Source organism: Corvus brachyrhynchos, unplaced genomic scaffold (assembly GCF_000691975.1).
Source record: "Corvus brachyrhynchos isolate BGI_N302 unplaced genomic scaffold, ASM69197v1 scaffold92, whole genome shotgun sequence".
Classification (NCBI taxonomy): domain Eukaryota; kingdom Metazoa; phylum Chordata; class Aves; order Passeriformes; family Corvidae; genus Corvus; species Corvus brachyrhynchos.
Window position 1 is genome coordinate 671,250 of NW_008236973.1, and position 72,089 is coordinate 743,338.

Genomic DNA, 72,089 nt, shown 5'->3' on the forward strand with positions numbered 1-72,089 from the left:
CAGCCCTTCTGAATTCAACTTATTATTAGGCTGACATTGCCACAATATAGCACAGATGGGAATATTTGTATCAAGAAGTCCTTGTGTGTTGTTAGGGAACTAAAACCTTATCCAAGACATTGAAATATTTACAGGCACAGTTAAAAACCTTGGCATGTTGCAGGAGGTACAGTATTATTGAGTAGGCAGGTGGGTCTCTCAGGAGTGCTGGATTTCAAACATTCCTCTAAGTCTGTTTTGGTTTTCAAAATGTGCTTCTGGGATTTAATCCATTTGCAGGCTAGCGGGAGACATCCTCAAGGAAAGCAGCAATTCAGAGATGGTTTTCAGAGATTCTTAGCTGTATGCCTTCTGTTTCACTGCCTGTTTTCCACTCAAGTTATGGAGCTTAACTGGTGAGATGGACTATGTACTGCTTTGTGAACTCAGCTGGCATCTTTTGCCTGTACATGTTGCACATGTTAGTCAGGGTGATTTTAAGTATTTGCCATTAACATTCAGAGAAGGAAGGAGCAGTGCAGTGAACTTGGTGGCATTTTGGTGATGATTAACATGCCCAGACTGATTCTTGACACTGTCAGCATACATCAAAAATGAAAAAATCTCTGCTTAAATAGAGAAATTCCAACCTAACTGTATTTTTGCATCCTGAACAGCAATACTCTGATTTGTCTTCTTGAATTTTTGCGGTGATGAAGCTACTGGCTTATTCAAGTTAGTTTAGTGTCACTTCAGCAAACAAATCCAGGCAGGTAGAACTTGTAAGGATCTGTCCCTGTGCCGCCAATTACATAATTGATTTATCCATTAACTCAGGCAGTTATAAAACAAGAATAGCAGTAAGTGGATACAGAGCCCTACACTGGGAGAGACAATTTAACAGTTTTGTCTTTTATGGCTGTCTGGTGCTTATTTCTGTGATGTTTCTCTTAATGAGACTTATGAATCTTCCCTGTCCGCTTAATTCAGACTCTGAGATGTTTCTTAGTGTATTTATGTCTTGGTTAGAAGAATCTTTTCTTTCAGATAATTGATTACCTAAAGTCAATTACCTGCTTTTTACCACCATCTTTAAAAGAGAGACAGCAGCTGTACCTAGTATTGGTGACCTTGTTTATAACTTTAAACTTTAGTATAACTATAGATGGAAGATTTTGCTCATTTGTTAAAAGCTTTACTACATTGGAAGCTTATAGAAGGCATTAAGAAAATAAAATTTCCACACAATAGCAGGAGAGAAACTGATGACATTAAAATACATCTAGCTCGGAATAGCTTCCTAAAGAACACCAAAAAGTCATCTGCAAAGCTAACTTACAAAATCTTTACATTTACATTTTTACATTTCACTGACTGGTGCAGACATCTGCACTCTGCCTGTTAGATTCTTGAGCTGAGTTTCAGATTAAATATTGGGGGCACAGGTGTTGAATTCAGCTGGGAAAAAAAGCCTGATGTGTTACATACTTGGATTACAGGCAAATTTATCTGGCTGGTGTACTGATTCCGAGAGATGCACCTTACAATCATGGCTGAGTTCCTGCACAGAATAAGTGATTGGCTGGAGATATAGGGTTCTGCTACAATTTGACAGGGCTCTAATTATTGTGCAAGGAGAAATCCATAATGCTTTTGCATTTTTTAATGCAATTCAGGCTTGCCAATCCAAATCATGTTTCAGTGTACCCATCTTAAGTAGCCAAATGGGAGCGTTTTCAGTAGAACATAACAAAAGTGCATCGTTACTACACAAATGCATGCAAGAGAATGCAAAGGCCTTAGACTTCAAAGAAGTTTGCTCTTTTCTGATAGGTGTATGAGGGGAAATCTGCATTTCACACGTTCAGCAAGGACTGTCTGCTGTAAGACAAACAGCAACAGTCTGCCAAAAGCATAAGGTAGCCTTTTGACTGCCAAACTGTAAGAGTGACTTCTGACATTGATTAAAAAGATGAAAGTTAGATAATTTCATAACAAATCAAAGAAATGAGTCATGCTACCAACTATAAAAGTGTAAGTTTTTGAATGATTCTATTGGATTGGAATCCCTTAGTAAAAGCATGTTTTCACGTTCCTCAACAAGGATTGGCTTTGGTCTTCGAGGGCTAACACCCCACACAAATATTTTGGTACCTTTACCTGTCCTTTTAAAGTTGTAATTTTAATTAGTAGTAAGGCTTAATTGGGATAAGTGGCCAAAAAAAAATAGATGTCTAAATTCTAGCTCAAAGGTCTGATTGATTTTAAGTCCACAAGGTTAAAGAAAAAGAAAATTGTTATAGGAATTTTATTTCCTTGGAAACAAAATTGGCTCTGCTAATATTCATCAGAAGGGGAAACCATATATACAGTTTCTTCTTTGTTGTTGTGTCAGTTTATGACATTTAACTCCTGACAAGTAGTAGGAAACCAGTGTTTTTGCCTGCAGTTCCAATGGCCTTTCCCACCATTGTCCAAGTCTGGAACCTGGCTGCACCTTTTAAAATTTTCATTTGGATAATTGATAAATTAATTTGATATTTTGTCTTTGAACTAATAAGAAAATCACTTAATTTTTCTCTCTATTACTTTGAGAGATAAAGGCAGAGCAGAGAAAGCAGAGAATTACAGTAGAATATGATTGATAATAAGTGAATAATGATCATGAATTAATTCACCTCTCAGTGGATGGGACGTGGCTTATGAAGGAATAAAGCATGACAGAAGGAGATCAGTAGATCAAAGCATCTGGTGCTGGGGACTTAAAAATTTCCCTGAATGTAATCTGGGTATTTTACTTCAGCATGGTTTAGTCTGGTCCCTCATTTAGGTGTCCCTATGATGTGTACTTTGAAATGGTCTGAAAGATCAATCATGGGTATGAACTCATACATCCCTAGTATTGGAGCACATCTGTAAATGTGCAGTGGGCTTTTTGGCTTAGTTATAAACCATTAAAGAAAACCAGTTAGCACTCACCAAAATCTCTCTGCTAAACAACCTGGCACATAATAAATAGGAAAAGTTTGGGGATTTATTTCAACATTGCTCTAGTGCGTCAGACCAAAACTACAAAGGGGATGCAGCCTTAGGTTATCCGTGTCATCTGCACTGGGCTGGTTGATGGGCAACGGGCTGTGAGAGTTGTGTGTCCTGCAGGGACATGGCTGGGCGGAATATCCTAAGGGCATCAAAAGTAGCATTAGATACCTACATTTAAACAGCTGAGTCCCAGCCTGGATAGCTGTGCTGAAGAATTGTGAATTGTGCCCTGACATTCCTGATCTCTGCTGAGAATAAATTAAGGCTCATGTGAACAGCTCTGAATCAGACAGCTACACTGGAGATGTTGAGAGCCAGGTTTTATAGAGCACATCCTTTAATGAACACAAAACCAAGAAATTTGAGGAGAAGAAATGTTACTGAGTTCCTGCTTTTAGTCTGCCCAGGAATTTAAACAGGAACAGAAAGTCAAGAGGCTGGAATTGCTTCAGGTAAACGCTGAGCAGCACTTCTGGGAATGAGAAAAAGAAGTAAAGGAGAGGAAATTTTTTTCCACAAACCCTGTTTGCTCATGACCTCTCTCTATCCTAGTCAATATTTGATTATGCCACATTATTTGTGTGGGCTGGCTGAGGGAGTGCTGGCCTGGAGCAGCCTGCTGGCTGTGCTCAGAGAATTTTGCAGATGGTTTGTCTGGGACCCGATTGATGCACACACAGGTCCCTCTGGGCAGAAATGGCAATTTTAAGTCTGCTACCCTTTCAGCTTGCATCAGTTTTTTAACCAGTGGGTGAAAAAAAAAGAGCAGAGATGCCAGACACAGTTTCTGCATGCTCCTGCACCTTGGCTGTGCTTTTTGCCTCTTGGTAATGTCGGGAGCTGGGGCAGAGTCAGGCGTAAATGGCAGCTCGAAGAAAGCCTGAGGATCTCATCTGGCATCAGGCTCCTGCAGTGGCAACCTGTTAGTACAGGACCCACAGCTCTTCTTGAAACATGCACTCTTGCTAGTGCAGATGTCTGCTCTGAAAATGCTTATCAGAATTATTTCAATCGGTTCTGTTCTGAAATTATTTCCATGGAAATATAATCTTCGTCTGGTTGCTTTCATGTCCAACACAGCTGAATATCTCCTATTTGGAGTGTAATAAATCAGAAAGGTGTATTGATTTCATCTTTACAAGAAAAGCAATTTATATATGAATATGTAAAAATGAACACATATAAACCACTGCATATATACATTTATATATAAAGCATATGCAACACTAAAAAAATTATTAAATATGGGTGTGGAGGTGGTTTGGCATTTCTGGTGAGAGAGCACCTGTGCTTTCTGAGAATTTCCATGTAAATGAAGTGACTCTTCTAAAAACTTTCTTAACCTCCTTCAGCAAATTACAACATACTTAAGAAATTACATTTTTTTTCTGCTGCTGAAATAAGTATAGGAAATATTAGATTTTTGTACATCAAGATCTTCTGTAGCTATTTCAGTAATATCTATTTCCTCTTCATGAGGATTTTGTGATCAGTCAAAAACTTGTTGACCTACTGCAAAGTAGCATTAACTAGGAAAAAAACCCACGTCATTTTGAATGCTTTATCAGAAACGTGGACAAGTAATCTCTAAATTTTGTTTTAGTGTTCTTAATGATTTTTGCATGACTCAGTTTGCAAATTTAAATATATGATTATTTACATACATAGTGTTCCAGTTCAAAATGTTTGAAACACCTTTGAGTGTTTCTAAAAGATCCAGGTATTAATTGGAGGAAATTGTTTTCTTTGCCTTCTGATTCCTGGACACTTAGACTATGCTCAATGCTGGTTATGAACTCTCTTTTGTGAGTTTTAGAAATGCTCTTAAAATGAGAATTTGAATGCTCATGCATAGAAAAAGACATCACTGTGGGACTTCAATGAAATCAATAAGTTGGTGAAAAAACCCAGTTATCTGTTCACAGTAGTATCTCTAAAAAGCATTCAAATGAGTTTTAAACAAGAGTGCATGGGCACAAAATACTAATGTAGACATGGCTTTTGCAACAGTCAGGAATATAAAATTGATGAGTGGTACTCATTATAAAAAAATGGGACAGCACCATACCAATGTATTAAAATATAAAAAATTTATTAACCCTTTTTAAAAGTAGTTCATGTACTTTATATCAAATGACAAAGTTATGGTCCAAAAATTTTTCATCTGCATCTCTAAATGTGTGGGCTCAACTTTCTCACCCTTTTTTTCCCCTTTTTTTTGCCAATGTGACCTGGAGGTATCTTGCAGTAGAAATCAAAATATTGAAAAAAAGTGGACTTAAGAGTACAAGGTAGATCCTTGGAGACTTAGTAATACCATTAGTGGACAAGCTGAAATAAAAAAGCAAGTCCAATTTAGGCACGCAGCCTGCTGAAGTCCATTTCCATTATAAAATATTTCTCAGATGTACATATTTTTTTAAATAGGAAAAATCCCTCTACAGTAAATGAAAGCAAAAAGTCTACATTTTTTAGGTCACTCAAGAATATAGCTAGGAAAAAAAAAGGAGAAACTCAGGTTTAGTACCAGCATCTGAAACAACTCCTTTTATTTTTCCTCTCTGCAGAGCAGCTGTTATTTCTTTTGTGTAGAGGAACACCTCTGGTCAGATGGCCTCTTTATGCATCTAATGTGTGTGTGTTCCCTGGAGGAGATGTCCTCCTCTAGTCCCTCCGCAGGGACACAGGTTCAAGGCCAGGCATGGGTGGTGCTTTTTGAGGGTACTACAGTCTGCAGTGAGGACGGGGACCAGACTGTGCTCTGACCAGGACAGTAATGAGCTCACTAAAGTAACTCACAAATCTCACAGCTCAAAGCTTTCTTTGGCTGACTTTCTGCATGTACTATTTGTTAGCTGCACATCGACCTTGAGATTTGATATATGCTGAGCATGTGGGGGAGATAGACCTTTATCTCTTTAACTTGCCTTATCTTTGGGATCTAACTCCTCCTTTGATCACTAGCAAGAATGAAGAATACTTGCTATTAGTTTTATAGATTTCTGGAAAGAAATCTTTTAAAAGCAGTCTCTGAAGTAGGAGGTAGATAATGTTTGTACACACTTCAGGGGAAAAATGTTTCTGTCTGAATGATAGCACCTATGTTCAGCTAAGCCTGGGTAAGACAGAGACCATGACATGCCAAATAATAGACTTGCTAGCAACAGCATTACGTGAAAATTGAGGAATATTTATTTAATTGAAAGATAAAATACTCTCTGGTACAGAAGCCTCCTTTCTTCACATCCAGCATGTCATCAGCAGTTCTTATACAATATTTATTGTCTCCTGATTCTGTGACTGAGCGAATGAGTAATCTGAAGGTCTCCTTTTTTTTTCAGGGCTGCTTGCACTTGTGTTATCAGCACTGAACACACCTGAGTAAATGGGGCTTGCTGAGATGTTTGATAGGCAGTACTTTCCAGGAATCCAATGGTGCTACTGCTGTCCTCTGTGATTGCCCTTGGTGGGACAATAGTGACAAAGACATGCAGACAATGATTAATGCCTCATCCCCTGAGCCCTTTTTCCCTCTGAAGTCCCTTGCTGTCTCTGGCCCAGGATATTTTTGCATAGTGGAGAGAGAGGGGACAAGATAGGAAGGAATGACTTTACATCTGAATGAGAAGTTTTCTCTTTCTGTCTCCCAGAAACGAGACTCCCCTGAGTAGCTGCAGCTTCACACATATTTAACTGAGCTCCCAAGAACTGCTTGCCAGCCAGGGAGCTCTCTGAGCCAGAGGCTGGCTGTTCTCTACAGGCTTTTCAGTTCATTACTGCAAACTACATAAGGAGGAGAACTTAAGCTTTGGGTTTAGTCAGTTTAATGAGAAACATGGCAATTCATCTTATCCTTTACCTTTTTTTTTTTTTTAATTTTTTTTTTTTTTACTCTTTTTTCATGGAAGGGAAACCTCTGGTATTGGCAACAATGTGCTGTAAGTGCAATGGGTAAGACCCAACTAGGGCCAAGGGGCTACCAGTGAAACCATGTTGGTGAAATTAAACTGATCAGGAGAAGGTAATTGCAGAAGGGTTTTCCAGAGAGATGAGGAAGCTTTCCTTCTTAGGCTTGAGGAATAGCATGAATAATGAGAAAGATAAGTAAATTGATTATGCCCAGAATTTCATTTTTTAAAGGCTTTTTGCCCTACACAAGTAACAGTAAAAATTTTTAAGTAAAAAAATCTGATTCAGTTAGCTATTTCTTCTGGCTTGAGACTGCCTTTTCCAGCCCAGACTTTAGTAGGAACAGCCAGTTCATACCACATTCATTGATTCTTCAGCAGTTCAACTTAAATGCATATGTCTATCCATGCTGTCATTATTCAGGAATATGTCTCCAGGGAGAGTGATTTTTACCTCAGGCTGAAGAATGGAGCATACTGAAAAGCTGTCTATTAGCTTGTCATTATCCATACCTTCTGATGCTTAGTGCTTGCTCACGTTTTACTCAGACCCTTGAAGCCTCTGTGTTTTTCTGATTTCTGCAGTAACACTAGATCTTTTTACAAATTTCAGACTTGCTGCTCTATTACTTTTTCCAAATTGCTGTTAAACTTTCAGAACTGTGATGGCCTTGTGCCTTCAACCTAGCCTGATTAGCGTACAAGCAATTAAAGAAATAGACTTTAAATTCCTCAGAAAGTTACATGGAGCGTATGGAAGGGCAATAACTGAGGAGAGCTGTTAATGATCTACTACCCAGTTCAGCCTGAACCACGGGTATCCTCAGCCTTTCCCTGTGTGAGAAACTACTTAGACCAAAGCTCTGCAAGGAACTTATACAGAGAGTGGAAACATTCACGAACTAGGAGATGAAAATAAAAAAACATTTGTTAATATATTGGCACAGTCAAACTTAGGAGACTCAGACTTAATCTCCGAAATTGTAGGTAAGGATAAGTAAACAGCATTCCCATAGGTAATTATCCATTACCTATTTCAAAACTCAGCAATAGAATACTTAATTACTTCTAAGGTAGGGCAAGCTCACTTATTTGGCTTTTAAAAATGTATTTATTATTATTGGCCCCTGTAATCACTGTAAGTGGCACAAATGTCCTGACTAAATGATGTTTGAATTAAGCTCCATGACGTCTGCAACAGCCCATCAAACCTAAAAGTGCAGCTGATTACCAGAAATAGTTTGACATTTAGTTTTCACATTGAGCAATACTGGACAGCAAGAAGTGGAAATGCAGTGATCAAACAACACAGTGAAAGAGACACTGTTCAATCCCAAAGCCTTCTGACTGTCCCAGAAGGCTTAGACCCTGGGGGGCATGTGGTAGGACTCTATATTTATCCAGATAAAGACTTCTAACATGTAGAAATTCTGGGTTTTAGTTTATCAACATCAAGTCTGTTGGTAAGAAGTGTTGGGCAGACATCCATAGGTATAACTTGCAGATAATGTTGCAGTCTTTAACGGGGTGTTCAACAATTTGTTAAATCCATATAGTGGTTGTCCATCTTCTGTGACCGAGATAACTAGGCTGGAAGTCTGGACCACTTGAACATATCAAATTTATCTCTTGTGGTAAGAGATGGGACAGTAAAAGCAGCCAACTGATCTTGTGATAAAATTTAGAAAGTTAGCAGCAGTAGGAAGGAAGACATTCTAAGAAATGCTTAGGCTGAAAAAGATAAACACTTCAGCAGCCTACTTTTACACTCACTTGTCATAAAAAGGTAACGGCAACATTATCTATGAGTTTATCTTGTTCCAAGTAGCTTCTTTGAATCTCCAAAGCAGCTCACGGGCCCAATGGCAGATTGAAACCACTGCTCTGTAGCAAAGTTGTCTGGGTCTTAAAGCACTTTACCTCCTGAGAGAATCACAAATCCACATTTTTGCAACTGTGGATGATGTTGTTCAGGAAACAGATTAGTTCAAGACAACTACTTTACAAAGAAATGGAATTTGTAGAGGTAGAAAACATAACAGGAAGCTTGGCTGAGGCTTTTTTCATCTTGGAAAATTTGGTCACCCCAGGCAGTATGAAGGCATTTTGTGACTGGTGTCACTGAGTTGTGGAGGAGGAGAAGGAGACTAAGGAGATCTTATCCGGAGGCTGTTTGTTGCATCTTGTGTTACCAGCTTAGCTAAGCTAGTAGCTCTTGGTTTCTGTGGTCTGTCCAAGTGGGTGTTTACTCTTTTTATTTTTTTACTACTTTTGTCCCACTGATGTTATTTATGAACCTGACAGCCAGTTAGTTAAGCACCTAGCAGTTATTTTTAATCCATGTGGAGTGCTGTTTTCTGTCTAGCTTCTGGTCTAGCTTCTGACACTTTCCCTTCCCATCTGATACAGCAAGAAGAGTCTGCCTATTCACCAGAGACTTCTAAATCATCGTGTCAATATTTTGGCTCAGGAAAGGGAGGAATGAGTAAAAGTGAATTTAACCGATTGTGCTTTTTGGTTATTAAAAACCCCAACCCTTTTTCTCATGAGAAAAGATGGTTTTCTGGAAAATTAGGACCTTTTGGAACTGCTCATCCCACTACTCCACCTTCCACACCCCTCCAAGGTGTTCAGCAATGCATGAAGATGACACCTCCCATGGGAGCAGCAACAAGAATCCCTCGTCACCTGTGTTCTACAGCTTTGCAGAAGCTAGCTGGCTTTTTTGGCGTCACTTCAAATACCAAATCAGCATTTTTTTATGAAGGTAAAACTGTAATACTGTCTTGAATCCAAATAAAAAAATATCACTATTTTTTTCCACATTTTCCCCTGCTATATTACTGCTTTCTAGATTTCTGTCCTTTTGTTTTAGCTTCTGGTGAAGTCTAAAGTGTTAGAGAAACATGCTTATTCTGTGGACACTGAGATGAAAGAGGGATTCCTGAAGAATGTGTTTCAATTTAATTTCTGGCATTACTTTCTGCATACAATAATTTTGATTCCTAGTACTATGAAAAAAGTTTCAGGGAAATTATTCAGTATGGTTTTCAATTATGAACTCCATTATTTCTGCAGCAATATGCTAATTTTGTAAAATTTGATCGTAGCCAAACCTGCATAGTGGCTGGACTCTTGATCTTGAATTTTGTTATGGTGTGAATTATGTTACAGATTTTTTTATTTTTCTTCTGTGTGATAGATCAGGAATGTCTGACTGTAAAAAATACTCCATTGATATTTTCTGTTCTTACAGTTCTTATTACTGAAGAATTAACCTTATAGTCCTACACATTTACACCTGATTGCTCTCCTTACATAAAATGACTAAATTTAAGTGCTGAAGGACACATGAAAGGCAACTTAGTTTTATAGAAGGTAGAAGTTTTACTTTTTTGACTTCTATTCTATTATCCAACAATATGTTAAAAGCCTGTTGAACAATTGCTACTCATAACAAATAATGAAACCAGGATTGCTTTCAGAGGTAACAATTATGGTATAGATAACCAGTAGGAAAAAAAATCCATTTATTTGCAAGAGAAATCAAAAGCATAAAGCAACCTGGCATACAACAATTTAGATCTATTAACAATTCTGTCTGGCTCCAAGAAGCATCATAATTTTGGTAATGATGACAAAAAGAAAGACTAATGCAAGTTTATGTCAAATGCTCTCTGAAATTGCTGAATTGCTCTGTCCTTCTCAAAAACATAAGCCTAAGACCTCGCATGTGTATAAAATTTTGAAACAATCAATCATGGAAACAGCATCTGATTGCAGAAAACGTGATTTCAAAATCGATTTGTCATGCTCCTATATGGATTTAGTGCCTTCCTTGTTTTGACATTTCTCATTTGCTCAATGCAGGAGTGCTACTGTGATTTCTCTGTGTTGTGTTACAAATTAGAAGATTGGAATGAAAAACTTTTTTCTTTGTTTTTAATTTGTTTTGGATATGGAATTATTTGCTTACTTTTAATTTTTTTTCCTTATAGATTACTTTTGTGATGCCTTAGAATTATGCTGTCTGATTTCCACATAAAAATCATTTGTGACATCCAGCTCCCATCACAAAAAATCCTTGGGAATGGCTTTGGCAACATGATCATCTTTTAAGACCTGCTTGCTGAGAAGAAATAAACGGATGCTCCTTCTATTGTTAATTTTGACAAAGGAGAGGATTGGATTTTGCTGCAGCTCTGTGCAGTTACTACACTTAAAGACATGCTGATTTATGCCCCTTTTTAAAAGTACTTATTTGGTGAAAATTGCTTTATAACAAATGTGATCTGGATGCATGTTGTTTTGAACAAGTTATGTAGTTTTGTCATAAGCCAGTTGTTATAATGTTCCTAGAAAGATTCAGCTTTCATTTATTAATCAGCACAGATATTTCCTACACGAATTTGAAACAGTGAACAATACTAATGTTGAACCTATCTGGTTTATACAGCTTAAGCCTCTAAATTTTTCCAACATTGATATCTAATGCAAGAAACTGAGACCTTCAAATTTTCCTTTTCTTCAAAAGTGTGTGGACATTGTTTGCTCCAACAGTTTTTGGTATGAGTTAAAATACATATATTTCTGCCTGGAAAGTTGTTTAATGCCTGTGACATTGCAATGCCTATGAATTATATGGAAATAGTTAGTAACCTTGCTTCCCATCAGCCATGAGGTGTGTCTGGCACTATTTCAAACAGAGATACCATATACGATCTGGGTCCACACTTTTGAGGAGGGTTTGCTAAAGATTGTTTAAATTTGGCACAGAAATAACCTAAATCTATGAAAAATTTTCACAACTTCCTATTTTTTTGTTTTATTTTGGCTTTATTTAATAGAAGTTAGTATGCTGAGAAGTCCTTGTTATTGTTGTTATTTATTGTAATTTAGAAATACCCAAATGAACACTCTTCTTTCCAGGTATCTTGTGAGGAATTTTGTGCAATCACTGTATGCTGATAAAAATTTTAAAACCCTCTCTCTGTGAAGGGGTGAGATAGGACTGAGAAACACTTCCACCTCCCAGTCTCTACTTTTCCTTCTGCTGTCATTCAGTTCAGTTTAGTAGCACAGAGGCTTTCAGGGTTCCTTCCAGCTCACGCAACAGAGGGGTTCTGATGGAGCATATGCTTAGGAAATTAGTAAGGATGGCTTTAGTTTTGATTTTAGTTTTGCTTAGCTGCCCAAATGAATCAGCTAAATTTCTGAGTGAAGTGAAACTCCAAGCAATCTGTTTTGGACTCCATCCCAGGCAGACCTATTCAGCCATCCACCTAATTGCTAGTGCATCTTCATTTATGTACCTCTATTGATTTTAATCTCAGATGATTTATACAGTAGTATAAGCAGGTAACAAGCCAAAGCAATGGCATTTCACTGGAGATGAAGATGCCTATAAACCATCTTAATTAGTCAAAAATCTGCTCACATATACAAGGCTCTTGTTGTAGCTGTGAGTTTAAAGTTTATTCTTATGACTACTCTGCTAAACTTTTATTCTTTTTCTCACTACAGATTTACAGATTTTACTGTATTTTAAAAGTAAAGTACATTTCCATTTGACTCCAAGCTACCTCATGGCCTGCTGCCAGAGTTAGTTCCCTGATATTTGTTTTTCTTCTAACTGTTTGTTATTGTTAAACTTGTTCTTTAATATACGCAGAAATCGTTTGTCCTGAATTCAGATCTGGTGTGGTAAGGACCTTGACACAGTTGTGAGTGATGAGCCATCATTGGCTTAATTCATAAGCTCAGAGAAAAATTAATTGTTTCCAGAGTAAAATTCAGCTCACTTCTTTAGATCTTTAGTTCAGGATAAAACAAGTCCTAGACAGTGATTTTGCCTGAAAAAGGGTTGGTTTATTTGCTCCTGAGGTCTCTCTGTGACAGTGTTAAGACAGAGAATGCTCTTTGAAAGCCACAGCTGCTGTCTCCTTGACTACTGCCTGAATGTCCTGGAGCAGGATTAGACCTGAACTCAAATGTTCCTATAGATGTCTTTAGCACTCTTCAAACAGTTATTGAAAACAGCTTTAAAGTAATGTCTGAAATGGTACTTATGCTTGAATATTAACATAAGTAACACTGCAATCAAAACAAGGGAGATTAACATTGCACAGATGAGTTGTCTGTCCTAGAGGTGTCTAAGCAGTCCATTAACACAATACTTTGTGTTTTGTGACTGTTGCAAGAATTATGCAATCTAAAAGAAAAGTGCATATGAGAGAAATCATCCTTGTTTAATGGATCCCATCTTATTTTAATTTTCCACTTCAAATCACAATTAATACGTATTATTCACACCTTTTCATTTCTATGGTTATAGTATATTAAAGAAGAACAGATGCTTTGTGCAGGCTGACCAAGGTAAGGAAACAGACTATTGTTATTCATGTTTTTCAGCTCTCCTTCACTGTGAGCAAGAGTAGTATAACAGAAGGGACTCTCAGCTACTGAAAGCAAAGTGAGCAATTTTAGGAGATGGTTCACTGAGAGGATTTAACCGTTTCTTTTTGCAGTTACACATGTGTCATATCAGACTGCTCATTCCAGGTAGTGGGAAGAGGAGACAGTGGATTCAGATGGTAAGCACCTCAGGAAAGCAAGGTCTCCTTTTAGATCACTTAGGCTAGAGATCTGTGGCTTAGTTACTGGTGTTCTATCTGTAACTGCACTGGTTACAGTCTACCGAAACCACACCTGGGATGAGTATGGGCTTAACTTGCACCCAATAAAGACCTTTGTAATAGAACTCATTTGGGATAGAGTTTGTAATTTTAACTTATCTCACTTACGTAAAAGTGATTAGGAACTTAAATATGAGGTAATTTTTTAAATCAAGAATTGTATGAGCTATAATTTTTTTGGTGAAGAAAAGAAGCAGCATCACTTTTGTCTGCAGCTGCTCTTTGGTTTTGAAGGTTAGTCCTTACCACAGTCCAGCATGTGGGGAATAGCAAAGCTTGGCAAAAGAACTGGTATGATTCACTTGAACAAAATCAGCCTGTGGTCTTGGTTAGAGTTATCTCTAGAGTGAATTATTTCATATGAAGTATATATATATATATTTATATATGATGCATTCAGACTGTTAAAGTGAACAGAATCTACCTGGACAGAATGAAGCATATTCAAAGCTGGGCAACATTTTTCACAGAAGAACAGTAACACAATTTCTCTGATATACCATGGACAAATGCAAACATTTCTCTAATAATGTTGAAGAAAAATGAGAAGCTATCCAAGAAATACTGTAGGACTACATAAAATACCAAACTCATTTAACACTCAGGCTGAAAATATTAGAATCTTTTTTTTTTTTTCAGAATTGTGTGCAATGTAAAATTTGATATTGAATCTGTGGTGGAAGTAGAAATACGTTACAGTAAAGGTAGAAAAACAGAAGCGTTAGAAAAATGTAAAACATGCAAAATCTCAATTTTTAATCTGCATTTCAAATTGAATTATATAAACCAAAATTACCCCTAACTCTCCATTAGCTCAATGAAGGTCATCCTATAGAATAGCTATATTAAATTGAAAATCATTATCATAAATCTTTGTTGTCAAAATGTACATATGGTCCACTGTGAAAATCAAATAAGTTACATTAAAATGTGTTGTGTAGACAATATATTACCTCCTTAGGTTTGAAAAAGTAATAGGCTGTTTTTTTATCTGATGTACAAGGGTCATCTTTAAGAGGCATAAATGTGGCTGAAAAGTCACAGAAGGGCTTTTAGGACATCTTTTGAAGGAATCTTTTAAAAGAAGGAAGGAAGGAAGGAAGGAAGGAAGGAATCTTTTAGAAGTTAAGGTTTCAAGACAAACTGGAATTTCAGGGGAAAAAATGCAGATAGTGATGTATTCCCATAAGATGCTGTTTTTTTGTTCTCTTGTTTAGCACTGCACTGGTGCTTTCAGCTTCTCCAGTAATCTCTTTTGCTGTTCCATATACTATATATAGCTTTTGTCTTGCAATGATAAATGTCTTTTTGAAAGCACTCAAAATATTTCAACTGGCAATTAATTGTAGAAGTCACCCTTACTTTCTGAAGCTCTGACTTTTACTGCTAGAACAGGAATACAGCTAGTTCTCATATCCCAGATGAAGATATTGTAAGTGTAGATGAAAAATAGCACCTTCCTAACTAGCACCTTTTAGTTTAAACAGCTGAGATTTTGTGATCCTCCTCCAACTGCTTTCCAGACCTTTCCAGATCTATTTTGAAGCAGTTTTTCAATTTTATTAACTTACCTGTTGGGCTGTGCTCTCCTTTATCCCCTGGAAAGAGAAAGGTTACTCAGTGTATGATATGAATCACCATATGATATGAATGCCTCTGGACTGACTGAAGCGAATGCAGACTGCTAGTCTGTGATTAGATTTCAAACTGCTCCTCTAAACAGAATACATTTTGATCTAGGGATGTACTTAACGCTTTGTTGAACTGATTTAAGCGATGCATGTGAACACAAGTTACTCTTTCCTTGTTGCTTTTTAAACTTGGGTATAGATTTTCAAAAAAGAAAATAAAAGGAATTCAGTCTCTCGGTCTATATTAAAATGAAATTCGGCACTGTATAAAATAGGAAAGATGTTATTACTGTTTTCCCAAACACTCAGTGGCTCAGCGAAGCCCAACCTAATGGCTTAATGCAACCAATAAGGCTTTCCGTGAGCTCTTGAGCACATAACTCATCGGATCACTGCTGAAATCCCTATCCTACCAGCTTGACCTCATTATTTTGGACAGCACTGAGATTTCTCAGTCATTCCTGATGCTTCATAACATTAACACTATCATTTTTTGATGAGAAACAGCTTGAAAAATACCTATTATTTGCCTGCTAGTGTGTTGCTGCTTGAAACTGCAGTAGCATGTAACTTATAGCCTTAACAGTGGTACTAAGTAATTTTAAGAAGAGTAGTTTAAAACCACCCCCATGCCATCTTTCAACTTTGCACCTAGCCTATTAATAAAAGAACAGTAGAGCTGGAGTCTGAGTACTGTAACATTGCTATTTTTAGCTCATGCTTAGCTCTGGTGTCCTCTGTGTGTGTTTATACAACATGTAATGTGAGGTCCTGGCCTGCGTTTAGGACTCAAGTGCAATGCAAATAAATACAGACTGTCTGTACAGCTAGTGTTAAGACTGTCCCTTCCACTAGTCAAACAAATTATTCTGAGGCTTGCAGAGAAAACCAGTCCAACAATCTCCGTGTGTGTATTTACACCACACTCAAGGCCCTGGAGGTGGAGTGCGCAGTGAAAGGAGAATATACTCATTAGCGTCTAATGCATTGTTCAAGGTTATACACGGGATATAGAAGTTTAATGAGAACTTAATGGGACTTCTACTACTACTGATTAGGTGTATCTATCATTTTGAGGATGCCAGTAAAATTGCTTAACACTGTAAAGTTAAGGAAAAATGAATGCCCAGTATGTCACACCCTTCTGCCATTAATCACGTTCATTAGCTGCATTCCAGCGACAAGATTCTGACCCATTACCAGTGCAGTACTGGGAGGACCACTACCAGTGGCCTGCTAATTTGAACAGTGATTTATCACATTAACTGCTATGCCTGTTTTTGTTCTTTTTGTCATATATGGCTCGTAGATTAACCTAACTATGATAAAAGAGACAGTCCAGGACTTCACTGCAAATTTATCACCCATGGTGCCTTGCTGAAAACCTAGTTCCAGAGGGAGAGAGGCAGAGAGGCTGAGATGACAGCTGGGGGGAGAAGCAACACCTTGCTGCTTTGTTTCAGAGGGACTGGAGAAGGTGGCTACTCCAGCAGAAGCTCTGTATCTGTAGGAACCTGTCAGCTACTACATCCCAAAATGGAGTTTTGTCCAATCCTGATTTTTTTGGTCTCTTTTTAATACCTGACTGTTATCTTTTGGCTCATGGGGCACCCAGGAAGATATGACCAGTTAGCCCTGCTTTTACAATGGACTTTGTAAATGTAGGAATGGTATTTTTGATACGCTATGCATCAAGCTGACTTTTTCCAGTGTCTTGTAAACATTTTTCTTTGTCATGGGGAATGAAAGTATCTCTAGTAAGGAAAATAACACATTAAGGCTTGGGAATTTGAGCTGGGAGAACTAAGTCCAGAACATTGCTACTTTGACAAGACTTGCAAAGTGCTTCTTCTGGTGGAAGAGGAGCACTGACTTGTGAATGCTCTGCAGGAAATGTCTCCTGAAGGACACCTGATCTTGCTCATGTACTTTTACCCTGTTGAGACATGGATTGTAACCATCAAATGGTCTTTTTTCTTTTTCTTGTTTTCCACTGTGCAAGAATATGTTTTTGTGTTTGATTTTTCTTATTAGAGAGGGAAACCCCACTAAATGTACATGCCTCACAAGAATATAGAGAAACATTCTAATTGTAGCTAATGAGGTTAATATATTTTAAACTAAATTATGAGTACAAAAGGACTGCAAATGCTGCTAGAGAAAAAAGAGAAAAAAGGAAAGTGTAACTCGTTCTTGCTCAAAATACACTTACATGTTTTTTGTTGCTCTGTTCTGTGACTCCTTCATAAGTTTACAAATTTAAGTCTGAAAAGATTTGTTTACAGAGGAAGAGAGTGCTTGAATATTGAATATAAAAGATTTTTCATGTTTGATTGTAGCTCATTCAATCCTAACTCATATATAACTTTTTTAGTTACTTGCTGAAGGCAGTTGCATAATTGTTCCTAGATTTTATTGAATTAAATTAGAAAACTATGTAATTTTATATAATTGACATGGATTTGCATGAAACATGATTTTCCTACTGGAAATTCTATGAATCATTGTAACTGTTAGATTAAGGCATATTAATTAATCACAATCTACATTCTAACAGTAAATATACAAGAATGAATGATGAGCTCATTATATTACAGTATTAATATTTATTTTTTATTAATGTCTTGCTGGCTTCATTTGACTCCAGTATTTGGTGTGGACCAGAGGGAAGTTTTCTATAACAACCTCTTTGAGTGATATCTCGCAGATATTTTCCCCCTTACTGATGCAGAAGCATTGCTAAACAGACAGCCTGTAAGAAGCACCTTTGACCCTGTTTATCCTAATAGCTGTCCTATCATGAAAGTTTTTTATAGGTTGTTTATCTTAGCTCTTAGAATTTGAGGGAAATTGTTTCTGTGGAGTGTGGATAATTATGCTTACCTAACTGCTGTCTTTTTAAAGAGGTTTTCCAGGTACACTGATTGACTCAAATAATAGCTATGTGAACTTGCTTTTTTCCTTCATATTCTGTCCTGCCTAAAGTTTTTTTTTTTTTTTAAGTTTGATCAAGTTCCTTCCAGCACGTTTAGGGGTGAACTTGATAAAGCAATTAAGGCCTTTCAAAATACATGTGCATGTAATTACACTTATGTTTCTCTGTGGCTCCACTTTTAGAAAAGCTCTATAGTTATAGGATTCTGGAAGGCTACAGAAAATTTTAATCCACAGGGAGGATTTGTGCTCATGTAACTGTATTTTTAGGCTTGGATTTTGTATCTTTAAGGAAGAGAACTAATTCATCTTTAGTTTTGGATCACCCATTATCTGTTGGATTTTGTTTGTTTTTTCACTCGTTTTCTGTGTCCTCATAATTAGATCACATATATTTAAATTTTGTTAGTTTTCATATGCAGCCTGGAGGACATACTTATTTCTAACCTAATTAGGTGTTGGCATTAACTTTTCCTTTTCTCAGGTGCTTCAGGCAGCCCTGACCACTTGGGCATGGAGGATTTGAGCATTACGTGCTACAGAAATGGTGCCTGCCATCTGAAAGCTTCTGCCTTCAGGTTCAATTCTGCCTTCTCAGAGACCCTGGTAGGCTAAGTGTCTCATTTTCAAGAACCTCAGCCTCATAAGCACTTTGCTGTAGAGGTTCTTTCTGAGTGCTTTCTCTCATGCTTTTAAGGGCTTAAAAATACCCTCATGCCTTTCTTTTTTTCATTTTTCTTTTTGAGTGGTTTCAATATTCTCTGTTATAAGTGACTTCTGAGTCTTGGAGTTTGTGCTGTTTGCCCCAGCCTCTACCTACAGAATTAAAACGGGATTCCTCTGCCAGTAAAGCACATCTCCCTCCTTCCTTTGTGCTTGAACTACCTGCCTTTGGGCTTCTTGACCTACCTGTCAAGCTTTTAAATAGATATACACACATCAAACGTTAATCCCCAGCAAGTTTAGCTGTTTGTGTTTTAAAGGGATGGGGACACCTCCAGGAGAAATGTAATCTTGCTGCAGCAGTAGCCAACAGACTCCTGAACAAATGGCAGCTACATTTGTCATGCTTGAAAGTACCCTTCCTCTTGATGCACAGCATGATCTCTCATGCTCTCAGAAGCACAAGGTGCAGTTTGGATGCAGCTGTCACCGTGTGATTTGCTTCAGGCTTTTTGCCTGAAGCTTTACTTCTGTGTTGACACGTCCATAATCTCTGTGGTTTCAAAGCCCCGCCTGTACTGCCTGACTTCTTTCTCCTGGTCCTGGGCAAAACACTGCTGCTCCAAGTGCCCTACCTATGGGCAAAGTTATCTGGACTTACCATTCTCTTATTTTTATGCTTACCCTTATGCATATTTTTCTATTAGTGGACTGTGTTTTCTTATAACTGAGAACCATCCAGGTTTAGTGATCCCATCTTGTCTCCATCTGAGGACAGAATTCATTTCAAAGGTTTTCAGTTAAACAAAAATTTCCAGAATGTCCACTCTTTGTAGCATAAGTGGGCCTCCCATGCTGCTGCAATCATAAAGGCCTCTTAAATTACTACTATCTTCTTGTTGGTAAGCAAGACAAAGTCAAAATATCCAGGGCATAGGAGATTTGAATGGATCTGGAAGAGACCAACTTACACCATGAAACTTAAAATAGCTGTATTTCCAACTTTGGTGCATCACTTGGGAGTCTGGAATTGGATGGAATGACTCCAAGTCACAGGCTGCCAAAATTTTAAGAGGGCTCTTTAAAAGCCTGTGACTGCCATCTACTAAAACAGGCTCCAAGGTTGGATATGTAAAATTAGATGGATAGACCTTGACATAATTTGATTAAAACATATTTAACATTAATTTTTAGATGAATGTATTAGAGTATCCTATCTGTAATGTTTGGGGCTTAATGGCTTTTATGGCTTTAAAAAGGCTTAATAGCTTCCATTAGGCTTTCATCAGCAGTGCTGGAGAAAACAGGAAGATACACATGCAGAAAGGCAGTGATTTGTTTTGTAATTTTGTACTGTCGTGGGTGAAAGTGTTTGTAAATTTGTCCATGAACTTGTGTGGCTGCTAAAGTGCAGGTTCCTCCTCATGTTCTTTGGTTCTCACGCATAAAGGTTCAGAATTCAAGTGTAATATCTCTTTAAGATTCATTTTGTAAGATAATTTGTAAAATAAAGCAACTGGCTTCCCTATCAGCTCTTGTCTTAACTGAGGTTCAGTGCTGTTCACATATGCTCTTCATAAGTTTGCCTGTATGCTCTATTTACTTTTGTGCTTCGTATTTTACTACTTAGTCATGCACAGCAGGAGACCTATAAATGTTTCTTGATGTACCTGCAGGGGAAGAATGGGGTATATAATACACACTAAATGGTCTCCACAACTTAAAAAAAGCCACCTTTATTTCACATTACTCATGTGATAGTATATTTGTATGAAAATGAACACTAAATTTTAATTTAATAATTGTGACAAGTATTTTCTAGGAAATAAAGACAATGAAGACAAACTGGAGTTCCAAACCATACCAGTAAAGATGGGGGTTTTTTATGCCACAGTCTTCTGTGCCCATAACCAGAGAAAACTGCATGTGCAAATTCTGTCCTGTCACCATAGGATCAGTTTTTGACTGTGGTGGAAGGCCAAGAGTTTGAACACTTTGAAGTCAATTTTGGTTACAGTTTACTTTGTTATTGGAAAGTACAGTGCTAATGGGACTGGCAGACACTTGCATGGAAAACATAGGATTTTCCAGATACAGAAACCCAAAGATTTGGGAAAATTTCTTAATTATCTCTTAACTGACTTATGTTGTCCTTCAGGCTTTCATCGCAATTTCTGATATGTTTTTAATGGCTCTCTTTCCTACCTAAGTAGAAAAATCGCATTCAAACTAAACCTAGTCTGTGCTAGTGCACGGTAATATTAACTGTTTTCTTGCTGCTGAAGAAATTACAGACTTTTGACTTTTATTTGTTTTCTTCCAGAGATCAGTGCAGCATTCATCTTAATATCTTATGGGTACAGAAGAGTGTTCCAGTAGACAGCAGGACATCAATTACAGATGTGAAGCATGCTCACAGGCATATGGGTCTTATGTTAGCAGCCTGTTCAAAGAATTAAGAAGTGAGGATCCAAGACAGCCCAGATGTTACAAATTTCTATCAGTGGTCACTGCAGCATGAAATCCCATGTGAATTTCACTTCTTGCAATTCTTCAAGGTGAGTTATATAACAAACCTCATAAATTATTATTATCAGGACAGGTTTAAACAGTGATTAGCAGGAAAATTGAAGGATTCATTAACTTGAAATGTTCTTGCAGAGTAGCAAATAGTCCAAGCTTATTGTGTGAAAAGAAGGTCTTGGCTATTATGCAAGGGGTCATCCTACTGCTGCAATGACCTAATTGGGTTTATCAGTCCTCACTGAAGGAACAGGATCACTAGAGCAGTTTATAACTCTTGGGCAAAAAATGGACCTTAAGCACTTTACTCTTAAATTTTTAACTTTATTTTGCCTAAAGACAGTTATTAAAACTGATCTTCAGAGTCCAAGTGAATAACCTGAAGTTTTTTCTTTCTGAACTGAAACAATTCATAAGAACATTGTGTCCCTAACTCTCTAGTTCTTATTCAGAAATGTTAGCACTTTAATGAAAAACGCTTTTCAAGGTCTGTGGAAGCATTTGAACATTAACATTAACATATCTCTTTTCCATCAACAATTTTCTTGGCTGGGAGCATAATTTTTTTCTTGTTTCTTATGAGGGGTGAAAAACGTGATGTAACAGAATGGCTATGGATGCTTAAAAAAGGTGACTATACTCACTGATACCATAAAGATAATGTATTCCAAGGCCAGTCACAAATGTCAAACAAATTAAAATAGAAATGAAGAGTTAAAACTGTGTGCTCTGGTTTTTAATTATCTCTGTTGCAACGTGAGATTGAGAACAAAAAAGCCTGAAAGATCTAATAGAAAATGTGTTTGGTTCATGACTTACAAAGAATAAGAGAATAAAGCACTAGAAATTCAAGAGAGATTGCTCTTAATATCTTGCTGTTCACAGCTGTAGGAGTAACAGGTAGAACAGGTGCTCTTGCAGAGTAAAGACATGGTGCTGTGGTTGATTTTTCTTGTTACAACAAACACACACCAGATACACAAGACTACTATGCTGCAAAAGATATAAGCACTAAAGTCATGGCAGAACCCTTTGAGGCTTTTAACATATGCTTGTAATGAAAATATACTTTTAGAGCCTATGATAAGCAACACTTGCGATATTTCTTTGGACTAAATATTAGCTGTGATACACTCCTGTCTCGTCCTTGCCTTTACAGAAATGTAAAGAGAATATGAGGTGCTTGGGTGTTAGTCTGTATTCCACAGCAGAAGTAAATCTGTGCTGACATTCAGTCCAATATTGTAACTCTTTGTACACACAACATCAATAAAACAGCTCTCCTCTACTGAAACCTAGATATTGTTTGCAAAGCTGAGAGTTGTTTTCCCCTCATAAAGAGAACATTTTGCTGCATGAACTAAAACCAAGAAGCTAATTCAAACAGCAAATGAATGGAGAGACTGAAATATATCTCTGGTTTTATAGATTTAACAGAAATGTAAATTCTTTGTGAGATTTTGAATAAAAAGATTCCATTTTTAATTTTCAGAATTTTTATTACTTTCTAAAATATATATCAATTGAAAAAACTTTAGTTTTGTCAAACTATTTTTTCTCAGTTCAGCATTAAGATACAAATGCTTCAGGCAGCCTATACCTGTATAAGTTAAGAGAAAAAAACTTTTGAGAAGAAAAACATATCAAGTACAGCAAGATTACTGTTCTGCAAGGGTTTGCATATCTAAGAAACTGCTTTTGCATACATGGACAGGGGTACTCTTGCAACTGCTTGCAAATTCATGGCCTGTGTGATAAATAAACAGTTAATTGAAATGTCGACTTGAATGTAGTTCCACTTTTAAGTCTGAAATTCTACTGCTTTTGTTTGTAGGAAATAGTGCTTTTATCATCATAGTCCTGATCAAATAAACAAGAGCTAAAACGAATCATATTAAAAATTATGAAAACATTTTCTAATAATTATTTATATTTTAGCAGTTCATTAAAGAAGTCTGTAATAATTTTTTGTTCAGGAACTTTATGTTTTTACTACCAGCATATTTAGCTGTACATATTTTTCTCTCATGAGATCTCAGACAATTTTAATGGCTGAATTTGGTTGTGTTAAAATCGTGCTTGGAGAAAGTAAACCTGTGCTCCTGAAGAGTTATGCTTAATGACAGATTTGCTACTTGTCAGTTTTGATAATTGGAAAATTCCTTCCTAATTGTTTCTTTAATCTGAATTTTTGCCACTAAATAAATCTTCTACTTAATACAAACATATTTTTTATTTATTACCTGCAGCAAAGATGGTGAATAAAGTGTAGGTGATGCAATCATTTTCTGAAAAAAAAAGGAAAAAAGAAGAAGGCAAAAAAATATTTTGATTATTTAATATTTAAGATGTGAGGTGTCTGCATGTCTACAAACATTTTAACTCATAGAAACGTAGAATAGCCTTGCTTGGAAGATCATCCAGTTCAACCCTTAAATACAGTTAATTTCAGTAGATTGCAAAATTGGTATTGTAAGTAAAAGTCTGCCTTTTTAAACATTTTGCTTAGAAGTGAGTTTTATATGAAGTAATCTGTTTGCTTTCCTACTGTAAAATAAGTGTATGAAGTAAGAATATTACATGAAAATTAGTAAATATGTACACCAAAGTTGGACAGAGCTTCAGCTATGGAATTATGATTAAACAAAATGCACGGAATGAAAAGACTTTACATTCACTTTGCAAAGTGATTTTTCAGCCAGAACTGATGATGATTGAATGTTTGTTTGGTTGTTGGGGTCCCTCCCCCGCCGTGTAGCCCTGGCAGAGGGGCCCTGAGGGCACAGACATGGGGTTTCCCTGCCCCTGCTCAGCCTCGTTCCCATTGGTTGGTTTGTGTTCCCTGCGCGGGCAGAAGGACCCTTGGTCCCGTGACTGGAACAGTTCCTCGGCAGAGCTCCGGCCATGCGGCTGGAGAAATAAACATCTCTGAAACATCTAGCAAGAATCTGTCTGTCCATATATATTTCCTTTCCACGGGACTCCTGGTTTGATATATGCATGTTGCAGGATCCCCACTGCAACAAACCAACACAATCCTTATTGGGCTGATACCCAGTTACTGCTTGATGCTCTACCTGAATCAGAAAAGCAATTAGTTATAAAGACACCTGTGAATATGGCTGAAGATGATTGCAGGATAACACAGGAGGATGTTAAAAAGGTACTTCCTCTTCAGGATCCAGAGTGGGGCCCTAATGAGCCAGATGAAATGGCACAGTTAAAAAGGTACTGGGGATTCATAATAAAAGGGCTAGAAAGAGCAATCCCTAAAGCCATAGACTGCTCAGCCCCGTATGCTATGAAGCTGGGTCCCTCTCAAACACCTTCTGAATTTTTAGACAACTTGCGAGATGCGATGCGTTGCCATGCCACCTCGGATCCTGGACCGGAAGAAGGAGTGCAGCAATTGGTAAATTTATTTTTAGGACAATCCACAGGAGACATCCGGCAGAAGCTTCAGAAGATGCAAGGTCCAACAACCCGGAATCTAGAGACTTTGCTTAGTGTGGCACGGAGCATTTATAGCAATTGGGGAGAGGGAATGCAAAAATTAATAAGGGTGGTAAAAGAAGAAAAAATAAAGGAAGACGTGGGCAAGGTCCACCAAGACAAGGACCACCCCGACTAGGAAGGGACCAGTGTGCCTTGTACAAAACCTGGGCATTGGAAAAACCAGTGCCCAGAAAAGAGAAAGGGTGATGGAAAAGAAATACGACCAGAGAGGTGCGGGGGTGGTTGCTCATATCCAAGACTGGGCGCTACCCTAGGGGACCCTCTGGTTATAGTTAAACTAGGGAACGAAGAAAAGAAAGTGGAATTTTTAGTAGATACAGAAGCAACATACTCAGTGTTGAATAAAGCTTTGATACCCATATCAAGGGGTTATTTTGTAGTGACAGGGTCAACTGGCCAGAGCTCCGGCCATGCGGCTGGAGAAATAAACATCTCTCTGAAACAGCTATCAAGAATCTGTCTGTCCATATATATTTCCTTTCCATGGGACTCCTGGTTTGATATATGCGTGTTGCAGGATCCCCACTGCAACATTTGGTGGAAAACTCTTGTCACTTGGTTCCACTGTCCTTCTGTAAGTGACAGCAGCTCCAATCCAGAAAGGAAATCTCTAACCTTTGCTCTGAAGAGGACTGAGAACACCATTCGAGCAATCCCTACTCCAACATTTTCCATCCAGATTAGTGTAGACTTGAGACATTTTCAAGTTCTTGAGCATTTCTGGTCAGGCCTGGACTACAAAGGAGAGCAGAGAGAAAACTTTGGTGTTCAGACCTGAGCTAAGCAAAGTATTTTTAATAAAAATATTTTCTTCTGAATTTTTTTACCTTCTGAACTCTTACAGTGTAATGAAATCCATATTCTGCTGCAGTAAATATTGAAATCAGATGCTGATTCTACTATAAAACACAATGATATGAAAATGCATAAGATTATATGGTAATATTTCCAAAGGTTGCTATCAAAGCAGCAACACATGGAGTTCTGGAAAGCTTAATTAACCTTCGGTGTTGTTAAAGTTGCTACTTAGTTCAGCCACACTGAGGAGATTATCTGGCAAAGAAGTTGGAAAGCTGATGATTTGAGCACAGGCACGCAATTATTCTCACTGGTAGATTATGTGCTGATGGGATCCAATTATATGCCAACCAAGCCTCTCTGAATCATCAAAGAAGAAATATTAAAAATTCCCTTGGCTCCAAAGCATCATCTCTGCCGCCATATGTCAGAGCTGTTCTCTGGCTAATACAGGTCCCTGGAAGACAAGTCTTTTTCATCCTTGCAATATCACCTCTCAGAGCATCCTAGGGGATTAAGTGAAAGTACAGGCCACTTCTCTGGAGTGCATGTATTAGTATGCTTGTTACTGTGAAATTATTCCAGTAGCTTGTTTTATTTAAAGATTACTAGACTGTAGGGATGGGATAATCTAGTGCTAGCTAATGACATTGAAATGATGCTTGATACAAGTCAAGGTTAAGAGGAAGAGAACAGGAGTTAAATATCCAACACACAAGAGAGAAAGATGACTGCTTATAAAGATGCAGGGGGAAAAGATGAGCTTAATGTGCTGATTCCAAAATGCAAGCTGGAAACCTTTCTCTTTGCTTCAATGTCTACTGCCTGCCAGCTGTATGACTGCTGTGAGCAAGTGGCTGAGTGCTCAGTCCTGTTAGCTGCCTTGGGTGCATCTTTAGAAGACGAGCTGAATCTGGGAGACTCATATTATTTAAAATTTTGACCATTTCTTCAAGACTAAATTAAGCCTGTTGAGTTCTTTATTTTTTCAGGCATATTTATCCTTCTCTTTCTGGGGTATTAACAGTCCCTTGCTGCTTCTGATTTTCTATTGAGTTGATAGGATCAAGGCAGGAGAGGTGCAGGCAATTCCCATGCTGGCAAATGAAGAACCATTGCTTCTTCAGGGATTTTCTCCATGTCTGGGAAGGTAATGTGCTATTTCTGTAGGAAACATCTGCATAATTTTTCCCTTATGTTTCACATAAATATATGGCTACTGTTATCTGTCAATACATTAATAACTGTACAAACAGGTAGATAGGACTAATGGCTTGGATGCTGAATGAAACAGCCTCAGTTCCTTTTTGTGTTGGGGTGACTGACCTCTCACTCCCATAACCTTCCCTGTGACAAGTGCTACCATGAGTTGTTACTCACAGAATTAGATATTCACAGTGATTTAAGGAGGTGGGATCTGACCCTCATTAGGTCTTGCTCCATTGTGTGCTTTAGTATTAAAAAAGTATTATTACAAATGAGTACTACACAGAAAAAGTTACAGAATGTTACCATTAATAAAAGCAATATATATATATTAAAGGTAAAATCAGTTTACTTGGTTGGACAGAAATAAATCTGTTCCTATCAGGAAATGGCTGTCAGGTCCAGCCAGCAGATACAATTCACTGACTCTTGATGTATAAGAGGGAGTGTGTTTCCTCCATTATTATTACATGTAAGATTGCGAATTTATGTTTAAGACATTATTATCGAAATTTGTTAGACTTTATTCTTATAAAGTTTGGAGAGCTCTAGGATCAGCATTTTTGAAATTCCTGGGTAGGATTTGCTTGGAGACCTGCATCAAAAAAACCCACAACATCCACTCTCTATGTTACAGCTTTGGCCCAGGTATGTGTATGTATACATGTATGCCTTTATTGTGTACTACATTTATTTTTTTCTGACTGTTTAAGCATTCAGAAGAATAAAGCATAATGAACACATCAAAGTGCTGAGAAATTTCAGGCTTTGCTTTGAAGAGATTTGAAAGGAATGTTAGCAATATACACATAGAAGTTTGAATTGAGTTGAAATTTCATAAAGGTGTTTCTAATTCCTTTCTCTGTTGAAGACCTTGGGTACCCTCCAGATCTGCACTTCTTATTTAAGCATCCTTAGAGAGAATCCGAAGCCCTATTCGGAGAATAGAAAGGAAATGTCTGGACATACACCCTGTGGAAACCTGTCTTCCTTGCTTGTGACAGTAAAGAGAGAGAGAGAAATAATTCCTGAATGAATTTGGACTACACTGGAATAGAAGTATTTTCTCATACTCTTTTAAATAAAAAAAATTGTAAAAATATAAATATAGATAACCATGAATTTATAGACCTATGGTGTAGATTGAAATGGAAAAGTCACCTTAATTCCATATATACAATGCAAATTTGAACAAAAATCAAAAGGGCTTGATTCACTCTTTTTCTTACCCTCTTGATTTAATTATCATTAGACCATGCATTAATTCATCTAAGTATTGTTTACATCTATATTGTAAATTCAGCAGTTGTAATATATTTGCCTATCACCTGTGCCGTATAAACTAATAGAAGAACACCAGAAAACTTGTGGTTAAAATCCTTTTATTTCACTGATTAATACTATAAAAAGTCAAAATAAAAATCCAATTCATGCTTATACCCCCAAAATTATGGAAATAACATCTGTTATTTTTCAATCTTGTTTGTGCAGGCAACATTTTTGAATACAATTCTGATTTAATAAAAACAGATTTTTTAAAATACACTACCTAAACTGCAAGCTCATCTGTTTATAGCATCACTTTTGCTGCAAGCATGTAGCTATAAAAAAATAGTACGATCAGATTTTCAGTGTTCTAGACAATCATGCTGGAAATCATGCATTGAAACGCAATGGTGTAAATTTTGTATACTTTTATTCCTCCAGAGGTTGAGGGACCTCAGAGGGTGCCACTAAGAAGTCAGATTCTATCAGGAGCTAGCCACATGATGGTTGTTGAGGAATTACAGAGCAACCCAAATGATCGGAGTATTGCAGTGCATTAACTGTTAAACAAGTGATAAACGTTCATCTGCTCCATCTGTTTCCCCAAATGTTCATGTAGTAGGCATTGGGATCCTCATCTTGGTTATTTCCTAGGTGTTAAAATAATACAAACAAATTATACAAAGTAAAAGAAAATGCTGCTAAAATTCTGTACCTTAAAAATTAATCTTTTTTCACTACCTATGTTCTTGAAATAGCCATTGTCTTCAGACTGCTGCTGACAATCAGAGAGGCCATATTGCCTCCAGCTCCCCCAAATATTTGTCCTACTCCTCTCATAGATTCCCACCTATCCCAGGGTGTTTAAATAATCACTCAGCAGTTCCACACTGAACAGCTCAGAGTTTTTAACCTGTTAGTGCTACATATTTCTACCTTTAAATGTAAACTAGCTGTTAACAGCTACCTGTTTCTCTGCAGATCAGTTGTCTCTGCAATGGTAGTTGAGCCCCTTAGGTGTGGAGCCTCCCCTAGGCACTGCATGCAAAGGAGATGGTAAAAACAATTTCCTTCTGTCAGAGTCTTTATTTTGTAACATTACAGCTGCAGTACTATAGGAAGGTGAACTACTCTGATCACTCCATGTGGATTAAAGCAAAATCCTGTTTGCCTCATCAATTTGAATAAAAAGTTTTCACAAATATACAGCCCATTATTCAGTTAAAATGCTTCCTCCATGTTTTGATTTAGTTATGAGATTAAAAAAACTTAAATCCTTCCTTGTAGAATCCAAGCTTTCCTGCAGGGAATTCTTGTCTATCACTAACCACAATTAGTGTTCTTGTTTACTCAATGACAGTTGAAAATAAACTAGAAGTTAAAAATAAGCTGTCACATAATTCCTGCTCCAGAGTAAGAATAACAAAGGTAAAATAATCAGCCTGTTTCATCCCAGGTCCAGGCAGAAGGACTTGTTTCTATTTTAGACCTGCAAAGGTGGGTGGAAGGTCAAGCAGAGTTCTGCTTTTCTGATGGTTTTTGTAGTGGAGTGTCTCACAAACCATGATCCCTTCATGAATCTTCATCATAAAACAGAACTTTACCACGTGGAACTGAACTTGGAAATGAAGTGTATAAAGCAAAAAAATAATATTCAAAACCTTTCTAAATGTATCTTAGGTACCTGCATATCTAAACTTCTCTGGACTGAGAACTTCATGAACTCTTTTTAGTTTGAGTCACAGAAAAATTAAAAAATGGTCTTCCTTCGCTTAATTCACCACAGCCATGTCTAGATGGGACCTGACAGTACTTCAAAAACTCCAGCACCACAGATAAAACAGGGTGAATGATAACATAGAGTGGATCTAGCTTCTAAGGTCTATTTAAGAAGTGAGATGAGAGTTTTACATACTTCCTGCACCCTTGCTGTCCCAGAGCTCTGATCATCAGATCTTGCCATCCCTTTTTGTCAGGGAGATCACTGGCAGTCTGGGACTTTTGGTCAGAAAGTGGGTTGGTTCCTACTGTGCTGTTGCTCATCACAACCCAGCCTGGTTTTTGGAAGCCAAGAGCTCTGGGCATCCCCTGCACTTGTCTCCATGCAGCTATGGCCTCCAGGAACTTCATCCACTGCTAGGACACTTCCTTCAGTCAAGACCTTCACCTTCTTTTCAGTCGCCAAAGACCTCTGTTTTCCCAACCTAAATATTGTGTGCGGGAAGCACAGACCATGATCAGTCTCCTAATTGTTAATTTTGGTTCCTGTCTCTTTACCAGCTAGAGGATTTGGCATGTGCCACTTTGGTTCAGTACAGGTATTATGAAAGGCAATAGAGGGAGTAGCAGATTTCTGCATGAAAACTCAGAAGTTCAGTCTGAGACGTCATGTAACACCCACCTCCACCCCAATTATCTGCTATCTGTTTGCATTCACAACTTGAGCTACTTTTTTCTCTGCCTGCATGATCTCTAACTCTGCACTTGAGTGACATGTATCATGAGAGTAGCGTCACCAGCACTTAATTCCCAAGAGAACTGAGCTTTCAGTAGCAATCCAATACTCCAATCACCTATCCACATGGTTTGCTTTTGACTTGGGGTCTCTTGAATAGCCCCAGATTCTAATAATCTTGTAGCTGGTTACCTAAAGATAACCAGCTAAACTCGCACCAGATATTCCTTACTGCTTGTTTCCTGTTTTTCTCCACATTCAAACACCTTTTATTGATTTCTCCTACAGGCAACATCACAATTAATGCATTATAGCTTAAGCCTGGAGACTTCTGCTGAATTTTTAGCAGTACTACTACAAGCTTCCAGTGGAGTTCCCTTGCCACTCTGCAACTCAGTTCTCTGTTTGCCAAATTCGTATAATACTCTTTTCTGTTAAGCACTATGCATAGAGGAGGGTTACTAAGGATGGAAAACGTAAGTATACTTTGGGATTTCTTTCTGAGCTTTTTTGCAATGTTTTGAAGGAATACTTAGAGTATTTTACTGTTAGCCTTTTAAAGGGAGTAACTGAAAACAATGTTAGCAAGTAAACGTGTTAGGAAGTGCATGCTTTCTTCAGTGAGGGCTTATAAGGCAGCTTGCAATGCTCAGATCCTCTCTTCCAGCTCCCCAGATATCTTTGTGTCTTCACTGTGTTCCAAATACCATCTGCTGCTGCTTATGTGCCTCATCATTGAAATGTAAACTGAAATTCCTCCACACTGGCACAACAAGTGCACACTGAAAAAATATCTTCTTCTGTTGGAGAAAAATAAAACCTAAACCACATTACCATAGCAGTTATGGGATGTTAAATATTCATGGTGACCTGTGAGGTCCTAGAAGCTCTTTTCTAAGCTTAGTAATGCAATAAACACGGCGCCCATTTTTTTGCTTTGGCTTAATTCACTGTTATGGCTTCCACAAACTGAGTGGAATAATTCTTAACAGGGGAAATTCAGTGTAATGAACACATTAACTCTGTTTTTCCTAAAGATTAAATATGGTTTCTCTCATGGCCAGGCAGCAGTCTTTATTTGTGGAAAGTTTCTGCACTCTCATGCTGCTGAGAACTTCCTCCATGCAGCTGACCAGAGGGCCAAGCAACTTCTCTCTTTTGGGCTCCAGGCACTTTAAACCTACGGGGTTCATGAAGAGCAAAATGCGCAAAGCACATTTTGATGTCAGGCTGACTCTAAGTGGAAGATTTCAGTTAACTCAGCAAACATTTTGATTATAGTTAAGTGTTATGGTTTTGATTAAAAGGGCGTAGAAAAGAAGTTCTGGCGCTTGGGAAATGGCAACTTTGAGTCCTACTGCAGTGTAAATCAGCACTGAGTAAGTAGCTGGGCTCTGAAGATGAGTTTCTTCTGCTGAAAGAGCATAATTTCTGTGACAAGTTGAGCTAGCTAGAATGGGGAAAGCTAGAATGGTCCAGGACTGGGCTGAATTACTGCTGTCATCCCTCAGGTGCTGGAAGTTGTTGGTGTCTAACTGGCCCAGCATATGTCAAGGAGGCTGTTTACTTACCGGTGGCATAGAAAATTTAAAATGAGGCTTACAAATTTAGAATAGGAAAATGCTAAGTATTAAAAATTAAATACATGTGGGAAAGTGGGATTTTCTTTTCTTGTGTCCTCTTCTTGGGTTCTTGTTTATAATCTTTAAGCTTTTCTCTGAAATTTTATGAGATAAAACTAAATTTTTAATTGTAGCTGGAATGTTCTGGTATTTTAAAACCCTATATAAACTCTTGAAAAAGAGCAGCAATAAAGTGAAAATCATCAGTGGTGAAATACTTAGCCAGTAATACTCTATGTTCTTCTTATTTATGGATCTACAGGCTCTTGTTTGGAGAGAGAAAGTGGGACGTACATAAGTTGATCTGAAAAGTGGTAGCATTATCCTTTTTTCTTATTCTTCTGTAGAAGTGTTTTAACCCAGTTTCACTGAGCACATCCTAAAACTTTTCACTAAGCTGCATTTAGTGGATTGGATTTGGGATAGTGCCCTCACATACCTAAGGAATGTTAAACTGATAAAATAATGTCAAGTCTTCTTATTTTATTTCCTATATCTTAATGTGAAATCAGCACTATAATTAGATAATTTGAAAATTTAATAGAACTTTCGTCCTTGAATTAATACAGACAGATCAGAGTGACAGCTCTGAGTCAGGAGATGAAATATAAAAGGGATGGTGTAAACTGCATGGAGTCACTGTATAATAGCAATTTTCAGTGTTCTTGAAATAGGGACTGTCTAATAATTACACATTGCCTAGGGAGAATTCATCAGCTTGGTGTAACAAGTAATAAAGCACATTATCATGATAAGCACATGAATTAAGTTAGAAGCTCAAAAAGTACAGAAGTTCAGTAATTCTTCTAGGAAACTCAATCTGCATTAGTAATTTCACCAAAATGAGGGCATGTAATAGGTCTCTTATTGCAGAATAATGGAATTGTCTTTAATAAAAAATGGAGGTTTGATTGTAGTGAGATGGCAGACTTTCATTGTTTTGGCTGTAATAAAGACTGATGCATGACATTATGTATTTAAAATGATCATTTTTGCTCACTAAAACAATACACATTATATATGATATACATAGCAGCAGACTGATAGATTGCTGGGAAGACATAAAGAATGTCAGTTTGCATTAACACAATAACATTACTTCAAATGGCCCCTGCCAGCATAAATGAGATAATATTCCTGGCTCTCAATCTGCTGTATTTAAGCTGAGATAGATCCATTTATTCTTTTACATGCATTAGCACAATTTCCACTATAGTCAATGGGTCAAATTGCTCTTAAACACAGTTGCCCAACACCATCTATTGCAGGTAGTGACGGCAGAACTTAGCCTGCTGGCTTGTCTGATTAAGTGACTTTCCTGCCATTTGCAGGCCAGACTTCCTGACATGTCCATTAGACCTGTGGCTGCTACTGTTGTACAGTGCTCCATAACTCTTTTGATCAATTAAGAAACAAAAGTGCTCCTGAAATTTAATTTGCTGTATCTTTATAGGGTTTTTTTTTGGTATAATGAATCCTGAGTAGTGTAATTATCTTTAGAAGAGGTACTGAATAAAGGTACCAATTTAAAATATTGAACAAAGTATAGATTTGTGGCCAAATGTAGCCTGTGAAAGAATTATTCCATGTATCTACCTATCTCCCTTGGTACCTTATGAAAATGCTGCTTGTCCCTTAGCAGTGTATATTATTATTTTCTTTAAACTACTTATTCATTAAAAAAAAGGACATTGCCATTAAAAAACATTACATAAAAGAGTTTTACATTACAAAAAGCTACAAAACCTGCCATAAGAATGGAAATAAATGTGCATACATATCCAATCAATTATTACTACCAGCAGTTGGCTAAAATATAGGCCTCAGTAAAATAGAATTAAACTTATAAAGACTTTAATACCATAATGTTGGAGCTTCCCTTCTGATGAGGCTTTACAAATGGCTTTGCCAGTCTAAGAAAATTTTATTTTGAAACCATAGTAGTTTTTGATCAGTGTGTATTGATTTGAAGAGTGAAGTAGTTAAAGGGAAGAAAGGTTATTCTGTGGTTACTGCACAGACTTCTGAATTTCTCTTCCTGGATTGCAGTTCTGCTTATGCTATCTATTTGCCATAGCATCTAGAGAAGTCCTGGATTAATTTGATAATCATATCTGTAAGTAACTCATGTAGGTCTTTATTTGGAAAAAAATCAGATGTCTTGGGATGCACATAGGTAATACTGTTTTTTCCAAAGTACTTCAGCCACTAACTTCATCCTTAGGAGCCCAAATATCTCTAAAACGTCCTGAGAAATCAGGCGCCATTAAATTTAAGTGATGTGCAGGCTATTTGTGCAGTGGTAGTGCTTTCCTGGTATGGAAATAGAAATATTCTAATGCACATAACTGCTCCAAGAGGAAATTCAGTAGGAACTGTAAAGTGATGCATATTAAGTCAGCATCAGTACATTAAATTACCCTCTGAGTGAAACAAGTTAAATTGGTCAAATTTCAGGTATACTGATCAAGCAGCATTACATCTGGGAACTCTGCTGATGTAGCATGTCAGTCACACTTGATAACCCTTAGTACCCTGCAGTAACTTAACTATCAATAGAAACTGATTCAGAGGACCTGTCCTTAGCTCCTAAATGTGAAGTGAGACTTAATCTCTGAAGCCATGCAGAAACCTTTGGAAGGCTGTATTTGTGTTCCTGAACACTTGCTTGCAAATGTTCTCTGTTCAAAGTTATGAGGGAGTTTTTAGAAAAGGCCCTTTCTAAACCTATGAGTTGTGCCTTATAGATGTCACATCAAGATTGGAGATGCTGTGGTCCAGGTGCCTTTATACTTCCAAGGCCAGAGGTCCAAGATCTCTCAGCTGAAAATTAAGAATTAACTTGGAACACAAGTCTCCCATTTTAACTCATTTATAGACTTTTGGGTAGAAGGTGGACAGCACCCTATCAAGGCATGAAGGTGTGGTTTACTAAGTTTCTTTTGCTCTTCTTCTTGGAGGTCTCTTAATCGGAACTCCTTGAGAAGTTGAAATTTGCAGAGCACACAGAGTGCAGGTATCAGATTTATCTTAGAAATATTGCTGTAATTTAATAGTGAGGTATCCACAGAGACCAAGAAGAGAAAATTAACTTTAGTGTTTGACTGTCTGTTTCAACTAGGTATTATTTGACCAATTTACATGACAGCCTTAGAGGACAGAAAGGGATTTTTTTGGAAAAAACCAAATGGAATGAGCAGGAAGGTCTTGGTGTCCTGCCAAGGTGCAACTGCATGAAACCTTGCTTATAGAATGCTTTGAATTCTTTAGATAATAGTGTAATAAACTGCAGGTTGTTGTTATGAAACATACAGAGACAACCCCTCTCAAATTTTCCTCTTGCATTGTCCATGACAACCACATAATTTCCTCCTTGGCTTCCATCCTCCTTTCTTTCTAATACAATTACCTGTTGGCAGAACTGCTTTGCATACTGAAAAAGCAGACTTTGTCCAGAGAGTTACCAAGCACAAAAACTCCTCATATGTCACAGAGAAGGTTTTACATATTTTTATGGTAATATGTAAAAATTTATGTCTTCATGGGAATATTATTCAGACATTTTGTAATTGACCTTGACCTTCTGTCATGTTTTTGTGCATATTCTACAAGCTTATGGATATGCCTGATTTTATCTGTATTGTTGATTTCTGAGATAGACGAGGAAGATGCTGAATTCTCTGCTACTAGCAGCTTAGAGAATTTAGTACCTAGCAGTGACTGAGATACTGGGATGTTAGAAATGTTGTATTCTGATTACCTAAATGCAATTTACGGTATTTACACAGCTTAATTTTTAAAGCAATTATTGTCTTTATGTGCTCCTAAGTAAACTGAATGCATTTTCCTTCCTGTCTTTATACCAAACATCATTCAGTCCTGAAGCCATGATGGGAAAAGTGCTTAATTTTCTTTGGAAATATCTAAAGCACTTCCGTAGCTTCCTTCTTTGTGCTGCACTGCTGCATGCACGTACTTATTCCAACCCCTACAAAATACTTAGAAGTCATCTTCATGTTAAGATATGCCTTTAGCCAGCCCTTGCTCTGTCTCCTGACATTACTACACCGCCCTTAACCTTTCTTTTGCAAGCTTTGCTGCCGAGGCCCGTGTTTGTGGTCTGCTCAGGACCCTTAGCCCAGCTTTGCGCTGCAGGCACAGCCACCTGAGAACTGCCTGGGAGCTCTGCCTGCACTGAGGGTTGCCAACCCCCCTCCATCAGTCCTGAACTTTGAGCATGGCCTGTTCACCCTAGCTGGGTATTTCAGCTGGGGAAAATCTGACTGCACATTTCCTACAGATTCTGGAGAACAGCAGAGGCTTTACCCAATTTATTGCCAACCCCCTCCATCAGTCCTGAACTTTGAGCATGGCCTGTTCACCCTAGCTGGGTATTTCAGCTGGGGAAAATCTGACTGCACATTTCCTACAGATTCTGGAGAACAGCAGAGGCTTTACCCAATTTATTATGCAGTTTCACCTTCCTCTTGTTCTCTTGTCACTGAGTTGCAGGTAAGTAACATGATCACAATTACTGAAAATCTGTGGTTTGTGCAGCATTAGATTTTTCTGTAATGAGCCGTCATTATGATTTGGGATAAGCTTGTTTTGCTTGAATGGTTTCTCAGAGGTTTGGTGTCTGTTAATTGGTTTTTTTGTTTGGTTGTGGGGTTTTTTTTCTCTCCTTTGTCAATTTTCATTCTCTGTTTTTTTTGGATTCCAAGAGAAAGACTTATTTAATACTTTAATTAAACTACTTTACAGCCTTATTCAAGCATATCACTGTTGGTATTAAACAATAGAAACAAATTGCCAGCTGCTGGACAAAAGGCAGGGTCTGTTTTTAAGGAACTTATGCAGCATTGCTGATGCAAATTTTTACTGATTTGCTGCAAGTATACAGAAGGGTTTTGACACTGGGAGGATGAATTTTCTCCACTGTAAATGGTGCAGTTATGGGATTAAGATACCCAGTGGAAAAAGGTGTGTCGTGCATGTAGCATTCGTTGTGTTTCTGTTTCTTCAGTAGGGTGACAGAATACAGTCCTACAGATGTCAGACAATGTGCCTCTCACTATCCAGGAAAGCAACGATCCTCCTTCTTAGACTGAATTTTGTAAATCAGTTGCCTTTGCCCTTTACCAAAAGGGGTTTGTTGGGCCTGTTGTGAGGAAATACAGGTTTCCACCAGTGTGTAAGGGAAGACATCATTGGGCATGTATTCACTGCTACAAAGATGGATCTCCATCAAATACTACAGAGTTCAGTGGCTGTACATCTGGTTTTCCACGTTCAGAATGTTTTAATAAATCACTATGCACTTGTTTGTAAGCACAGTTTAATGTCGGTAACAGGAATAAAGCAAAAACAATTGCATAATCTGAGGAACTGTGCTGCAAACTGGGTCACTGAAAAGACTCAGGCTGTAAAAAGATATTTTGGAGTTGTTATTTGACACTCTGAGCAGTTGCCAAGAGCTTGCCTGACTGAGCACAACCGTCAACATTTTGTGCAACTCAAAACTCCTCATGCACTCAGCTCCCAGGTTTCTCCGTTCTTCTAATGACCCATTTGGGGAGTTCTGTGGGACATGCAAGAACTCTTCCAAAGCAAAGGCTCTGTCCACTTCTCTCTGGTATTTCCTGGGAGATATATATCTGAGTCTTTGTTTTGCCTCCCTGTTTTGTTTTTTTTCCCCAAGATCTATGTAATATCCATACAGTACACAACTGATTTAACAGAGCAACACAAACCTGCTGTAACTGACTACTCAAAAATGCTGCCTCATTAAATGCCAGCCTGGATCCCTGATTCTGCCTTTGTCCCTGGTTTTTAAGGCTTCAGTCAAAACACTTTGTCCAGAATGGTAACCTTTACTCACCTGCAGATGCGTATCACTGCTTCATGCATTAATGACCTTGATAGTTTCTGTGACTTGAATATTTTACCTTACCTGTTTTACCATGGTTTTCTTCTAAGCTGTCCAACTAAAGTCCCATGGATTCCCAATCGTGAAGATGAAGCACCTAGTTAGTGCACAGTGCTTTGCAAACATCTGGACAAATACACATCTTAAAAAAAAAAAAAATATATATATGCTCTTCCATGACTTTTTTTGCTTGATGTCTCACACATTGCATGGCATGCTAACAGCAAAAATGTTTTGTATAACACAAGTAGCGTACAGTTTAATGTACTTACAGGCACTGTAGCTGTGAATGGAGGACTGAGGTGTTTGATAGCACTGATCTAATAAATCCATAGGAATGTCTGTTACTACACCTTGCTGCATGCTTTTATTTTCTTAACAGACCAAAATAATTCTAAAATAGACAGCATTTTAAAAAACAAGAAGCAGGACACTCTGGATTTTACCCATTTTAATACATTACTCTTTACTTGAATAATTCAGTGTGACATGAAGCTTCCAGATATGCAACTTGAATTCCAAAACTAGTTCATATGTACATGACAATTCTTAGTAAGTAACTAAATGTTTTGCATTTTTAAAGCATAATCTCCTCGTAGTGAAGAGGAAAAGAAGAAAAACATTCTTGATGCACACAGAAAAGGAAACAGAAGATATAAGTTCTGGATAAGGTCTCTTTGTTTGTAGTTATAGACAGAATTGAATCCATATTTATATTTGCTGTGTTTACCTTCAGTTTAAGTCAGTTAAATTGGATTAGAGAAGTGTCAAAGATGCAGTGTGCAGTGATTGCACTCTTGTCTATATTCATCAAAGAAACCTCCTTCAGTGAAAACATGAGGCACAAAATTGTTATCAATTACTATTTCTTTCTACTGTGCATCAATCTTTATAACTTTACAGTATGTAACAGGAATGCATTGGGTACATGAGAACAGAGGACATTCTCTGCAGTTAGCAGGGACTGTGAGCACACTCATCCTGCTTCTCTGCCACTTTGTCACTCCACCTCTGGGCAGACAGGCCAGTGCTGTGCAGCACACAGGGAGGGGATCACAGATGAGGAGGCAAATATCCAAAGGAGCCCGATTCAGTGATTTCTGCTTTAAGATCTGTTTGGCTTTAAGTGTGTGCAGGGCTACTGTATGCCTGCACTTCCCTGAAGTGGCTTGGTTTGTTGCCTTTAGGCTTTGTCCAAGTGCAGTTTGAGGATAAGGGAGAGGTTGGTAGTGATTTTCGAGTGCCTGACGATGTGGCAGGAGCTGCTGTTGGGTGCTGTATGTGCTCCCATGAGTTTTGCAGCTGAAGTGCTCTGGGTCTGATGTGCCCCAGCTGCACCGTGCTTGCTGTGCACAACTTACACAGCAAGTGGGAGCTTGGGCACAGTGTGCTGCCCTGATTAATGTGGCTGCAGCACTGGACGTCTTCACCATCCCTTTTGGCTCGGTTCAGGGTGTTCAGACAAGTGGGATTTCTTAGTCCTGCCTGCATGTGTATCTGCCTTATTTCATCTGAACAAACTCTGACTGTGGACAGAAAAAGGCGTTTCTTCTGAATCACAGATTGAACCAGTCTATGAGTTTCTCAAATAAGACTTTTGAAGAAAAGCTTAACATTATATAGTAATAAGCCCATCTGTCTTATAATGCAAATGGCTTACCAGTTGAACTCAGTAGCTAAATTGCTTTTTCTACAATAACAAGCCATTGTTCTAAGAAAGGAAGAAAGCAGGTAGAAAATAATACCAATTCATACTGACGCTTTAAGCTGAACAGAGTGAAAAAAGTGAAAAAGCTAAACATTATTCTTTCTTACCACTTCTCTTAATTTCTCATGAAATTCATTTGTATGACCTTTAGCCACTTTTATTTGATGATATATAGTGTAGTATTCTTGGGCAGAGAGTAAGTTAATCTTTCTGTCAGAGGGGTACTCTTGCAATTCACGTGGTAGCTGGAATTAGAAACTGGTGAAGCTACAGATGAGACATCATGTTCTACAGCAAGGAGGCTTATTAGTGTTATCCATGCCGGTACTCCAGAATTGACCATCTGGTTCCGTAAATAACAAAATTAATTTACATGTTGACCAACTAGCAGCAGTTTCCATTATGCTAAACACCTGTTATCACTTAAAACCATTTTACTGAATATGATGCATTAACTGTATATTATTGGTGTTAAGGAAGAATCCAAAAATATGTCATCCACTTACATGGTTCAGGTGTTGCTTAACTAATCTATTAAATTTGCTGAAGAGTTTATACGAGAAACAATTGTATCTAGGAGGAACACAAGAGAACATTGTTAATTATCTTAAATATTTCTGATTACTGCATTAAAAATACACTCTTCTGTCTGTTGTGGTGTGGGATGTGTGTGAGGATGCTTATATGAGGTATGCCAGTCACTCTTTCTATTTATTTCAGGCTTTTGTCCAGTAATTAAGGATAAATATGTGCAGATATTATTATATTCTTATTACTGGTAGGTGAAAGAAAATCCAGAGAGAGCTGTTCGAATTTGTAAAAGAAATGTCACCAGACAAATCTTGCAATAATCTCTCAGCTGGAGAAGGAGAAAGCTTTTAGTCTTTCAAGAAATGGCTTGTTGCTTTTTGTTTCCTAAGGATCTGTGGACTTAAAATATGTTGCATAGCATTGTATGAAGAAAAAAAAACCTTTCAGATGACAGGAAAAACTTTTGGATGACAGATTTTTGCTTTATTATCTGTTTTGTACAGTAAACTGAAGACTAGAAAACTTCTGGGGAAATAAGCACTTATTATGGACTGAAATTTTAGGAAGGTAGGATGGTCTGTATACTGCCTTAGTCTAATTTGCTCTTAGCCAGCTGCATAGCCACAAATAAAATCTTTTTTGTAGCACAATGGACTTCATCTCCTAATTTGTTCCAAAATGGGTAATCAGCAAGCCTCTTGTCTGAGGTCTAGACAAGAATCAAATACAAAAATGAGAGACATCAAAATTATCTGTCTAGAAATGAGGCATATGTCTGTCTGCTAGATTTTGAGGTTTTTTACTCTTTCTGTATCTTTTACTGGCAATTTGCTTTTCATATTTAATTTAAACAGCAACAAAATTTTTCTTTCACTTCGGTACTTTCAGTCTCACTTCAATGCACATGAAAAGCTTGCTCTGAACATTCAGGTTCAAGGTGACATTTATTTGTTTGGGTTTCATGGGTCTTGTAGTCCCAGAAGGATGTGTATAACAATTAGATGGGTATAATAAAATCACACAGTTAATTGAACCAGAAATTTTTATCCCCCAACTCTTGTACAGCTATTCCTTATAATTTACTGCTTTATGAATATCTCTGAATATTTTCCTGAAGGTTATGCATGTGGCATTGGCAAAGCTACAGGGCATCCACACATATATACTCTTCAATATGCTCTCAAATGATTTTACAGGTTCAAAGGTCTTAGCTCATAGTAAAACAAACTAATAACTTGTAGGTATGAAAGATTCCTTTGAAGTTTGTGATTTTGTCCAGGAAAAAGGAGTTAGGGTGACCTGTCCAAAGGCAACAAGGACTTTAGAAATGATTGTTCAGCCAGGAGTATTTAAGTGACTGTCCATGAAGATCTTCAGTCCATTTAAAACACAACAAACAGGAACACAAGTAGAAACAAGTAATAGGAAAGAAAGATGTTTTAGGGTTTGAGGTATTAAAATGTAATGATGATTACTGTATACTAATGGCAGAAAGGTTTTGTTGGAAGGGAATACCTGGAGGTTATCCAGTTCAGTCTTGATGCTGCATGAGCTTCTGTTGACATGGCATGACCTCATGTAGAACAGTAAAAATGCATTAGAAAGGAACTAAAATAAAATTCAGATGGAATTTCAGAAACTGAGACATTATTTTTAAACACAAACAAATCACAGAATGTGTTTTACAGCCAGTTCAAAATTTATTTTAATTCCAAATCAAAATAAAAAAGGTAAATATATTTTCCTAATATAAGGAAAATTATCTTCATTTTTAGCAAATTGTAGGACATTCCTCTACTAAATTGACAAAATTCTTCAGAAGCAAGCCCTTAATTCTTACAGGTGGAGGATCTGGCAATTATTCTTGTAAACATTGTAAAAAACCAGGAGTGTGGGAAGTCCACTATGGACAGAACTATTATTTCCCATTCACCCTAATCAAAAGAGGGGAAGAGACTCCTCTGGGGCGTGATCCAGGCAGGAGGTGGCTGCATTCCCCTGTTGAAGGGACACTGCTCTGACTTTAGAAATAGGCATTCTGACTCAGCAATAAAGGCCTACATGTTTAATAAAACGGAATGGGAAGGATGTGTGTCCTGAAAGTGCCTTTTCCTTTCTTAGAAATTTAGAGGGAACACTAGATGGCCAGCTCAGATAAAAGTATCTACTTTTGGTTGAAAGAAACCCATCCTAGGAGTGAAGAAGTCTTGATAACCAGCTGAAGGTTAAAAACCAGCTACTACTTTACAGTTACTACTTTTATGGAGATAGTTGATGTACATTGACTGCTGACGTTGTATTGCCTTGCGTGGCTTTCACCACAATATCTGATCTTTAGTCTATGAAAGCCTGTACAAACAAAAAGAGGAATCTACAGGGTGTCTTGAAAAGGGAGATTACACTAAGTAAACGAACTCTTCTTTTTCTGTGTGCTTTTGAAATTAAATGTATGAACAACAACAACAAAACTCTACATTTGTCATAATTGTTCCTCAAGGGCAAAGTGTCTATATAGAGAAAAGAAAAAAAAAAATTATGTAGACAATTGCATCTCTGAAGGTTTAAAATAGTCTTCCTGCCTCACTTTTGTATGTTGCTTTTATTTTTTTTTTTAAGTAGGAGCCAGTGACACAGGATTTTTTTTTTTTTTGAGGCATTGCACATTTAATTAGCCACATTCACTCTTCTTGAACTGGACCAGAGGTAAGTGAAACTATCATCCTCTTCTCCTGGCACTTTGGATTGATTTGAGAGTAAGACATTTGCCCTAAGGGAGAGAGGCATTGCGTCTGCACAGAGCCGAACAAATGTTTTTTAATTAATGATTTATTCAGCTTATGCATTTCTTTGTCGGCATGTAACAGAACACCCCTGGGAAGATCACTGAGAGAAGAGGCTGAACTTGGGACCTTGAATCTGAAACCAGGAATGTCTACTGCCAAAAACCTCGTCTTTGTCTAACAAAGCCGCTTCGGCATTGTAACCCTGAGATGGGGTCTCTCCACTCTAGAGAGTCTTGTTTCCCTGGGTATCAGTCAATCACTGTTTAACTGGCTGCCTGACACCCAGCCAAATCCAATCTTTTATTAAGTAATTAAATTTATTAAATTACGCAGAGCCCATTTAGGTGACCTAAATTAGCATAACGCTAATAATATACCATGTTTAACGGAGGAAATGCAAGATACAGTTTTTCCCTGCCAGGTTTCCAATCCAGTTTCTTGCTGGGGTTACTGGGTTGGTGTGATAGACCACGAGTAGTAATTTCTAGCCTCTGTCCCTCTTGATGCAGCTTGTATTTGTGTCATTGGAGCCCAAACTTTGCTTGATTTAGCTTAGAAGAATAGGACAATTTTGGGTGGTGATCAGTTTTAAGGTGAGGGAATTCCCCTTTTCTCCTGCGACTTGTCAATTCTTTGATCCACCTTGCTTGGATGTCACTGGGGTTTTTAAGAAATTCTTATTAACATATGAAGAAAGAAAGAGAAACTACACCAGGCAAGGTCAAAAACTAGCTCAGCCTGATGCCTTTGACAGGGAAGGTAGCAAATACTTGGGAAGAGGACATGAGGACAGGTACAACCATCAAGTGGTGCTTCTCTTCCCTGTAGGAACTTGAAGGTTTGGCAGAGTTCCCAGCCCAGGCACTGCCCACAGGCTGTATCCATTCAGACTGATCAAAGTTCAATCAAAAGTTAATTATGGCTTTTGGCACATTGTGCTGACATCAGTGAAGCAGCAGAGATTTCTGGGAGGTTTGGTATGGTGTTTACATACTTGTATAATCACAGCATGAGGTGACTGTTTGCCAGGAGCTTCATGAGCAAGGTCACTCCACCACAACAGGATGAGTTCTGTAGCCTGTTTGCAGATGAGGGACTTTCTTGACCATCTTATCTATAAGGAATCATTGCCGGAATAATTTCAGAGGGCCATTCTTCTCCTGGAAGCATGTGCAAGCATTAGATTATAAGCATTTATGGAGGGACAGAGGAGGCTTTTTCAGCCCAATCTGACACATTGAGCAACATTACTTGTTTCTGCTGCCACACTGGACAAGCAGTAACTCTGCTTCCAGTGGGGCAGCTGGTGTTTATGGGTGCCATGATTTCTGAGAACGGTCACTCCAGTCACATTCATTTAAACTGTTCACAGAAGATAAATTCAAAATGATGACAAGTGCCATTAGAAATTATTAATCCAAAATTTTTATACCAACTTTGTCTCTATCCCAGACTGAACAAAATGTAACAGCCTCAGAGGTGGAGGGTGTATGTAATAAATATAAGGGTCTTACTATATCTGTAAAACGGCAGCCATCACCCCCAAGTATCGGTGTTGTGAGGTGTTAGGGAGTCCTGCAAAATACTGGATAGTATTTTGATACTGCTGGCAGACAATGGTGATCAACCAAACAGCAGCTGCCAGTCAGCTGAATTCAAAACTGTTAAAAGGAGCTTCCTTCTCCTGCTTCTCCCTGGTACACTATGGCAGTAATACCCATAATTTCACTCTCTGAATGGTTTGCTATCCCAGAGATCTAAAGCCAGATTAATTGTTTTATGGGCAGTAGCAAAAAATTATACTATATCTGTTTGTATTTTTGCTTGGTGCATACTGCTTGACAACACGATCTTTGTCAGCTAGTGCTTTTGTGGGAAAGGTAGGATTTTTCAAAGGCAGTGAAGTGATTTAGGAGTGCAGATGCTAAAGGATCTCTTCATTTTTTCCTTCCACATAACACAGGACTAGTATCATAAATGTATTGTTTTACCCCTCTGGAGTCTCCTAAATGCCTGAGATTTGGCTGCAGAATGTGAAGACAGTAAAAAAAAATCCTAGGAGGTCAAAGAAACTCAGCAGAGAGGTTGTTATGGATACACAAAATCCTTTGCACATCTCTCTGGATAGACCTGCTCTGTTACAATCCTCTTAACAGTGAGGGTATCATGCAAAAGAGTTGCAGAGAGAAATGTATGGGGACCCTTTCCCTCTCCATGCTCTATGTTTGCAAAGTCAGGGACCCAATTAAAAAAACTCTCCAATGTTTAGTTTGCAGTAGGGACTGGGAACGATGCTTTCTATCTCTGGCAAGATCCCACAGGTTTTTTGATACGTTTCCAGGAGGGCTTGAGTCCATGAAGTTCTCCTCTGAAGCTATAATTTTCCCCAAATGGGGAGGTATCAAGGACCTTTATTCTACCCTGTTGGGGACTTGCTGCTGTTATGGATGCTGTCCTGACCCCATGAACTTTTTTGGTGCCCTGGAGGTGCCAGTGTCAAAGATTTTGGTACAAATATGACTTCTCTGTGTTTAATTTTATATTTTTAGTCAGTTTTTTGTGTGTTTAATGTTCAGCAACATCAGTTATTCTTATGGCTTTGTTTATAGCAAGCTACCAACATTGAAAACCACCTCTGGAACTGGGATCCTCTTCCTGCCTTGACCTGAGTGATTTTTCCTGAAGAATGTAGTCAAAAAAGCTATAAAGTGCTTCAGAAATCCTGTGAGTCCCCGAGGCAGAGCAATAGCTCTAGAAAATGTGTTTAACTGAGAACATACAAAATGGCTTAAATGGCTTAGTAGAAAATGTCCTGAGCTTCAGTTTTGTAAAAGTACGAGTTCAGAGGTATGGTAATAAATATTAATTTTATTTTGACATTTGAAAGAGACATTTGAATGCGGCCTATGTACACTGCAGAATGATTAAAAATTATTGTGGTGTGTGAAATTTATGTTTTAGCTAGTATGATTACATCCTTCTAAAAATGTTCAAGCCTGTAATCTTTTAAAATTGTTTTTGCAGTAGAGAGATTAAAATTCAGTGAAGCACTTCATATATTTTTAAACAATCATGTTAATTTGAAAGTGACTCAAATAACATTTGTTCTATTTTAAACATAGGTCATAATGATCCACATTCAAATTCTTTGTTTCCAATAAAAGTAACCATGTCCACAAACAGCTCAGCAGAAAAAGTTTTCTTGTAGCATGAGCCACTACAGACGTGACACCAGCTGGCTGGGTATACAGCAGACATAGTAGAAAGACTAAATGTATTTCCACTCCAAATCTTTATTTCAGAATACAGGATAGGTTTCCATCCACCTTTGCCTTCTCCCACACCTCTGCTCTCAGTCTGTGTAGCTGTCTTGGAATTTCCCTGATGTACCAGTGGAGTCAGAGTCAGGAAGATTTGCTGCAGGCTGGGATTAGACAGTGACTGAAAACTTGCATGGGCACAGTTCTGCTGCATTTACTTCATTTACTTTACAGATAAGGATCTTACATCAGGATTACACTGCTGAGGTTCAAATTCAAATCGGAGTGGAAAGTTGGTGTGGTTCTGAATGGAACAAAAAAAAGATTAAATGGATACTAAAATTTTTAGAAATGCATAGCATTCTTATTGATAATCTGAGTAGTCTGTGTCCTCATATTTGGTGATCCCCTCTCTTCATCAGTTCTGGATTTCTCTCATTTGAAGGTTAGATGGTGTTTAAACCTCCTCCGGATAATGATTTACTCTTGTGTTAGACAGATTGCAATGAAATACCAGTCTTGAAGCTATGTTCTTTTGTCTTCTGGTGGAGCTACCATGTCTTCTTCTCCATTACCCAGCATTGACTCTCATCCTTACTGTATTCTGGGCTTTCCAAGACCTTTTCAAATTCGGTGTGTACATGTTGTTTCAGTGGCAAGCACAGGCATTACATATTTCTAACCTCCACGGGCTCATACCATCCGTGTTTCCTCATCTGTCGTGGAGCATTAGGTGAGGCAGGTTGTGGCCCTGTGTAGTATTGTCTCAATTTATTGACTAGGCTCCCTGGGTGGACCTCAAATCTGACTCACTACCAGCCTCATCCAGGACACTTCACCTTTGCTGTCCTCACCCTGTGCAGGTGCTGGGGGCTGTGCCCCGTCAGGGGGGCTCTGCCATGCCTGCAGGAGGTGTACCACCTCAGATTCTGGCTCATTGCTCCAGAACCAGTTGATCTCTTCCCTAATGGTGTAAATAAAGCAGCTCTCTCTATGCCCACAGAACAGAAGGGATGCAAAGCTGCAGTTTCTTGATGGCAATAATGAAACTAATTGAAAAATATCGTTGTTTCACTGAGGAACCTGAAATTGTGTGTTGGCTCATGCTGCTGTGTGTTGACTGCAGGACCTTCACTGGAAAATATCTGTAGAAGAGAACTTTCTTTAGAACATATTTTGACAAACTTTATGACTTGTCCATTAGAAGTAACTAAAATTAGAGGAAGTATTAAAGATTCAAGGTAGAAACAATATCTAGAGTTCTTGATTGTATAATGTGGGTGAAAGCACTCTCCTTTCCTTTGATACCTTAAAGGTGCTTCATATTGCAGAGTGTCCTCACAAAAAGGAGGTGAATCCCAGATGATGTTTTCAGGCCATCTGTATTTGGTGAGATGCTTTTAACGGGCAGATTCTCCCCTTTTCTTTCATCTGACCTTAAGGGAAAAAATGCATTAAGGAAAGATAGTTCTGAGAATTTGAGTGTACCTTGCATTGAAAGACAAAGTTCCTCCTTCACTTGACTTTAAACTCCAGTAATGACAGTTAACTCTTGAAGTAATGCTTTAAAGAGAGTGTCAAATCTCTATTAAAACTGAATTTATCTTTATTACTCTCTTGAGTTAGATAACGTAGATTACAACTCTTCTTTTTCTGCATATATTCTAGACATACCCCAAATCATAAAACAACTCCCTGTGGGAATTTGGAAAACACCTGTGAAACACTGTTTTCCATGCCTGCTAGATAGACCAAGACTGTGAGAAAAAACCCCCATCTCACTAAGAAAATACTGCTTATTTGCCAAGAGGAGAACAAGAAAGTGCAGGAAAGTCACAAGGTGCTGCTGATTGGTACAGGAACAAATAGTACCAATGTCAAGATCATGCATTTGTTGAAGAAACATCAGAAGCATCAAAAAAAAGGTAGATCAGTCACATTGTCCAAATCTACGAACAGCTGCAGGTACCTAATACTGATCTGACTACACTATGCTGTGACTTGTCCTCTTCCACAGCATAGGGAAAAGTGAAGCAAAGCAAACATAAAATTTTTTACTTCTGAAATATGTATTACATTCAGCATCCAGTTTTTACTTGTGAAAATAAAAGACTATAACAAGAAGAGAACTGATTGATGACTTGAACTTTTTATGGAAAAAACCATGAAACAAAATTGTTTAATTGTTTAATGGCGTTGTCACTCCCCAAGAGTCTTGAATTTCAGTTTGCAGACTGATTCTGGAGTGCTATATTTCTATAATGCTCTGTAGTCATTACTGGTGTTGGCAGAACGTCCCTTTTGGAATCTGGAGTGTTCTATGAAGTGTTTAGATGTAAACTGGCCAATCTAATTAAGAGTTTTTGTGAAATAATAGAGATGAGAAATAGAGGTAAACTTTTCAGCTTAAAGCTGGATTTCAAGAGCTTCTGCTCCTCTTTTCTGTTGAGAGGTATCAAGTAACTGTTGTGGGAGCCATAATTTCTGCTTCATAAAATCACTTTTGATTATCCCCTATATAAACTGCATTACCATGAGTCGCAGGAACCCTTACCCACATTTTGAGATGTCCACAATACTGTATGCACACAAGGTGTGACAGAAAGTAGGCAATATGACCACATGGAAATTCTGTTTGATGCGGTAAGAAGTGTTTGGTGCGACAGAACTCTAGCTCAAAACGGTGTTTGTTCCTTTTCCCACTAATTTATTTCTGACGTGATCCAAAAATTCAGTTCCTGACCTCTCACTGAGTGCCTTGATTTGTCATTCTTTAGGCAATGGGAGCCTGTAACATGGGTGACTATTCTGGAGAAACTGCCCAAGAGAACCTCTGTGCCTTGGTGTCCTGATGGAGGAGAAAAACCTGACTCAAATGAGGATACATCAGTTTTAATCCCATCAAATCATTGGCCTTTCTGTTAAAAACTTTGATTGTCTTCTATGATGATGTTATTTGTGATGTGAACATATTCTCTGGATTTGGAAAATAAAACCAAGGTAACTGGATTTTGAAAATGAACTAATTTACAATTGGGTGTTAGAGGAGTCACAACATGACTTTCAGGCCTCTTGTGGCTTGGGCAGAACCTGAACTTATGTTCTTGAAATTAAAAGCTCTGCACGCCATTACTTATTCCCTGGCCATACCAGATTGCTAATATATTATCTCTGATGTTTTTGGGGTTTTTTAGAACAATATTTAGGCAAAAGGAAGTTGTATTTCTGCAATTCTGTCGGCAAAATAACACTGACAGAAGATGATGTCATGGTTGATGTCTTTCTATAGAAATATTTATAAACTATGCCTACATATAAATCTATATCCTTCAACAGTCTGCTGAAAACTTACTGACTGAATTTTGCTGGATCTTTTTAGTTTCCAGCTGTTATAATGTTTTAAAAGTTAAAAGAACTTGACCCTTACTGTGAGTAAAAAGAAATTGTGGTTATGGTTAAGGGAATTAAGTAGTCAGCAAAAGGAATGAAGATGCTCTCTGTTCTGCTAGTGGTAGCTCCTTAAACAAATCCTTAAAAATATGATTCACATTATGAAACAAATCTGGGAACTTGTGGATATCAGCAGAATATAGTATGATAACTGAAATCAGTCACTGTAAAAGGACTGACTATCTGAAATGAAACATGACATGACTGCAGATGAAAAGAGGAACATAAGTACTTCACAAATCCATTTTCTATCCATTTTATCCAAGCAGAGATTACTACTTTTTGCAGTATCAAGCAAAGACCTGGTCTTTGAAAGTGTTCACTGAAAAAAGAATAGTAGAAAGAAAATTTCCATTTTCCTTAATATGATATGCTTGTTCATGTGAGCTGTTCCCCGCTGGGTAAGGGTGTGTAAGGGAAGCTCTCCATGCCATGGAAATACCCTGTCATCTTGAAGATTAAGGTCACTAGATAGAAAGCAGGAGGTTACTTATGACAGAAAGACTTTCTGCAAAGGTTCATGGCTCACAGGAGGGAACTACTGATTGTCTGAAAGGCCTGAAGAGGCATTAAACGTCAGAGAGGTCCTTCCCAGTGGCATACTTAACAAAGAGCTATCCTCCCTTCTTTGTGACATGGTGACATTACTTTTTTAATCCACCACAACTGCTCTTTGATGAAAAGGAGAATGGTGACAATACAGCCGATAAACCTGACTGCTTTTCCAACTGCTATTCATGGGAAACTGTATGTGTCTGGAGAAAATTGGAGGCCTAAACTTTTGAAGGCATAATACCCAGAAGGAAAATTCTCTCCCAGAAGTTCTGAATATGCTCCCGAATATGTCCACGTAGTAATGGTGTAACAGCAGAGAGGTAATTTAGTTACTGTTATGAAAAATTCTTTTGTTGTGAGTGGGAAAACATACGTATGCTATTTATTAAAAATGGACTTAAACCTGTTACCCACCTATTCACTTACAACATCACAAAATGCATTGTATTAAAGCAGAAAATACTATTTCCCTGTATTCCCATTTAACATCAGCACCAGCATCTATGTTTTTGAAAAATGCAATCAAATTACTCGTTCCTGAATCTTCTCTCATGTGTTTGTCTTCAGTTCTCTCTGCTTTCCCCTTGTATTTTGAAGCAAGTATATTTTGGGGACAAGATGTCACTTTCAATGCCTTGGTCTGATTCTGAAGTAGCATTAATTGTTAGGAATCAGATGATTTTAACAAGACAGTACATTTTTTTAGCACTTCTTATGAGGGTTTTGTGGGAAGACTGTGTGAAGAAAATCAGTTATTTTTGCAATTGATTGAGAAATCAGTTTTAAAAGATTCAGTTCTGCACATTCATTTGATAGTTTTTCCAGCAGAGGGCAAGAAAGTACAACAGATGGAAATGGTGTTACTTTTCCAAAGAGCCACAGTGGAAAAGTTAAGCAGTATAGCCTGAAGATGGAACGTGAAAGGTAATAACCATCCCCCTTTTAGGGCATAATGGCTTTTCAACAGCCTTTTACTCTTCAAGGATAGTCATAGAAAGACAAGGTGGAAAAGGAGCAGAGGATACCACCAGAGCTGCCAACTGGTTCGTGCTGCTTTGTCAGCACAAGTTCCTCCAGTTGAGCTCTGATTTCTGGGGGGTGTGAGGGAAAGTGGCTCACTGTACCTTTCCTAAGCAGGCTGCAGTGACCCACAGTTCCTCACTCGATGTCCAGTTTGTGGGATGAGGAGGCACACGGGCGCCTGTCTGATGCAGGGCTCCCATCCTTTGCAGTTGTTAACAGTTGTTAAGGCTGTAAAGCAGGGTTTGCTCCTTCTTCAAGGGGCAGACAAAACTTTACTTGAACTCAGATTTTAGAAGCTTGAGCTGATTTTCAGGAATAAATATCTGGGATTTTGCTTCCAAACATGAAAAAAGTGTGCTTATTGCTATATATTATGGTGGTGAGCACATGTGTGTTATAGATGCACATATGGAAACAAGAACTTTGAGCTTTTCCATGGAATCAGTTTGCAGACTATCCAGTTGAAGACTGGAGACATCATTTGTCATGCAGCGGTATGTATTCACCAAGGCATTTCTCAAATTTCTTCAAATCATTGCAGTGACTTTAAAAATGTTGTACAGTCACTCTTTCAACTGGAAAAAATTCAAGTCTCCTGATGCAAACCTCCTGTTAAGGTCCAAACTTAGTTTGCCATGCAGTTGTTTGCTGTCATTGGTTCCTTATGAAAAGTGTCTGATTTGGGCAAAAGTTGCAGCTACCTTTTCTCTGGGTTTTCCTAATTTCTTTGAGTAAAATATATAACTCATAAATAGCAAGCTCATACTCTTATTTTGCTGTCACTGACAGGGCAAATAATCTCATTTCTTATGATAATGAAAGCAGAATTCTGAGGAAAAGAATAAGTTTTGGTTATCATAGTTGATCAGGCTGCATGCAGTACAGCCTGAATGTCTTAGAAGAATGAAAGCGATTAAAATGGTATAAAATTTTTTTAATGTGAAAATAATAACAATAACCTCAAAATCATACTGATTGAATGCCAAATTAGGAATATATTAATAAAAATATGCTATTTTAGTAATAATTATCTGTTTAAAGTGTAACCAATCATTTTTGGACCAATGAAGTACTTATCTAGGAGGAAGCCTTATGTCAGTTTTCATAAAGGTAGTTTTGCTTCTCTGTGTGTTTGTTAGTTATGACTATACTGCAAGTCTAACATTTTCGCATTGCTTGATTTAAGTTTCTAGAAACAGATTCTGTTTGCATAGCAGAAATACATAATTTACAATAAAATTTACATAACCGTATGAATAGCTTCAGAGCTCTGGTCAACATGAAATCTACACTATGGTGACCACTGGATGGTCGTCTTTTTTTTTTTTCACATGAAAAAGATCAACATCTATGCTCTGAGAGTTTTTTCCTGGTTGTGTTTTGTTTTGGTTTTTTTGGGGGGGAGGGGTTGTTTTGGTTTTTGTTTTCTCTTTGCATTTTTTTGGATGGTTTTTGTTGTTGTTTTTTTTTGGTCACATGCTGTCTCAAGTACTTTTGATTTGTTTCTCCTACTAAGATTTACTAATTTTTTTTTTAGTATATGAAGAGATGTCAATACTTTGTAATGGGGTAACGGACAGAAAAAATATCCTACAAAATGTTACCCTTAGACTATCTAGTGTTTCTTATGCTGTTTTTTTTCCAAGTCAGTGTAGGTTGGATTATATATATATATATATATATATATACACACACATTTTTGAATGTCAGATATTATTTTTTAACCAAACACTTATAAGAGGAATTTTTCATACAGAAATCCATTGACCTGCAGAGATATTTCCCTGATGTACAATAAATCAGACATTTCACATACTCCTGATAAAAAGGACACAATACTTACTTCGGAACTGTTCAGGGCTGGCAAGAGTGGCCTCAGTGACCTATACTGAGCAGAAAAGTCAACTGACTTTATCATCAGTCACCCATAAATGATCAGAAATGGAAACTCTCTCTTTCTAACCTCAGCATTGGTCTTTCCACAAGGTCAGGTGGGGTGGATCATAGGAAGAGGAGCTGAAGGCCAGGAAAGCATGCTGGAAACTGCAATGAGCATTTGAGACCCTGAAAATAAATGTACAAACCTTTGGCATCTGTCTGATAGCTCTGGCAGAGGAGCCTCAGCTCCTCTGTTAGTCCCACTAACAGATGAGATATTTGTGCTTTACGTGTTGAAATAAGTATGAGATGAATTATGTGTGAAAGTGACTGTTGTCTCTTCTGACTGTAGGCAATCCCATCACCCTCAAACCTGGAGTCCTGCTTTAGGCCTGGTCAAATAAATCCTGCTCTAGGAGTCTTAATAGGACAGACTGTTTCAGGGAATCTGCTATATAATCCTTTATATTGTGCTTACAGTAGTCTTAAAAAATATTTTGTTCCTTCTGTTTTTGTGCTAGAACACTCTTGTACATCGTTCCTTAGTTTTTGCTATTTAGCCTAAGTATAACTCCTGAAAATGTGTCCTAAGTAGACGTTTACCCAAACTCATGTGAAATCTGGTTTCTGGAGCACTTACAGTGAAAAAGTTTGTAAAATGTATACCTGTGAGCAGTCACAGAAAATTGTAATCAGTTTATTTTTCTTAAAATGCAACTAAAACTCTTTAAGGATTTAATTGGTGTAAGAGACTACAACTCCTCTCCTTGTCTTGCAGTTCTGTTCTCCTTTCTCCTGTAAGCATCTACTTTTTTTTTCAAAAATTCAGATGACTTTGTTAAAGAATCAAAACTGTGTCTTTTTTTGGCCAAATTTTTTTTTTTACTTCCCTCACCTTCAAAAGTAAAATTAATTTGAAATGGGATGCTTTTTGTCAAAATGATACTTTTAATAGAAAGAAAATTGATGTGTTTTTTTAAAATTATTTTGTTTGAAAAGTTGGAAGTGAATGTCTGTGTACTTGTCTCAGATTGTCCTAAGTGATGATGGAAACTGTTGAAGAAATTAATGGCAAAAGTAATGCTAATATATTTACACTGTACTAGTAATTAGAACAGTTTTCAGAGGATAGTTGATATCTAGCTATGCAGTCAAATTCTTGTGTCATTGATCACTGCATAAAGCTAGAATAATGTCAATGATTTTATTTTATTTAATTTCCAGACTGAAACTAAGGATGCAATTCAACTTACAGAGCAGCAAAGATGGTCTTGAATATCTGATTCTTGAAGTGCCATGGAATGAAGGACAGATATTCCTAACTCAGCCAAACATCTGTTTTAAAAAAGTGATTGCCCTCCTTGCGTGTATAACCAGTACTGAAGATCCATTTTGTCTTTCATAACCATTGTATCATAATGCTTTTCAAAGGCATTTGAGTGAGTGGTAGTTGTTTTGCCATTTTCTGATCCATCAATACTGGTTTGCCACTTGCGGTGTTACTCTGTTCATGTTGCTTTTATTTACAGTTCTCATCAGAAATGGAGAATGGGGCATACAGCACTTTTTTTTTTCCTGTAACATTCATGATGGTGTCTACCATATGTTCTCCCTACATTTTTTGTAAATACTCTATGAGAACATATGTATGTTATTTCCTAACTCTCTTATGCCAACACTTGTCTGAGATGTCTGTAAGGATGCTATGTCTTATGACAGTATAACAATCCTCTGAATGCAATTAAAATTATTTTGAATGTTTTGGCGTGTTTTAAACACTAATTCATGTGCTATTTAAAACTTCTTCCCAGGGTTCTGTTTGTGTCTTGACAATTTGCCTAAAATTAGAGTGTGTACAGATCACAGGTCATCTTTAGCTGATGTTCAAGTGTCCAGCATGCATGAACTTTGGAGAAGTCTGTCATCAAACTTGAAGTGAGATACTAGTATTGTGGCTAGGTCGTTATAGTGGATATGTAAATGTAATCTTTTTTGCTCCTGAGCATGTAATTTTAGATGGGATACTAAGAACCTGTTCAAACATTTCTCTTATTTTGACTATATTTTTGTGAAAGGGTGAAGAATTTAAGCAAATGCCTCATACCAAAATGTTCTTCAGTGAATGCTGTGCACCTGCTTTCTTTGCATCTCCTTTGAGTCCTCAGTGTTTGTGATAACCTAATTAAAATGGAAAAAAATTGGAATATTTCCTTTTCAAACATTGATACAAACATCCAAAAAGTTTGTATGGGTATCAGCAATGGTCACAGAGCAAAGAGATTCAACTCCTAAATTTGGGACTGTAGATAAACACCCTGAACCCAAGCCCATTCATTTATGGATACAAGCTTGGTGAAGTCAGCAATATTACACAAATTAAGAAGATTTTCTTTATAGTGGTTTGTAAGCAGAAAATGTCCATGAATAAATACTGAAGGCTGATTTTTTCCATGTGTTAGAAGGTGTACACTGACAAGAAGTTGCAAGTTTTTTCAGATTTGATTGACACATTCATGTCTTGAGAAACCAGTGTGTGGCCAGAGTTCTTCAGGCTGTGAACCTGCACAGGCAAACAGAGGTATGGAAGGGATGAGCCATGTAATGCTGGTGGTCCTTCCCCTAGTGCTCCAAGTTTTAGACTGTGGACAAGAGTAAGTATCTCAGACAGTCTGGTACCGTGCAGTGCTGTTAGAAGTCAAGAGTAACTGACAGATTTGTGCGAACAACCTTTTGTAATGCCTCTTTAGCAAAGATATCCTAATTGTGTCTCTTTGATGCTCTTTTCTATCAAGGTTTGCCTTTGTGGATGTTTGTAGTGGCAAGGGTAATTCACTATTTATGGTATGCAGAATTCATTAACATTAGTTTCTGTACTGTGTTTTTTAATCACCAGCAACATGTGTTACTGGGCACAAATTTGCATCTGTTATGCCTATCATTCTGATGAGGGTGAGTGACTAAGGCACTTTTAAAGCAAGGTAAAGCAATATCAGTGTAAAAGTGAGGAAATCAGACTTTAATTATGGTGTGCCACACCCACAGACACATTCCTCTGGCCACAAGACTGGGTTACTGGGCGACCTTTACTGGCCTTTTCAGTCTGTTTCATATTTGGCTAATACATAAGAGTTTTGGTTGGCAATGTATCTGGGCTATAAATGGAGAAGAACAGGAGTAGGTCTCTAGGCAGCTTTGACCATTTGCATCTGAGGAAACTCTTAGAGCCACTATTGCTCTCCAAACTGAGAAAAATTATATTCTTTTTGTGATAAAAAGCATTTTAGAAAAAGATTTTTTGTGTTGTTTTTTTTTCTGTGAATGTTTGTAGCTTCTGCTTTGCCAGTAGCTTGACATGAAAACACAGCCAATGTCGCAAATGTCTGCTTTAAGTTCTTTGTCATTTGGACAGATTCATAGAATAATTTAGGTTGGAAAGGCCATTTTAAAGTAAATTAGTCTAACCACCTGGTTAAATATGACTGATTTTGGAGTCAGACCAGGCTGCTCAAGGCTTTAGTCCAGGCAAAAATGAAATACTTCTAAGGATGACATCCCACAGCATCTCTGTGCAACTTGGTTGAGTGCTTAAATGCTCTCAGAGGGTGAATTTTTTTCTAATACCTCGTAAGAATTTCTGGGGTTACAGCTTGTGTCTGCTGGCCCATGTCATGTCACTGTGCATCTCCTGGAAGACTCTGCCTCTGTCTCTTCACATGCTCCTGTCAGGGAGTGGTATATGACAATATACAGTGCAGCCCAGAAGGCTGTTGTTCTTCGTTGCTGCCATGGGTGCTTTGCTCAGTCACGCACAACTTGTTATCCACCAGGACACCCCTGGCTTTTCCTGAAAAGTTTATTTCTAAGTTTTCTGCTTGTAAGAGGAAAAGGTGTAATTTTGATCTCAAGTTTAGGTAACTAAGTCTGTGAGCTACTTGTGCAGGTGGTCTCTCCAGTGTCTTCCTAGAGAGAGGCTCCTGTTCTGAGCTGTTCTTTGGAAAAACCTGCTTAGTATAAAGGAGGTTTGAGCAGAAACCCTTTTTAACTCACACAGTGAAAATATGTGCCTAAACATGGATGGTTGATGAACTCAGTTTCATGCCATGTTTATCAAAGTGTATTCATATTTTATTTTTTAAAAATAGTGTGATGGTCCATTGGGCACAGCTCCAAGGCTTTACAGAATCTGGGTAACAATTTCAAATCAGAAATATTTTGAGCTTATTTCTGGCAGACTTGGCGTGTCTAGTAAAAGTGCACTGGAATACCCTATTTATAAGTTTTGTTTTATAGGATCATTTTTTCCCCTACTTTTGTTGGATTGGGGAGCAATATTTTTATATTTTCCATTAAGTTTTTTAACTAAAGCTAAGCCTGGAAATTTTACAAATAAAATAAAGTGTATTAAAAACCCCCTTGTTTTAAAGAAATCAAACTAGATTGTATTTGAAAAAGAAAAGGCTTATACTATAAAAGGCTCTATGTATCAAAACACTATTTCAAGTCCAAAGTATACAGAAGAAAAGGTGTTTTAAATGAGCATTTAATGAATAATAAGCTGCTGAAGGACTAGTTATTGCTGGCATTAGCTGGAAGGAAATGAAAACTAAGTGATAAAAGCAGAAAGATATCTCTTTTATGATCAACAGTGTTTTTGAGAAAAAGTTAAAATCTGAAACCTTGATTGTAAAACATTACATAGCAACATGAGGATTTAGAGGGCCTTTCTAGTTCAATTAATGCCTACACATTTCAGAAAAATAGAAAGATGGGAAAACAAACTATGTCTTACAACTGTCAGCCTGTACAGTAAACATTTCAAAGCTGATTCCTTGAAGGGTGAGCATGTATTTTACTTAGTTTTTCCTCTGCATTTACAAGAGTGACACTCTTAGGACTTTGTTGTTTACTTGCTCATAAGTTACATCAGTAGCATTTGGATTTTTCCTTCATCACTTTGCTGTTCTAGAGCTTTCTCATGAGCCACAAAGGCTAAATACTTCTCTTTTCCAACCCTTGAAATAGTATGACGAATACTACTCATCCAGAAGAATTCTCTCCTCTCCAGTAGTCATATATACTGGGAAGATGTATTAATGATGTGTGGAAGTAAAGCAAGGCAAGCCCAGTAAATAATACATATTCCTGACCCAAATGACAGAGAAGCCAATGAGGTGAGATGCTCTACTGAGCATCATACTCACCAACAAGGAGAAGCTTTTCGGGGTTGTGAGACAAAGGTGACTTTGCCTGCAGTAGCCAAAAATGGTGGAATTCAGGATCTTGAAGGGAGAGAGGAAGGTAAAAATCAAGCTCATAGCCCTGGACTTCAGAAGGGCACATTTTGGCTTCTTCAAAAATTTTCTTGAAAGAGTCACATGCGATAAGGACCTAAAGGAAATATGGGCCTAAGAAAAGAAAACTGGTTAGTATTTAAGGATCTTCTGTTGCACTCAATGAGTAGGAAGTCAGGCAAAAATGCCAGGAGACTTTTGCAGATGAACAAGGAGTTCCTGGCCAAACTCAAACACAGAAATGAAGCATACAGAATGTGGAAGCAAGAATGGGTAATCTGGGAGGAATACATAGATATTGTCTTAGTATGCAGAGATAGGTTGAGGAAAGTCAAAGCCCAAATGGAATTGAATCTGTCCAGATGTCTTAAAAACTACAAGAAAGCCTTCTATAAGTACACAAAAGGAAGACTATGGACAATGTGGGCCCAGTTTACTATGAGATGGGTGACCTGGTTACACAGGATTTGGAAAAGGCTCAGGTACTGAATGCCTTTTTGCCTCAGTCTTTTCTGGCAAGACCGCCTGTCAGGAATCACAAGTCCCAGAGACCAAGCAGAAAGGCTGGAGCAAGGAAGATGCAACCTTGGTGGAAGATGATCAGCAAGTAAAATACTTCTTCCTCACTCCCTCTCTGTATCTGTGTTATACATGCCTTTAAAATAGTTTTTGAACATATGCCTTTGAAAGATTAGTTATTATTAGATATAGAAGGCAGAGTAGGGCACGGTATGCAAAATATACAGGATATATCTCTGGTGTAACAGTTTTGATTTTAGAATAGAGTAATTTTGGGTTTCAACTCTGCATACTCCTAATTGGTACTCATTCAAAGTGCTTGGTTTCCAAACGATGGCACTGAACTTCTGCCTGAAGCTGATCTTGGAACAAGCTCTTCTTATTTTCAAAAGATCACCTTAGTGTATTTTCACCTTAGTGTAGTTAATGAAAAGTAAAAGTCAGCAGTGTTCACAGGAAACTTAGATCCCTAGAGCTTAAATTATTTTAAAAGTGGAACTTAAGACTTTTTAGAACTTACACAAAGTTGTTTAGACTGTTTTAAATGTTTAGGCATTTCTTTGTATGACTGTGACATGAGAACATGTCCACAAGTGAATGCTAAAGATATTATCCCACAAATAACCATTCAATTTGTTCTTCCTGCATTTAAATCAGCTAACCTAAATATAATCTACCAGTAAATCATTAAATATGTGTATTCAAAATACATAGGGATCATCATCACAGCTTGAGTGATGCTCACTATGTTGGAAAGAAAAATATTAAGTTTGCCCATATCTGACAAGTTAGAAAATACCACAGGGTTTTAGAGTGTCATGTGCCTGTCTTCCTCCTCCTCTGAGTTAATAATTTCCCACATAGGTACAGCTCACTGCATAATGTTTTTTTCTCAAACCTTACAATGTTTATAAGAACGTTTTTATAATGTATGACTTCTCAGCAGCATTGAACTGGGAGTGTGGAAATTGATGCTTCTGTTAAATGTGATTTTTTTTTAGCAAACACCTTCAGATAGATATGATTAGTACTCCTACTACTGTTGCCTTAAGGCATCATCACTAGAAATATTATGCTTCCTATTAGACAAAATTTATCTGTGACAAAACTTAAACATGGTTTCTGGAAGTATGCCAGTGTGAATTTGGCAGATTACTCTGAATAGCTCCAGACAACATGTCTTCCATCTATTTCCAGGTTTAAATGTGTTGTGACAAACATTGTGAAGAAAAACGTGCCTGCCTTTGTTCTTGAGTTTTCACCTTTTGTCTGACAAGATCCTTTCTGACTATATCTTGGGGTAAGATAGCGTGAACCATCTTATTGCTTTCCTGGTTCATAAGACAGGAAGAAGTATCTTATGTTCTAATGGTCAACACCTGAAATTGTTAAATTTCTTGTTCCAATATGCTAAAAGTCTCACTGCCATGCTATCACATGATCTTTCAATTATGGAACAGCATAAACACAGAAAAGCCTGCTTCTTATTTATATTTCCTTAAACTGTGTACTATTTCTGATAGTATGGCATTTTCAGAAATATTTTCTCCTTGCTACAGAATTTCATCTTTCTAAATTTTATGTCTGGGCTACCAATGGAGAGAATATATTTCTTGATTACCTGCAAATGTAAGTGGCATCAAATCCTTTTATTTGTGTCACATGGAAATTGATTTTGTACATTGTACATTTCATATTCTAACTGCGATATCTGGGTGATTTATCTGCTTTTCAGAAAGAGTGATGTCTTCCCCCTATAGTCAGCATTATTAGAAGATGTGTCCACCACTGGAAAGGATCTAGAAATTCTCCATGAGCTGAATAAGGTGATACTTGAATTGAAAGCTCCAAGAAAAATGGAAGTACATCAAATAGTTAATTCAGAGAAGTTGCTTTTCCTTGCAGACGTATCTGAAGCTTTTAGCTGGAATCAGCACACTGTTGTTGCAAATTTGTCTCAAAGATAAAGAACAAAGCTGTTTGATTTGATCACTGGTGATCACTAAACTGATAATCTATTTTAAAAGATCAATGAAGAACCATTCTTATCAGCTATCTTGACCTTCTGGATTATTCAGACTATAGAACTTCATTCACTTTATGAATTAATCTGACAATTTCTTCAGTTTAGGATAAAGCAAGCCTTTTAGAAAGAGTCTTCTGCAAGAGGTGGGGAAACTCAAGATAAACTCACTACCTTTCCCCCTCACATTTTAATCAAATTATGCCAAAGATGCTGTGTTTACCTAATACAGATAACATGCTTTCAAGCATATTCTTCCTATATTTTGAGCAATCCTTTCCTAAAATTATATGTATGTAAAAATTGCTATCAGTGATAGCCAATAAAGCAAGATAAAATGTTGTTTTCCTAAATTAATACAGTTATGAAGTCTTCTTTAGGTAATATTTTACTTTCCTTAGAAGATTGTATTCCTGTCAAAAGGATGCACACATCAGAACTATTATTTAAAATACATTATTTGTCTTTGTCTTTTAGAATTATGACTCTTGTGTTGCAAGCCCCTGATGCACATATTGGGGAAGTAAGGGCCTGGGAGGGAATAGAAATAGTTTTATTCAATACTGATTTTTGGATAACAAGTTTATTTGCCTCTCAGTGTTAAAAAATGGGTAGAATAACATTAATATATAAACAAAACCTTGAACTCTAACCAGTTGGTGTAATTTTTTCTTTCTTGTGTTTTATTCCATCACAATGATTTTTCTTTATCATCTGTTTTCTCTGGTTATTACCACTCCTGGATGAAAAGGAGTTAGAGGTCCCACACTAAAGCAGTACAGCAAACAGAAGTGATGATTTTCCCAAACATTCTGCAAAGCATTTTGTGCTCAGAGTTCCACTGATGCAAAAAAAAAATGAATTGTGAATATACCATTCTGCTGGGTGTGCAGCAAAAGCTCTGAACAAAAATGCTGTATGAAATATCTAAAGAGAAAATTCCTCAGGGAATGGGAGTTGAAGGGCTGAAATGTGGCTTCAGGAAGTACTTTTCCTTCGGAATCACTGTGAGTCTCTAAAAGTACGTTTGATGGTAGGGACTCAGACGGTAGAGGCATACATGAATTAAAACCCAGTCTTTAAATCTGCCTGTGGTGCTGGAAATTAATTACATGACCTTCATGAAAGTCTCCTAGTTTGCTGCAGCAGATGAACCCGGGCAGTAAACCCTAGGCTTTGTTCAACACAGAACTGATGCAGCAAATATCTTGGATAAATGTTAAGACTGTAAGACTATAGTCTTGATTGGACCTGATATCTTAAGTTAGAGAGGAGAGATTCATTCCCCGTTAGCTTCAGGCAGAAGATGAAGGTGCCTAATTCAGGGTCAAACTCACTTTGTAATGAACAGAGATAACATTATTTCCAGAAGTCAATTTTAGCCCGTTTTTTTTCTCATCCCATTGATTAAAATGGGGTCAGGCTACCCTCAAAAACTATATGCCACAGCAAAGTGCTTCAAGTTAAGTGGGATAAATCTAGTTGTGGTCAGTAAATCCAGCTGGGATCAGCCAAGATCAGCCTAAGATATCTCAGTATAATGAAATTCAATTTTCTTGCTCCTGAGATGAGTTAAAATAATACTGTCTTGGGGATTGTTGAATAGCAGTCATGGTGATGGCAGAGATCTGTCCCTCTCAGCTGGTTCTGTGTCCAGCTTGTGGTTGCCTATTGGGACAAGATAATATTCTCCTTAAGTCACTCTACGTGCAAGAATTAAATGCGTGGCTCAGCCCTAGTAGGGAATATTTATTGTCTTTTCTCTACACCTCGTTCCAGTCTGTGTCCTCCTGTGCCTCTGCCAGTCCCTGATGCCAAAATCAGCCACAACAGGGGGAAGATTGCCTCTTCCAGAAGGTCCTTTCTAGACCTGCCTTGCGTGTAGGACTGCCAGTGCAGGGGTGGAGGTTCCAGACTGTGGCTTTATCTCCTCGGGGACTGAGTGTTGTTGCAGTGCTGAGGCTGAGCAATGGGGCTCTGCTGTGTCCCGGCAACCCATGGAAGGTTTTGGGCACAGACCTCACTGGCCACAGGTGGGACGTTACCCACCCCTATGCCTGGGGGGCAATGATTTCTCTGACCTGTTGCACTGTCGAGAGTGGCTGCCAGATTTGCCTGTATCTCAAGTCAGTCCTAGATCATAACTAGTAAAGGGATGGAATGATTTTACATGATTTATTACAGACCTCAATTTCCAGGCAAATTTCAAGCTCAAGAGGGTGGCTTCTGAGCTGAAAAAGTCTGATTAAGCAACATGTGGGTCTTTCTACATACCTTATGGTGATCAATATTGCAGTGGCCAGAAAGAGAACAGTTACCTATGTTAAAAAATATGCTTTTTCTGCTTGGATTCTGGAGGTTCCTTCTCTGCAAACGACATGGTGCTGCCTGTAGCAAACAAGCATATTTATGATGAGGCACAGTCAGTATTGACCATACTGAATACTAAAGAAATAAAATGGGTTTGGACATCAGGTGCCATCAGAGACACTACCAAACACGAAACAGAGAAAAAGAAAGTTATCAATGCACTAAAGCAAGAGTCTTTAAAAAGAGGCAGAGCACAGATGAGACCACTAAGTAATGTTTGAGTTTGTTTGGAGTTTGTTTGAGTAAAAGAATTGCTCTCAGTTAGACACCAGATCTCTAATTCAGGAAGCTACAGAACTGGCTGCTTTTAGGCAGCAATGTGTGACCGTAGTTAAAACAGACCTTGTAAAAAGGCTGTAACATTAAGCAATCTGATTATAATGAAGATAAAATGCTTTAGAAAAGTAGGACTAGTTTTGAAGAACATTTGTTTCTATTTGATCCCAGTCATCCTGTCTCTGGGACCAAAACTAGTATCTTTGCACGACATTACATTACTGGACTGGTGAAGGGCATTTGTGGTGATGCTCTTATGGTCTCTTTCTAGCCTCTCTCATATTGCAATACAACCTCATCTGGCTTCTCCTTGAACTGGTCCATGCATACAGCTGGCAGAGAAGAATTCACAGTAAGCCATTATTGTGTAGACCTGCCAGCATTTCAAAGCTGGTTCGTGTAGATCCACATTGTGCTGCAGTGCACGATACAGACTTATCTTTCGCTCCCTGAGCATGCAGCCATTGTAAATGTTTATATAGGCAGATATATGACTGAGTGCCTAGGGATTGTGCCCCTTGTCTAAAATAACCTGCTTAAGCACAGGGTCAGAGAGACTGATCACATACCTCAATTAGATACATTTCTCAGTGCTCCTGGAGGATCAAACAGGAACATGTCTTTGCAATTTTTGTTGTATCCTGATGAAGACACTCATAGCCTTTCAATGAAGAATTAAAATAAAAAGTCTTTTGAAACCCTAAATCCTGCATGGATAATGTCTCTGTCTTTGATACTGGTACTATTTGGAGAAAATAATCCCTTCAAAACTGCATTCACTGAGTTACCAAAAATCTACAGGATACTAGTAATAATAAAACAGCTCAAAAGAGCAGAAATTCTTGACAGCTATTGAGATTACGAGAAGGTAATACAAATCCCAAAAGTGTAAGTCTGATAGAAGGTTTGATCACAATCTAGAAAAGATACAGCAATAAAGGACAGATACCTATACATACCATGTTATGTAAACCTCTCTGTTTTCTGCTGTTACATTTTTGAGACAAAAATGTTGCATAATGGTTTTCCAAAATTTGATTCCTAAACAATTTTGAGCTAATATACATCACAATCTCCAGAGATTGCAAACATGTGCTTTCCTCCTTTAAAATCAAAACATGGTATATTTTCTTCCAAATTTAGTTCCTCATATATGCCTTTTTAAAGAAAGCGTATCTGGAGGAAATGTATTTGCCCAAAATAATAGTTGAAGGAAGGGAATAATAATAATATATTTTCTATCTATTATGTAATTATTGTACATTTTCTCAAAGAATGCAGTCAGTGTTAATTTTTTGAAAGGCATTAATGGGTCACTGCATTGAAGAAAAACAAATTTTGGAATTCCTACTTGTATTGTCAGATATTTGTAAATGAAATTATGGTGTTATTAACTGCCAGAATAGTAAATACACAGCATCATTGCCATGGAATTTAAACATGCTATAATAGTGTTTTCATAATTACAGAGGAATACGTGGTGGCCTGTGGAAAAAAGCTGGAACTCGTGACATGTTTGAATAACTTGTCTATACCTAATTCTGATTCTTATTCTCTTTCTTTCTAACTGCTACTTGGGGATTTGTTCATTTACCTGTGGTTACACCTGGTGCCATTGGGGCCTGCTGATGAGCACATAACTCCTGCTCAGGAGCTGAAATTCCATATGAGATATCTCTCAAGCATGCAGTTTAATAGACTGATGAACTTGAAAAATCTGAATGTAGTGGTCAAGATAAAAATTATCTTGTTTCATAAGATATAAGTATTTGCACATAACTATACAAGATGACAAATGCCAGTGTGTTAGATTTTAATGGATCAAAGAATTCAACTCTGTTACTTTTTATGGCTCTGGTTTTTGTGGCTTTCAGGAAAAATGTGTCATGATCATAACCTCTATACATCTATCACCTAATTAAAATAGAACCAGAAGCAATGAACTTATTCTCTACAAATTGGATTAGAAATTTTGTCCTTTAATCTCGGTGTTCCAAATAACAAATGTTCCATTCCAGATGAAAGAGACCAAAGCAATAGTTACATTTATATCCTAGAAAATATTTCATAGTTAAATAATTTGCTGAATTACACTTTCTGGTTCTTGGTATCATTTTAGTATGTCTGGTTTCTTTTTTGTTTTTCACTAGGTACTGCTTAATTGCCTGGAAGATGTTTGCCTAAATTCTACAGCATATTTTTTCTTTTGAAAAAAAAAAGGCAAAAATATTGTAAACACTTTTTTTTCTCAGATGCATTTTTTTCCCTTTGTCCTAAAATGTATCACAAGCACTGAAAGATTTTTTTCCTCTTGTAGTTTGCACACTATATTCCCAACATGTAAGCTTCAGAAATTCTTTGATTTTTACTATTATATGAAAAATTCATTAGAAAAAAAAAAACAAACAAAAAAACCCCCCCTCAAAAATCCCAAACTGAAACTCAGATGAACACTATCCTTTATAATAATCAATTTTACTTTGTATGCTGCAAACATTTTAGGAACTGCATGTGTCTTTTAGGACCCATTGTTGCAAAACTGTTATCCTTCCAATAAACAAACTGGAATATTTGGTCTTCAGACTTTATTCAAGGGTGAAACAAAACATGTCAGTAAGAAACTTTTACTTTGCTCCTGTCCATACTGTTTCTTTAGTCTTCTTGACAAGAAACTATGTCTTTCATTGACATATTTGAAGTCCTGATAAAGGAATAGCCACAGAAAAACTAGCTGAACACAAAATACTCCATGATATCTTCTAAATCCTTAGGAAGAGGTCTGGTCTAGTAATAATAATAAAAATGGATACCTCCTTCCTAAATGCTTTCAGACAAGATAGTCCTCTGAACTACCATTCTTTTTAAGTGTGGGAACTGAGTGAAAAGTGTGAATAAATATTTTATACAATCATTTAGGTGACCTACAGAGGAGCTCTCATTGTCTTCCTCCTCTCGATATGGAAGACATTAGTCATAAGTTATATCAAAAAATCAAATTTGCATTACAGCGACTTTTATTTTTTATGAGTGGCTAACTTTTATGGTAATATCTGAATACCTTGCAAACTGAGAATGCAATATTTTGCTTTTCTGACGGGATTGTGGTTTGCTTTCCAGAGGGGTTAGGTTAAATACTCACTCATGTGAAACTGAAATCGTACAGCTGCTATTTATTACACAGGGTTGTAATCCATGGAAAAAGAAATCAAGAGGGTTAAAAGTTTGGAATATATTACAAATTGTACTGAATAACATCCCTCTGTATTCACTGCTTAGACCACTTGTGGTTCAGAGGTGCAAATGTTGCTTATGCATGTGGATGACTCCATTGATGATCTATGGTCAGGCTTGTGCTCTGCATCTGTGTGACTCACCAGGAGAAAATCACAGAAGCACAGAATAAGCTGAGTGAGAAGGCACCCATTAGGATCATCAAGTCCAACTCCTGGCCCTGCATAGCACCATCCCCAAGAGTCACACCATGTGCATGAGAGCATCGTCCAAACACTTCTTGAGTTCTGTCAGGCTGGTGCTGTGACCACTTCCCTGGGGAGCCTGTTCCAGTGCCCAACCACCCTCTGGGAGAAGAACTTTTTTCTAATATCCAATCTAAACCTCCCCGACACAACTTTAGGCCATTCCCTTGGCCCTGTCACTGGTCACCACAGAGAAGAGACCAGGCCCCTGCCCCTCCTCTTACCCCCATGAGGAAGTAGTAGACTGCAATGAAGTCTCCCCTCAGTCTCCTCCAGGCTGAACACACCAAGTGACCTCAGCCACTCCTCATACAGCTTCCCGTCAAAACCTTTCACCAACTTTGTTACTCTCCTCTGGACACTCTCTAATAGTTTAATGTCTTTGTGATATTGTGGCACCCAAAACTGCACACAATATTCAAGGTGAGGCTGCCCCAGTGCAGAGCAGAGCAGGACAATCCCATCCTTTGCCCGGTTGGTGATGCTGTGCCTGATGCCCCCCAGGACACGGTTGGCCCTCCTGGCTGCCAAGGCACTGCTGACTCAGATTCAATTGGCAAGAAAAAGAACTGGCAAGGCTGCCTTTGTATCTGCATGCAATACCTGCCATCTTTCAGTCCATTGCAAGACAGCTACCCTGGCAAACAAAAGTGTAAAGCTCACAAAAACACCAAGGGCATTTGTAAAGTTTGGGGATTTTCATCAAAATAGAAGTAGTTCTCAATCCTAAAAGCTATGGCAAGATCCTCCTTGGCTGGCAGCTGAGTTAAAAAAGTATCAAGATGACAAGTGAAAAGAAACCACAACTTTTATAAAAGTGTAATTAGCCACTGGAACAGCCTATCAAGGGAAGAAGGGAATTCATAACGTCTTGGAGTTTCTGTGAAAACAAGACTGCTTTAAAAATCCTGTTTGCTGATGTTTGTAATTTTTATGATGTGCCTTGTGATGCTTAGTAGATTCTGTGTTAAGCCACCTCCTGTGTTTGTTGGAAATGCTCAGATTTCATGTCATTCTGGTCATACAGAAGAGTTTGTATGGCCCAAGTGAAGCCTAATGCCTCCAAAGTAAAAAGACAGACACCCAAATATTTTTTAAAATCTCAGGGCTTTACAGTCAATCTCTTAATTTCTATGCTTATTTTATAATTCTTGAATCTTTGTAGTTGTCAGTAATGTAAAAAGAGTTGTCTGCAGCTCTCTACCATCTGAATGGTATGTGGGTGAGCAAGAAACAATGAAGTAGGACTGCAGCAACTTCAGTTCCTCCATGAAATCATTCTCCTTGAAATCCCCTGACCTTTTTTCCTTTTCCTGATCTTAAAATTCTTCATTTTTAGAGCCATGTATTGCAATGGAAAATCCATGTCTTTTGCTAGAAAGTAACTGAAGTCTGTAATTAACACACACAAAACTGCCAGTGCCACTCTGTGCTTGAAAAATATATTTGTCCTTATTTCTGTCTCACTCTCAGGCCTTATTTAATGTTTATTACCCTTGAGATTTAGCATTCAAGTATGTATCTCAGTATGTTATTGATTGCTAGATATCCTCTGGTGTCCCACCAGCCACCACCTGAAGACAGCTGAGAACCTCCTGACCCCTCTGCTGCCTACTCTCTATTCTGATTTTGAAGCTCAAATGGGAGCCTACCTTGTCACCATTTCAATAAAATTTGCTATGTACCTTTGAAGCTTCTTGAGAAGTGAATTGGTTTGATTCAGGTTTTCTTTTTTTAAAACTATTCCAAATTCAAAACAGGTTGAACAAATAGAAAATAATTTATTTATAACGTCAGAAGCAGATAGCACAGTCACAGAGGCTCATAGAAATAATGGGTGAAGAAATAAAAGAAAAGCTCTGTTTAGCTTACTTCACTAGAATTCAATCAGAAAGGTCTCCCTTTCCTTCTCAGTTCAGGGTTGTTTCATCTCTTGTCAAGATTGTATTCAAGTTTCAGGCTTTATGCTTGTCACTTACATCCTGTGGTGGAGTATTCTAGCTTTCTTATTAATTTCCTTCAATCAAATCTTCCAGGAGTCCAGACCATGTACTGTTTTCCCTCTGCCATGCCTTCTGTTTTATCCTTCCAGAAGAGACAGTCTGTCTTCCCACCTGTCTTCAGGGAGAAAAAAGATATTATTTCATTTCCATAGTTATATAAATATGTCTACTGGGACTCATCTTCTGCTCTAAATTGATTAGTAAAGAGCAATTTATTGCAATGAGGTGCATGACTGCCTCCTTCCCTTTGATGACTATTTCTAATTCTTTACTAAGGCATATATTTTTCATATACTTTACTCTTAAAAATTTTTACATTAAAAATGCACATGACAAGACAACAGTCTCAGATGTATACAGCTTATTACTATCTTGTGACTGAGTCCTCTGGAGTGACAGTGGATTTGAGGGTGACTAATCCACTATTTCTTCCTTTAAGGTATGTAGTAATGTATATATAATATATTTCCCCTGAAAGTAGACATGTGCATGAGACTGCATTTCCCAGCTAGGTAGCTGGAAATGAAAATATTTTGATCTGCAGTGCATTTCGTTTTGCCAGAACATTCAGATTTACGATTCAGATCTCTTAAGAGGTGTTGGTGGTAACTGGCTGAATATATCCTATAATGTGGTTTTCTTTTAGCTGGTATTTTAGTTTACTTTAAAATCAATTTTATTTTTTTTCAAATTGGACTTTCATGAATGATTTGTGACCTCTTTCAGAGGCAGAAAGCCTAAAATAACGTTTTAACATTTGTTAGAACCATTCTAAGGAATCCCTTTGAGTAAATCACATTTTATATTTACAAGAGCTAAAGATGTCTGAAAAAAATGCTCTATATTCCAATATCCAGGAGATCAAGAATCTTGGGTTATAAAAAATTGGGAATATCTGAAGCAAAGATCTCTGTTTTGTTCTTTTTCTCTTACGGAGTTGTAGTATCATAGAATGGTTTGGTTTGGAAGGGAACTTATAGATCATCTAGTTCCAACCCCTCTACCATGGGCAGGGATGTCTTCCACTAGACCATCCAGCCTTTCCATGAACACATCCAGGGATGAGGCATCCACGACTTCTCTGTGCAACCTGTTCCAGGGTCTCACAATTGTCACAGTAATATGATTCTTCCTAATATCTGATCCAAACCTCTTTTGGTCTAAAGCCTTTCCCATTTACTCTACCTATACATGTCCTTGTAAAAAGTCACTCCCCAGCTCTCTTAGTTTCTAAAGATTTTTGAAGTACTTAGGAGTGTATTGGTAAGCTCATATGGAGACAATTCTCATGCATAACACTTGGATTTTTAGCAGTCAGTTCCAGATAAAGAAATTCCTCTGAAAAGAAATGCATAATCCCGTAAATCCCTTCCTGTATTGACACAGAAAACAGCACTTCAGATATGAGTACTGTTTTGAGTGATAATCAGGAGGGCTCATCTCTTGCAACATGTAGTTATCTCCTCCCTACATTCATGTACTCTAAGATTATAGCCAAAGGTGATGAACAGATCAGAGAACTTGGATCTAAACTTCAGTGTCTTTATTCCCCTCTAGTCTTCTTGCCTGCAATTTAGATTGAAAGAATTATAAAAAGGTTTTCTCTCTGCTTTCCTGTACAATTGTAATCATCACATGCAGCTCAGATCCACTAATTTATATTTGCAGTAGCTTTACTAGGTAAGGAAATGTTATTTCCATTTTACAGGTGGAGAACCAAGGTACAAGGTCATTTACATAGAAAGGCTGGGACTAATCTGCAACAGCAAACTAGAAATTTTGCCCATCAATACAAGTGTATCTACATGCACCCATAGAATCTGAAAGCCTGAACACCCTGTTTGGAAACATGGGAAAGAAATCATTTCAGCAGTCTTATTCTACTTATTTTGCTGGAAATATAGGATCATACAGAAATCTAGAAAATGTGCTATTTACTATCACTGGATCATGAATCCCTGTTTTGTTTACAAGTAGCAATTTCTAGCGAGCTCTCTGGTCATCAAATGCAGTCCTTCTGTGTTTCAGGATGGCATTTCAAATCAACCCTCTCAGAATCAATTCAGTGCTCATCCAATATGTGAAAAATATTGGTGATAGTTGGGTTAAAAGTCAGGAATTTATTTTTGCCTTGATGAGGGGAAAATGAGGCCAACAGGATACCAATGGGCTACAAATGAATAAGCCAATTTTCAGGTAAGAAAGGCAGGAGGAATACAGGCCCTAATTATACTCACTACATATAAATTTAAATTCTGGCTCTGCTGAAATAGATACAGATTTTGTCACTGACTGTGCTGAAGCAAAGCAATTATTCACTACTTCCAAGTGAACTCTTGGCCATTATAAAAGCCGGTTTAATATAAGTTGTTTCTGACAGGACTTAATTCAGGTACGTATTACTTATTGAATTATTTCTTTGTCCTATCACTGAGGCAACCACTTCGCATATCTTCTGTGTGTTTTGCCTTAGAAATGGCTTCTTGATATTCAAAATCCTTTGTACTTTCATTCTGGTTAGACAAAATCTTTAGTATGCCGCCAGTTTACATTCTCAAACCAAACTTAAAGAAACCTAAGGAATAAATCACACCATATTTTAAATCAGTTTATATTTAACTGTTTTCTTTAGATATAGACCAATTCCACTTCAGATGTTGCTGTTGATTTTTTTCCTCCCAGGTAATATAAAACTCCAATTTTCATTGATCTGAGACAGGGAATATTTCTGATGTCGCTAAATACCTAAGAAGTGTCCGCATGTGTGTGTGTGCCT

The 72,089-nt window shown here is 37.7% G+C and overlaps 1 long non-coding RNA gene across 1 annotated transcript; it reads left to right on the forward strand.

Moving 5' to 3' along the window:
* Positions 1-18,455: 18,455 nt before the first annotated feature.
* On the forward strand, positions 18,456-52,530 carry LOC108445268. The gene is made up of 3 exons (XR_001860075.1): positions 18,456-18,795; positions 21,176-21,410; positions 49,227-52,530. It is a non-coding gene; the product is annotated as an uncharacterized LOC108445268 (long non-coding RNA).
* The last annotated feature ends 19,559 nt before the right edge of the window (positions 52,531-72,089 follow it).